General features: G+C 47.4%; 1 protein-coding gene and 1 long non-coding RNA gene across 3 annotated transcripts; one reads left to right on the top strand and one right to left on the bottom strand.

Moving 5' to 3' along the window:
* Positions 1 to 26,663: 26,663 nt before the first annotated feature.
* Positions 26,664 to 54,950, bottom strand: SPINT1 (serine peptidase inhibitor, Kunitz type 1). Its single transcript, XM_054026452.1, is given in 12 exon segments — positions 26,664 to 29,210; positions 30,515 to 30,571; positions 31,548 to 31,718; positions 33,534 to 33,584; positions 34,398 to 34,523; positions 34,891 to 34,917; positions 35,587 to 35,757; positions 36,774 to 36,909; positions 38,370 to 38,521; positions 54,203 to 54,532; positions 54,535 to 54,680; positions 54,867 to 54,950. Coding segments are annotated over 11 exon segments (1,521 nt in total). The 5' UTR covers positions 54,638 to 54,680; positions 54,867 to 54,950; the 3' UTR covers positions 26,664 to 29,013.
* Positions 54,845 to 60,712, top strand: LOC128836305 (uncharacterized). 2 transcript variants are annotated; one of them, XR_008444758.1, is made up of 5 exons: positions 54,845 to 54,922; positions 57,887 to 57,909; positions 59,450 to 59,598; positions 60,096 to 60,163; positions 60,520 to 60,712. It is a non-coding gene; the product is annotated as an uncharacterized LOC128836305 (long non-coding RNA). The 2 variants fall into 2 exon arrangements; XR_008444757.1 differs by having other exon boundaries at positions 54,871 to 54,922; positions 57,884 to 57,909.
* Positions 60,713 to 60,948: the final 236 nt, after the last annotated feature.

Consider the following 60,948-nt stretch of genomic DNA (forward strand, 5'->3'; position numbering starts at 1 on the left):
GAAGAAATGTCCCTGCAGTACTGCAGGAGCTTTGAAAGGCTGAAGAAGTAAGGGTTTACATAGGATTCCAAGATTTGCAAATTCATCTTCCCCTCAAGTCAGCCAGTAATGCCTTGGGCAGTACTGACATGCTGCATGCCTAAATCATCATTTTCATGGGAACAGATTCATGAGAGAGATGGAGAGAAAAAGTAAGGGAGGATCTCCCAGCACTTCAGTCATTGTCAGCACTCACAGTATGGATTTCACAAGATAACCAAAAGCCTTTAATAACCTCAGTGGATCTAGGCTTTGAAACCCTGCCAAATCCTTGCCAAGAAACAAGAGCAACCAAGAGACAGAATCCCAGGCCAGTGTCAGACCCACAGGTTAGTTAGATACTCAGCTGCTCTCAGTGAACAAGTTTGAGGTGGGAGGGAGTCTAAAGATTCAGATATTAATTCATTGTAGCCAGGGCCGGTGCGAGCCCCTCACCCCCCTTCCTTCACTTCCCTCACCCCCGCTTACCCAGCCCCACCGTCAGCACTAACTATTGCACAGAAAACAGGAAGGCTCCCAGCACACAGAAGGGGAGCACGACTGACACTAGGATCCACAGGGCAGCCTCCTTCAGCTGGGCAGCTCCACACTTGCAGAAATGAGGAGAGGGGCAGTGGCATGTAACCTCATGTCCCCCGTTAGGGGGCTTATTCCTTCACCCTCTCACTTCCCTGGTCCTTTTCGCATGAGCAGAGAGCAACACTACCTGAAGTCTAAAGGCGCAAACAAGTCAATGTTTATTGGGGTGAACTTCCAGCAAGCATAATTCCAGTTTCCTTCCTCAGTGTCCCCCTTCCCAGCTCTGAAACCACAGAGCCTTGCCTGTCACCCTGTTCCCATTTCCCCCCCGCCTTTAACAAAACATGATTCCAGTTCCCCCACCCCTAGGGTTACTATACGTCCAGTTTTTCCCGGACATGTCCGGCTTTTTGGTCCTCAAATCCCCATCCGGGAGGAATTTACAAAGAGCAGGACATGTCCAGGAAAATAGGGAGGCATGGTAAAGGAACCACCTGCTCCCCGGGTTCCAACTTTCCGGGGCCAGGTGACAGCTGTTCGTTCTCCCCACTTGGACAGCTGGACTCGGGAGCAACCACTGCTGCAGCTCCCACTGCCGCGGGGGGAAGCAGCCAAGCATGTGGCGCTCGGCGGCCGGCCCGTGAACTCCCTGAGCCCGGGCCTGCTGCGAGGACCCAGCTGGTGCAATCCTGCGGGCGGCCCCGGAGTGGGGGCAGCAGGCCCCAGCCCCCCTGTCCTGCTCAGGTCCCGCAGGGGAACAAATGGGGCTGCCGATGCCTCTGCCCCGGGGCTGCCCGCGGGATTGCACCAGCTGGGCAGCCAGCCCAGACACGACTTGCCAGGGGCTGGGCGCAGCGTGCGCACTGCTGGGTCCCCACAGCAGGCCCGGGCGCCCAAGTCCAGCTGCCCAGGTGGGGAGAAGGAACAGCCGCTGCCTGGCCCCGCGGGCCGCCCCCCTACTCTCCCTCCAGGTACCGCACCCGAGTCCTGCCTGCGCTCGGGGCTAGGCCGAACTCACTCACCCCTGCCCCGCACTCCCCCTGCGTCTCCCAGGCCTCCCTCTGCCGCCGTTTTTTTTTTTGTTTTTTTCCTCCTCTGGTCCCCTGGGGCCCCATGGAGTGTCCTCTTTTTACAGGATTGAAATGTGGTAACCCTACCCACCCCCATTCTCTGTTTTCATTCCCCCCCTTACTTCCTGATTGACTGCAGCCTATATAGTAAAACTTGAATTCTGCTTAGCTATACCTTAACCAATCATTTTACTGAAATTTAACTAACCAATCCTGACACATTGTAACATGGTTATTTAACTAATTATATCTCACCATCTTAATTGGTTTACACCCAACAAAATTAATTATATAGTAGGGTTACCATACGTCTGTTTTTTCCGGACATGTCCGGCTTTTCGGCAATCAAACCCCCATCCGGGGGGAATTGCCAAAAAGCCGAACATGTCCGTGAAAAATACGGACGGGCACTTCCTCTCCCGCGACTGCTCTGCTCCTCCCCTGACTCAGACTTCGGCTCTGTTTAAGAGCCAAGCTGCCCGAGCCAGCACTACCGGCTTCAGGCAGCCCCCTTGCCTCCAGACCCCGAGCCGCCAGCCAGGCACTTCCCTTCCCAGGCTCTAGCTGCTCTGCTCCAGCGGCGCAGGGTCTGGAGGCACGGGGGCTGCCCGAAGCCGGTAGCGCTGGCTCGGGCAGCTTGGCTCTTAAACAGAGCCAAAGAGTCAGGGGAGGAGCAGAGCAGCCGGAGCCCGGGAGAGGAAGTGCCCGGCTGGGGGCGCAGGGTCCGGAGGCATAGGGGCTGCCCAAGCGCTACCGGCTTAATGGTTTGCCGGGCAGCCTCCAGACCCTGTGCCCCCGGCTGGGCGCTTTCCCTCCCGGGCTCCAGCTGTGCTGGGGAAGCGCCGGCCGGGGGCGCAGGGTGTGGAGGCTGCCTGGCAAACCGTGAAGCCAGTAGCGCTTGGGCAGCCCTTTTCGCGTGGCTGGGAGGCAGGAGGGGGAGTTAGGGTGAGGACTTTGGGGAATGGGCGGAGTTGGGGCGGGGAAGGGGTGGAGTTGGGCCGGGGCCGGGGTGGGAAATGGGCGGGGCCAGGGCCCCGTGGAATGTCCTCTTTTTTTATTTTTTAAATATGGTAACCCTATATGTCACCCTAAATTTTAAGTGTAGGCCAGACCTCAGCTTTCATTTAAAACAGAAAGTAAGGGGTTATGTACACTTAAAACGCTACAGCAGCAGCAGTGACACTATCGTTCTTCAGTGTAGATGCTACCTATGATGACAGGAGGGATTCTCCTGTCCGTGTAGGTAATCCACCTCCCTGAGAAGCAGTAGCTATGTCGGCGGAAGAGTTCTTCTGTCGACCTAGCTCTGTCTATAGCAGGGTTAGGTCGGTATAGCTACATCTCTCCAGGGTGTGGATTTTTCATATCCCTGACAGCTATACCAATGTAAATTCATAGTGTAGATCAGGCCTAAGTTTCTAACCCTCATCCAGAGCCGATGCTAGGCATAAGCAGACTAAGCAATTGCATAGGGCCTTGAGCAGTTCAAGGGGGCCCCTCTTCACTTTTTAGTATGTGTTGTGGGAAGGGCACCAAAAAGTATTCCTGCCTAGGGCCCCTAATGGGCTAGCTCCGCCTCTGCCCTCATCATTGCAGAGGAAAAACCTTGAAAACATGAATCCCAAAGGTTCAAAAACTCAGAGGCAAATAAAAAGAAACCCTGAATGTATTACTTTTTAAAAACTCACGATTTTTAACCTGGTTGAATGATTTTTGGGGGCCTGACTGATGATTTTTGACTGCTTGAGGTTGGCAATAAGTGCAGCTGTGAATAGCTGATTATCGAGTCACAGAATAAATAAATAAAATCCTGAGCCTAGCAGATGTGTCTCCAGATCACAGATGCCAGAGACATGCCAGAAGGATTTGAAACCCTCCCACTGCCACTTGCTGAGGGCTCTGCTCAGATACACCTTTGCTGGTTTTAATCTTTAATTTTGAAAAGGGAGCTCAGTGCTGGTGGACAGGGTGTTGGTTGGTAGCAATAGAGGAGGGGGGTTTCCACGTTCTAGGACTATGTCTCTCATCTCAATTAACAACCTGCACAGAGACTGCTCCTGTGCTTACGCTGAAAGTCAACTGTCAGTGCTGACCTCAGTGCTGCTGCCTCTCCCTTTCCACATGTTTTTATAGTTCATTGCAAATCTTGTGGCACAGCTACATTCTGAATACTTACAGCCTGCTTCCAAGATAGGATCAGAGTGCAGCATACCTATCTATGTTCAAAAGCTATAAATAGGCACACTTGGGTGAGGGTCTCATCTTTAAACGTCATCAAAATACATCACAATGGAGGAGTATGAATAGGCTGAGTCCTTAGCCTATCCTCACCAGAGTTCACCAACAACTAGTTTTAATTAGTTTCCACCACTCACCCCCTGTAAGGGTTTGGCTTTATTGATAACTTCAAAAGAAACTTCAGCCTAAAGTTTCCTCCCAAGCTTGGCTGAACTTAGGGTTTTTCCTACAAGTTCTCCTCTGTCCTAGTCCTCTCTCTGAGAGAGAGAGAGGTGGCAGATCATCTCACATCCTGGTTGGAGCTAACAAGAGCTCGCCAGCATTAATCAGCAGCAACTACTTCTGTATCTTTGTACAGTGTTCCCACATCTGAGCTAAGGGTGACTCAAGCGAAGAGCTCTGCCTTCTTGTTATAGAGTTCCATGAAGTCTCCTTCCCCATCACGAAGATCTGCAGCCACTGCAGGTCATCCCAAGTCTTGAGAACAATCTGATTCCCACCACTTTTTAGCTGTGGGTCAGGCTCCAAAGCGCCACTCACCCTTGTGCTCTTCTCTGGCAGAATAGCATGCCACCATAGACTCTGCAGGTGCTAGATGCAAGAGCCTTCCTCAATTTTATCTAGGTCCTGGCTCTCTGCATAGATTCTCATATGAACCTTAATCACCTAAACAGCACATACTTCATATACCGCACTGAAGTTTTTCAAAAGCTACAGCACAAACTTTCTTGCTAGCCAAGAAGCAGAGCATTCCATAGGGTCTTCTCTATGTTTGCAAGCAGGTTGGACAAGGTGCCAGCACTGATGAGTTCTGAAATCTCTCTGTAAGGAATTGGAGTTTTCCAGGAGAGAGTGGGAGTTTGATTACTCCTCCCATAATTCTCCTGCATCCATAGAGATATTCCACTATGCTTATTGTGATGGATTTGGAGCTGCTCTGTAATAATCTATGAAAACTGTATGTTGACCTGGCTCTTGAGATGTATACTATATGAATATATTGGTTTAATTTATTAGGGGGCTGTAAGGAAAAACAAGTATGAAGGAAAAAGAATGACTCTAGATAAGCTCCTTCTCTGCAAACAGCTAAGGGTTGTTGCAGGGCAATGCATGAACTGTTAACTTTGAAGATTTTACTCTTTTCGCAACCACCTGCAAAACTAATTCTGTCCAGAAGGGCCAAAGCCCAGGAATGCAAAAGAACGCTGGCCGTTTGAAAAGGGTCTCTCCCAAGTGGGTAGTTGTTTGAGGAAAGCAGGCTGAGACCCAGGCACCTGGAGAACGTAGGCCTGCCTAGGTAACCCTCAGGGCAGGGGCGATGGAACAGGGGAACCAAGGGGCCATGGCCCTCCCACTTTTCGCCACAGGCCTGGCCCCCTGCCCGTCCTCTTTCCCGCAAGGCACTGCCCCCCCGGCCAGGCTAGAAACTGGAGCCCAGCCTGGGTAAGAGCAGCCCAGGGAGCCCAGGCAGCTGTGGGGAGCCTGGGGCCTTCCACCTGCCTGAGGTGGGGAGGCCCAAGAGCAGCCCCTGGCCCATGTCCCCGCACCCCGCACCCAGGGCAGATGGAGGGTCCACAGCTCCCCACATCTGCCTGGCCCTCTCTTACCATGGCCCAGGTGCAGCTTTTTGGCCCCCAAGGGCCCCACCCCTAGGCCAGACTGGAAGTTGGATCGGGGTAAGAGCTCTGCGAGCAACTGTGCGGAGCCGTGAACCATCCACCTGCCCTGGGCGGGGACACTGGCCAGGGGCTGCTTTCGGCTCCCACACCCTGAGCAGGTGGAGGGGCCCAAGCTCCCCTGCCCGGCTCCAGCTTGGCTGGTGGGCAGGGCCTTGGGGGGAAGAGGTGGGACCATGGAGGGGGTGGGGCCTTGCCCCCCCCCCCCCCCCGTATGCATGCACACTTTTAGGAAGAATCCGTCACTCCTGCCTCAGGGAAGTCTTTAGGTAAGAAACATGCTTGTAAACTCAGATTCCCAAGTGGCCCCCTCAAGGATTGAACTCACAACCCTGGGTTTAGCAGGCCAATGCTCAAACCACTGAGCTATCCTAAACTGTTGTCTGAAAACCCTTTTCCCCTCAGTCCTTTGTTCCTACCGCAAAGTAAACTATGTTATTGTTTTAAGAATGCTGTCTGATCACTGAATACTACTGGTCACAGACTCCCAAACGGAAAAACCACTGGTGTCCAAAATCAGTCAGACCTGCTGGGTAAGCACAGTTGATGCACATGGTGTACTATAGGCCAAGCTGAGAGTGGGAGAACTGCACTATTCCACCCAAGGAGAGGTAAAGGCAGGAGGCCTAAGACCTGTGAAGTTGCTCTCAGAAAGACCAGAAAGGGAACAGAGGTGCAGCCAACTCTGTAGCCATGACAACTATCAAAAGTCTCCCAGAACATACTGAATCTGGAAGCTGTGCCAGGAATGGTGGGATATATAATGTATCCAAAAATATTGGGCTTCAGATGGATCAGCAGAGCGCTAGAGTAGATGCAAGGCAAAAAAGCAGATATCTTTTACATTTTATTTATAAATAAAATATATTAATTATATTTATATTTAATTTATTATAGCAAGGACACGTTCAATTGTTTGTGCTTCAATCAGTGCAAAACAATTGATTCTTGTATGGAGAATTGATCTCCCCAGTGAAGAGGAGGCCAGGGTTTGCTCAAGGGACAGAATAGAAAAATGAGAAGCCTTTTGTTAATAGGAACAGGTCTTCCTAAATGTGGATTGCTGGATATGGAAGTGTTTTTTTTTTTATCAGATTAGACCAGGGGTTCTCAAACTGGAGGTCAGGACCCCTCAGCGGGTTGCGAGGTTATTACATGGTGGGTCTCGAGCTGTCAGCCTCCACCCCAAACCCTGCTTTGCCTCCAGCATTTATAATGGTGTTAAATATATTAAAAAGTGTTTTTAATTTAGAAGGGAGGGGGTCGCACTAGAGGCTTGCTATGTGAAAGAGGTCACCAGTAAAAAAGTTTGAGAGTCACTGGATTAGACCTTGTTCCTTGTGGACAAGATCCCGATTTTCATCTCCTTCTCCGCTGTTGCTTTGCTAAATAGGCATCAGCCACACTCTCTGCTCCTATTGCTGGATTTTGGGAACTACCTGCCCTATTTGTATTGAGTTATAAAGGAGGTAATTCTGTGAAATCTAAGTTTGTCTTTACATCACTAACGCCTCTATCATGACAATACTCGGATATGTCACAACACATTGCAGTGATGTTTTGGCCCAACATCATTGTGTTGCATCAAAGCATCATTGCAGTGCAGATGGATAATGTTGCATCAAAATGTGATCATGGTGCATTAAAGGCCCTGTTAACAGAAAATTTTCATGCCATTGCGAACACCAGTTCAAAGGAACCTGAGTTAGCAATGATGGGAACCCTGTTGTAGGCAGTTCCCCAACCACAGATATTGTTATCTGCACTGCATCAGGTGGACTTGCTCCCCATAGGGTTAGGGGATACGGTGCCATATTTGTCTTATACTTATGCTGTTAAGCTCTTTGGGGCTTTTTGTTCTATGTTCATACAGCGCCTAGCACAGTGGGGTCCTGGTCCATACCTGTGGTTCCTACAAACTACTGCAATACTAATAATAACAGTGTCAGCAACCAATGGGCTATCTGCACTAGAGATCCTAATACTGGTTGTGTAACGTGCAGCTGAACCTGACAAGATGTTTCACAGGCCAGTGATTTGGGGAGCTGAGGGAACTTTGCCTGGGGGCAGAGCTTCCTGCCATTGTCAGGAGGTTTCAGCAAAACTCTTTTCAAACTACATGAACAAACAGGTCCAACCAAGCTAAGAAAACATCTTGCTGCTGGAGTTTGAAGGTTTGTCTTTCCTTCATCCTGTTTGTACTACAGCTTGAGCAGTGCGAGCAATTGACCAGCAATTCAAAAAAGGCTATCAAGCGTGCTAGAACCGTGCTCAATACCTGCCTCTGCTATAGGAGGAAGCTGTGGTTTCTTTGAACTTTGTCATTTTGTTTTTGATGACTGCGATACTCCAAACCTTATGCACACAGAGGATTTTCTCAAATCTCCCTGCCTGTGTTACAAACTGTGGGAGTGCCAGACTGCTGTCTTTTTACCACTATGTCATCTAACCCTGCAGGGTTAGAGGACTTGGGGGCAAAACACCAGGGGCCTGTCTACACTAGTCAGCAGCAGAGAAGAAACTGAACTGGTGGGGAGAATTTGAAAAAGGCCTCAATGCAGACATAGCCAATGACTATTTGCAGTAGTTGATAGTGTGGTCTTGATAGTATGGCTTCTGACCATGTAAGATGTAGGACACAAACTCTGTCTACATGTTTGAAAATGGTTTCGAAGGCCTAGTCTACCTTACAATTATAAGTGAGTAGGGGACACACCCAAGGTGTTAGCCCACTTATGCAACACTTAAGGTCCTACTACATTACAAATTTGAACCATGTTGTAAGTGACATCCATGACTTCATTGTAATTGCAACATAGACAAGCAGAAACTTGATTACAAACCCTAATATGGATTAGTTCACTGCTAACCTCTGGTCTCCAACTTTCAGTGGCTGGTTGTATAAAGCTCCCATGTGAAAGCTCTTGGTTCCTAACTGAGACCTTAATCAGGAGCCTAGTGTCATTATCCTGTTTTCACCTGGGTGGGTGTGGGAAGCAAGCAAGCTGAACAGTGAGTTAATTCCCTGGTTGCGGGGCCTAGGGCAAGGGCTCTGCTGCCATCAGTCACTCAGGGACCTTTAGGCACCTAAAAATTAAACTTAGTCTTTAATACAGTCTGACCACTCAGTCCAGCAAGTAATGATTTAGGGGAGGTGGGAGTGGCATCTGAGCAAATGTGTGTCTCATCTAATAGCCCTGGAATCAGGGACCACAGGCTGGTGTTTTCAACTCCCTTGGAGCATGCATGGGAATATTTGGAACGTGCTAGGATTCTGTTCAGCGAGTCACTTTACTCTCCATTCCAGAGAGCAGGTGTTTTCTATCCCTCTGAGAGCTTGTCTACACTGGCACGTTACAGCGCTGCAACTTTCTTGCTCACAGGTGTGAAAAAACACCCTCCTGAACGCAGCAAGTTTCAGCGCTGTAAAGCGCCAGTATAGACAGTGCCCCAGTGCTGGTAGCTGCGCCCCTCGTGGAGGTGGATTTTTTAGAGCACTGGGAGAGCTCTCTCTCCCAGTGCTGTGCCGCGACTACACAAGCCAAGTTAAAGCGCTGCCACGGCAACACTTTAACGTTGCCAGTGTAGACTAGCCCTGAGTCAGCCTTGAACCAAAGCATAAATAGAGACATAAATCCAGGCTCCTCACTAGAGCCGGGCAAAAGTTGGTGGTTGCTCTCCATGTTTGATTTTTAGTTTCTGGCTCAAACAATCCCCCATACTCAAAGTGAAACTCAGCTGAAGTCACCAGAGTTTTATCCTGAACCATAATTTTGGTCCGGCTCATCCAAAAGGTGTCTGGCCTTTTGAATGAATGTAGGCCAAGTTGCAGATTGATACAGAACCCCCTGTAATGCAACAGGGTTTGGTTCTGAAAGGTTCATGCACAGTTAGACTTGGTCTTCACAGCAGACAAAAGTGTGTTTTTTACATCCGGTTAGCTCTTGATGTCAAATCCTAACAGAGACAAAGCACTGTAGTTTTTACCGCAGTGTAGGCAAGATCCCTATACCTCCCACTTGGGATCAACCCCAACTACTTACACTGAGGGAGAAATTATAGTGCCTTGTCTCCAGCTGGATTTTACACTGAGATAGCTAACTCCAGTTAGCTCTCCTGATGTAAAGCAGTGAAGAGACAGCCTCAGTCTTGCGGTTATTAATGCTCCCAAGGCCTTTTTGCAAGGAGCGCTAACCCAAGTGCCCAGTTTGGGTTAATTGCACTATGACAAAATTCCCCTACCAGTTCAAACTGGAGAAATTAGTTTTCACTTCCCCTCCTGAAACCCCTAAATAGCATTACTGGTGCAGAAAGTCTGCTGGGTCCCAGCCCAGTGATGGCTGCACTTCAGTGGTGTGTGAACTGAAGACGCTACACCCTCTAATGTTGGTGGGATCCTTCAGAATGAACGGTGCTACACAACTAGATGGTGTTATTACATGTTTGATTGTACTGCACACTATCTGAACACTTTCAGACTTCTGCCTGGCATATCAAAGCTCCCTCCTCCCCTGGGTAAAAACCCAGGCACATGGGAAGGGAAGGGAGTGTGCAAGTCAAACAAAGGCCGAGTACATGGGAAAGTGAAGGGGAGAGGGGCAAACAAGAGAGATAAGAAACTATACTTTGAACAAGCCCAGTCATGCTCCAGATACCTGTTTTACCTGCCCTAAGTGTGACCACAGCTCAGTCTGCCCAGCAACTGCTGTAAGAACTGGGACAAACCAAGATCAGGAGAACAAGGTTAATCTGCTGGGTGATATCACTGCAGAGCTGAGCTGGCCAACCCCCAGTGTGATGAATGCATTAGTCATCTAGCAGCCCTCACCAAAAATCCCTGGGTTGGCATTACAGAAAGGAAGCGCTTGTTTACATATGACGTCTACAGGAGCGAAGTCTTTGGAAATGACTGATTATGGGAAAGTGAGAAGAGAAAAGTCACTACTCTGCATCCAATCTACTGGTGCATCTGTCTGCACAACCCTACAGGCACAGCAAAGGGGTTTGTGCAATGGGGCTGGCCAATACTGTTTCAAGACCTGGGTGACCCATTAGATCATTACCTCTATCCCCACCAAACCTCACCCCGAGGAAATACAAGAAGATAAAAACCTGTGCACAGAAAATCTCCTTCCAATCTCTCTTCAAGCCTCTCCTCTACCATGCAGTCTGTAAGAAACTGGCCAGTTAATTATGGCTAGGATGAGGGACAGGTGGGATTGTATTGCAGTATCTATTTATCATATTATTTTAAAATAAGTGTATATAAAACGGTGTGTATTTGATTATATCTCTCTCCCTCCTCTCTTCATTTGTTACTTCTCTTCATAGATCATACTGTTATGCTGAAAGATCTGGTTACAGCATGGATCAACAGATCTTTTTGGACCGGGTGTGAGCACACCCTTCAATTAGCATAACTGTCAGGATAAATGAATCACAAGCCCCTCACCTAAGACAAAAGGGAGTTGTGAACCTATCCTGGAGTTTTTGGACTGAGTGGTCTCACTGAATATTGGGAGGGGACAGAAAACACGAGACAGACAGACACCCTGACAAAGCAGCTGAAAGCGTAGTGTCTGACTCTGAAAGAAACATGAATAGAGATTTTTGGGTCGGGGGTGCAGGCTGAAAAGAGCATTCTTGGTCATGTGAGCAAATGAAGCATTTTTCTGCTATTTGGTTCCTTCTGTGTTCAGAGATACAGGATTTCGTACATTCTTTCTAAGTAAACAGAACTGTGGCAAAGAAATAGTGGACTACCTCCAATTTCTACTCCCAGCTGAGACACCCACAGGGCCCTAAGTTAACAACAGGAAGTTATTTGAGGAGAGGACTGTGTCTTTATATGTGTGTATTCAGCTCCTAGCAAGGAAAAGTTAGGGAGAGGGAGACTGAAGACCCTACATTCTAAGGATCTTCCTAGAGCTGCAGGATACTTCTATTTCTAGCTATCATCAATAAGAAGTCTCTGCAGAGACATTACTATAGTCTAGTGATTAGCACAAGGTACTGGGGGCCTGATTCTCCACTGCCTTGAACCTTAATGTAGTCATTTATAGCTATATAAACTGCCACTACCAGTATAAATAAGGGTGAATTCTAAGTTGGTAGCATTTCATACGCACTTTATACAGGTGCAAGTGACTCTACATGGTACAAATCAGAAGGGAGTCAGGCCACTGGCATGTCAGGACACCGGGGTTCTATTCCCAGCTCCACAACTGACTCAGTGTGTGGCTTTCGTTTAGGCAAATATGTTCAAAGGTGATCTTTGATCTTGGTGTCTCAAAGTTGTGCACTGCAAAATTGTGACACCCGGAACCAGAGACCACTTCTGAAAATGTTTGCTTTAAACCTCACTGCACTTCACTTTTCCCATCTGTAAAATTGAGATACTTTAATATATAAATCATTATTACAAGAACACCCAGAAATGCTGAGTACAAAGTCTTATTTATCTATGGGTGTAAGGATTTCAGTAATAGCTCCATCTCAAAGTCATTTAGATCCATTCTTTGGGCTGTGATTCCTTTTGCCCTTCCGGGATCAAGGGAGACTGTGTGGCTGGTCTGTGCCCCAGCTCCGAGACGCAGTTTCAGTCTGCTGTGTCTCATTTTTAACTTCAGAGTAACAGCCGTGTTAGTCTGTATCCGCAAAAAGAAGAACAGGAGTACTTGTGGCACCTTAGAGACTAACAAATTTATTAGAGCATAAGCTTTCGTGGACTGCATCCGAAGAAGTGGGCTGTAGTCCACGAAAGCTTATGCTCTAATAAATTTGTTAGTCTCTAAGGTGCCACAAGTACTCCTGTTCTTATTTTTAACTTCATGTCTGTGTGTCCTTCACACCCAGCTGTCCTTTGCTGTGGAAATCCAGGCTGTCAATGAAAAGCTCCCATGTGTCCCTAAATCAGCAGGTCTTTACCTCCATCTCCACCATCATTTCCCAGATATTTCCTCACACCTCTTTTGGGACTGGCTTTAATAATAGGTCCAGCCCATGGAAAATTAATCACCGAACAAATCAACATAAACCAACTGCACTAAGAAAAGTGAAGGCTGGGAACTCCCCCCCCCACACACACACACACCCTTTCCTCACAGCTGGATCAGGCAATTTACAGAAAGTTCGGGGGATTGGGGAGGGGGTAAATCCTTCCTGAGGTTGTTGCTGGACTCCATAAGGAAGGAGCGGACCTACAGCAATTTCAGAAAAGTTTCCCAATGTTGCTAAGGCAGTTTCAGCTCCACTGCTATTGGCAAAATCAGGAATCTCCTAGGGCAGACATCCTGCCAGCTCTCACTACTGTTTTAAACACTGGGGAAGATCTCAAATACAAATGTCAGTAATAATAAATACCTAGCTATTGCATAGTGCTTTTCATTCCCTAGAGCTCAAAGCACTTTTATCCCTATTTTACAGATGGGGGAACCGAGGCACCACAGGGAAGTGACTTGCCCAGGATCACCCAACAGGCCCCTGGCAGAGCCGGAATTAGACCGCCACTGTCCTGAATCCCAGTCCACTGCTCTATCTGCTAGGCCACACTGCCTCTCTGAGTTAGGCACCTAACTCCCACCAACAGTCAACGAGAGTTAGGTGCCTCTGAAACTCACCCCATCTCACTCAGACCTGTCTGAGCAGGGTTACATGATGTGGTGGTAAAAAATGCTGTTGATAATGGATAGCCACTCTGTACTGCGGGCAGGGGGGCAATGTGCTAACACTACGGGAGCCAAACCACAGTTAGCAAGGGTGGAATGTTTTAGAAATTTTCCCTCCCTTGTTAGACAAGGCCAATGTGTCAGTGGTTGAATGGGAGATGCCAATACTCCCCTCATTGTCTATTTGGTTGGAGTTTTCTTCTCTGGGTCAGAGATTTAAAAAATGTATTAAGATGATGTTTAAAAAAAGTGAACGGTACAGAGTTTAAGCATAGAAGTTTCTGTTTATCAGGGAGTAACATACAGATTATTGTCCCTGACATCTGATTGGCTAGCTGGGTGTCCAAGTTTCTACAGCGCTTGGGGGGGGGCTGGGGACATAGGCATAGTTTGACTTTGATATTTGGGGGGCAGCTCCAGTCAGGCCAATAGGGCCATGCGTGGCAGGGGGGACAAATTCCATGCCTGCCTGAGGCTTGCAGTTTGGGGAGGTAAACTACACCCATGGCTGTGGGTTCAACAGAAAGTGAGGAGGGGGGTGGTTTGATGGCTTAGTGAGTGTGTATGAGAAATATCAATGGGGCGGGGATGCACACATTATGGCAGCTGTTCACTTTAAATAGCTCCTTGCTCTCTGAGCAGATCCTAAGCTTCTAAGAGAAGCCTATCCAGCTGACTGGATAGAAAGAGAAATGAAGAGGGGGATGGAAAGTGTATGACTGGACATGGGCAGCAGGTATAATGGGCCAGGGGAGGCTAAGCCTCTTGTGCATCTCTGCTGCTTCCCCTGCAGTCTCCAGGCAGTGAGCAGGGGCTTAGGGGAGGGGGCCAAGTGGGACCTGGGCCTGGGGTGGAGCATGGGCGGGGCCTCAAGGGGAGAAGGCAGAGTGACAGCAGGCCTCTGGGCGGAGCAGGGGGTGGGGCCACAGTCCAGGCACTGGTGGCCCTCCCCACACTTCCAGGGAGCTTCCAGCACTCAGGCCCAGCCTCCCCAAATGTGGGAGTCATGCACCGCCCATGTGGCTGGATGAATAAGTTAACAATGGCTGAATGGGTATGGTCTCTGCTTGGGCAGACTTCTGCGAAGGTTCAGACTTCAAGGAAAGGGAAGAGAAAGAAGCAGAAAATACAAGGCCAGCTAGAGAAGGGAAGAGACAGATTCAAGTACCTATCTTTGCAAAGGGGAACAAAGAGAACCCTGGGAATTACAGACCAGTCAGCCTAACTTTCATACCTGGAAAGATACTGGAACAAATTATTAAACAATCAGTTCGTGAGCACCTGGAGGATAACAGGATGATACGGAGAGCCCCATGTTTTTTGCAAATATGAAATAACACAAAATAAAATGAAAAACAACATATCAAATGAAAAATTCCCCCCTCAGTGGCAGTTCCCATCCCACAAGGCTGGGCCTGGCTGGCTTCCTGCTCTGGACGTTGTGACCTGGTGCACAGAGTCGCAGAACCACTCAGGTTGGCACAGCTGCCTCTGTATCACAGCTGGGTCAAGCATGAGTGACGTTGACACCCTGAGTGCCAGGGCACGATGCCTAGAGTGGGAAGCTGGGCCCAGCCCTGCAGGACAGGAGCCGTCACTATATGGTGAGCGCAGGGAGGGCTCATTCTGCAACCCCCCAGCCTTGAGTGCATCCCGCCTCTGTGGGGGCAGCCTGGATAAAATGAAATAACACAAAATTCCCCAAAAATAAAATGGAAAATTAAAAAAGAATTTCACAGGACTCTAGTGATAAGTAAAAACCAACATGGCTTCGGCAAGAACAAATCATGCCAAACCAAGCTAATTTCCTTTTTTGACAGAGTTACTGGCCTTGTGGACGTGATATATCTCATTTTTAGTAAGGCTTTTGACACACTTCCCTGTGAGATCTCATAAGCAAACTGGGGCAGCGTGGTCTAGATGAAATTACCATTGAGCACTGGTGCACCTCAGTGCCTCCTGTTCTCTGGCTGTGGCACATAATAGTCTAGTCTCCTGTGAGTTTCATTTCTGTTGTTGGGTTTACTGGGCGGGTACTGGGTGGTGTTGGTGGCCTGTGATATACAGGAGGTCTGACTAGAATGAACTAATGATCCCTTCTGGCCTTAAACTCTATGACAGGCATCGGCAAACTTTCAGAAGTGGTGTGCCGAGTCTTCATTTATTCACTCTAATTTAAGATTTCGCGTGCCAGTCATACATTTAAACATTTTTAGAAGGTCTCTTTCTATAAGTCTATAATATATAACTAAACTATTGTTGTATGTAACATAGATAAGGTTTTTAAAATGTTTAAGAATCTTCATTTAAAATTAAATTAAAATGCAGAGCCCCCCAGGCCGGTGGCAGGACCCGGGCAGTGTGAGTGCCACTGAAAATCAGCTCGCGTGCCGCCTTTGGCATGCATGCCATAGGTTGCCTACCCCTGCTCTATGACTTAATCATCTGTGCCTCAGTTCCCCATTAGTAAGATGGGATTATAACACTTCCCTACCTCACAGTGGTGTTGTGAGGATAAATACATGAAATAGAGTGATGTGCTCAAATATTATTGTGAAGGGGGCCACATAAGTACCTTGGGTAGATAGAAGGATGCATTAAAGGGGATGGGATGGAATGAGAGGCTGTGGCTCCTTGAGCCTGAAGAGAGAAAAGGCTCTAGTATGTTAATTTCAGTACAGTACTGGTCTTCATTAAGCCAGAAGTCACTGGGTGGAGAAGTGAGTTTCCCACAGGGGTAGAATTGGTGTAATGAATGGTTGGCTGGAAGTGTGTTCACATACAAATTGCTGTAAAGAGCAGAATTTCTGGTTCAGGGAGTTCAGAAAGCTCCAATTCTCAGGCTAACAGAATAAAAGTTTCTCTTCAGAAATGTTTGCAGGCATTTTTCAACAGACCAGAGCGCCTGGGTACTCCTTGGGCGTGTCAGAACTGAGAACAAAGACGCAGACACCTTGTCTACATGGTGAAATTTGTGAAAATATCCCTATCATATGTGGCTCCACCAGCAATTGTGGATGGGGGAGGGAAGGAAAGAGCACCAGTGTCCAATATTTGCTGGCATTTTAAATATCATCTTGTCTAGACCTGCTGCGGGCAGCTTAGACAAAACCAAGGTAAAACTGCCAGTGGCTAGTCAACACCAACGCTCCCAGTCTCGCTAGCATCAGTGCTCCAGCAACAAGGGGAGGTTTTGCATGAAAACCACATCATGTATACAGCCAGAAATGGGCAAAGGCATTTCTGAGTGTCAATCAGTGACAGGACTCCACAGGGACTCCAGTCTCACCTAGGCTGGCTTATGAGCAAGGAAACCCAGAGTCATATTGCACCAAGTCATACCCATAGTCAACCAACTCCTTCCTTGTAAAAAGATACTCCAGTACTTTATATGGGCCACATTACAATAGTGATACTGTACTGCAGAATACTGTAACTTCTTTTTAATAAGGGCTCTAATACCCACAGGCAAAACCCATCCTATATTATATCTCTGTAATGACACTCAGATCTATTCCTGCTGACCAGGGGTCAGTATTTCCAAGCATTCTCTCATTGCTCCAGCCAGGGAATAAAGGCTTGTCTTCATAGGGAAATTGACCAGAATAGCTCCCTGTCTTGACACTTTTTCTGGAATAAGAGTGTCCGCACAAGAAGCTATTCCAGAATAGCTCTAGCATTTTAAATTCACACCATACCTTATTCTGGAATAACTGCCGCATGTAGGCAAGCCCGAAAACAAAGGTCCAAGAAATAAGGGGTTTAGGGTGCAAACTGTAGCATCAAACCACTCCTTCAGCATAATTAAACCCCAGGTCTGAAGTCACTGACACCCACCTATTAAGCCATGCCCCATGCAGTAACTTCACGGATACACCTCATTTAAACACCACACTACTGAGTTACAGAGAGGTGGAAGAGAGAGAAGAGCAAAGTAATGGGAGGAAGATGCTGGGTCTGCCAGATGAGCACCACACCCTGAAAAGGACTTGTCCAAATAACTGAGTCCCTACCTTGTGCCCAGACTCATGAGTGTGCATTCTACATGTTACCACAGCTGAGACTCAAACAGGATCCTGATGATTCATAACTGGACATATTGGCAAGTGAAAGCAGACCAGTGTCCTCTAGTGGTTGGAATCAGAAATACATAAATGTGGCATAGGCCCTATACTGCTCACCAGTAACAAAGATTCTTCTTTAGCTCCAGTGATGGATGCCTGTGCTTTTGGAATACATTATCAGGGAGTTCCAAGTAGTCATGGAATTGATACAATAAGGAGTGAATTTAAGAGATGAGCCAAAAAGGAGCCTCTCCCTCGCTAAGCCAGCAATAGCTGGTCCAAACTGGAAGTTGTTTTGCTTTCCCTAGCGAAGAATGCAGAGGAAACTAACAGAGAGCTACCTTCATTACAGTGCCCAAGAAGTTAGCTCCCCATCCCACACTGGGTATATCTACACTGCAGTGTAAGCCCAGGGTTCAAACTCAGGCTCAAACCTAACCCCCCTTCCATTTACACACAAATCTTGCTAACCCAAGGCTTAAACACACAGTCCCAGGGCCCCATGGGGGCGGAAGGTCTGAGCCTGAGTCAGGCTGGAAGCCAGAGTTCAAGCCCTATTGTTTCGCCATGTAGACGCAGCCCCACTGAACTCATGCTCTGGGAGTCTGCCAAAAGTATTCCACAGTCCCACTGGCTGACTTTCATTGTCCTCTGGACAGTCACGTTTGATAGACATTCCGTTTTCCCCACACTGAACCATGGAAAGGGCTAGAGTAGCAGGGCCGGCTCTAGCATTTTTGCCACCCCGAGCACCAAAAAAAAAAAGCCACGATCGGCAGCAATTCGGCAGCAGGTCCTTCGCTCCGAGAGGGAGTGATGGCCCCACTGCCGAACATGCCACCCCGCTCTTCATTGGCCTTCCCAGGCACCTGCTTGCTAGGCTGGTGCCTGGAACCGGCCCTGAGAGTAGCCACCTTTTGGGAGGGTGCCAGGAAGGCTGGGATATGGGTGGTTGGATTCAGGCCTACATAATGCAGTGTAGGTACTAGTGCCCCAGGTTGGTACCCAGGTTTAAACAATTCCTAAGCTCAGGTTACAAATGAATGTAGATGCTTAAGCACTAGGTTAACGACCCCAAGATCTGCTGACTCAAGTTCTAACAGGTTTCAGAGTAGCAAGCGTGTTAGTCTGTATCCGCAAAAAGAACAGGAGTACTTGTGGCACCTTAGAGACTAACAAATTTATTAGCGCATAAGCTTTCGTGGACTACAGCCCACTTCTTCGGATGCATATATCACACACACACACAGCTGCTTTCGTTGACACCTATTTAAATGCAACACTGTGACAGATTTAACACCTATTTCCCTTCAGCCAAGGGCTAAAAACTTTCTCTGCTCAGATCTGAGTCATCCAAGGAGTCCTTCATCAGAACAGGCAAAATGAGCTTTTGCATTCTTAACATTCCTAAAGATAAAAACACAAGCAGAGTTTAAACAAACACAACTTTTAGGCCTTCTACAAAGAGCCCCAAAGGGCAAAAACCGATCCCCCCCCCTTGTACTGGTCAGCTTGCAGTCTCACTAAACTGGCATCCAACTTGAAATGACTTTTCATTTAAACAATGAGATGGCTGAAAAGCTAGAGTTATCATTACCTTAAAGTACCACATCAGCCTAGTTCTTTGCCCACAGAGATAATAGTCTACCTATTGCAGTGTTGTTGTGGCCATGTTGTTCCCAAGATACTAGAGAGACAAGCTAGGTGAAGTAATATCTTTTATTTTTCAAAAGCTTGTCTCTGTCACCAACAGACCTTGGTCCAATAAAAGACATTACCTCACCTGCCTTGTCTCTCTCATATCCCACCTTGTCAAGGTGGAGCCATCCCATTGTCATGTGATGGTTTGCTAGTTTATTTATTTACATAACATAGTCATTGTGCCATAGGGAACCCAGACAGACCTGATATCATTTAAGTGTGAGCTAATGCTTCCTGGCTTAGGCACAGGGACTTGCACAGAGAACATGTGTTTCTCCTCAAGCAAATTGTGACTTAACTCACCCTCCCCAAGTGGGAGTGGGACTTCTCTCTTGCTCCCAGCAGGGTGGGCCCTGCAGGACAGGGTTAGACTGCTTTGGTGGAACAAGTTTCAGAGTAACAGCCGTGTTAGTCTGTATCTGCAAAAAGAAGAACAGGAGTACTTGTGGCACCTTAGAGACTAACAAATTTATTAGAGCATAAGCTTTCGTGGACTACAGCATCCGAAGAAGTGGGCTGTAGTCCACGAAAGCTTATGCTCTAATAAATTTGTTAGTCTCTAAGGTGCCACAAGTACTCCTGTTCTTCTTTTTGGTGGAACAGTATAAGCAAGGAGTTTCAATTCCTCTCATTCCATGAAGGCACAATGGTTCTAGGAAAGGGTTGAAGTCCATTAATGGAGCAGAGTAGGGAAGTCCAGGGTTGACTGAACAAACAATTTTTCCTCACCCCAGCAGGGTGGTGAGATCATATTTATAAAACCCTGTTACATACAATACACAGTGATTTCTTTAAGACCAACTGGTGCCCTGACCCTGCCTAGGGCAACAGTGACAATCTCAACTCACAATGCATATAGGCCTTCATTAGCCTGCGAGGACAGGAGGCCCAGGACAGGCTCTACCACCCCCTCCAGAACCATATTAAGCATCACAGGCTGCAACTCAGCAGAGAGGATTCCTTAAGACACTGTTCTGTTTCCACAGCAGTATTAACACAGCTCAGTCTGAATAGGAGCAACTCAGTCTAAAAAGTAACATGAGAGAGACAAGGTGGGTGAGGTAATATCTTTTATTGGACTAACTAACTTCTGCTGGTGAGAGAATCAGGGCCTGCAGTGGAGCCAGTCTCCAGGCAACCTAATAAGTGCAGCTGGCCTGCAATAAGCTGCCTGAGAGATGGGAAGAGTCAACAGACCGGCTCTCAAGCCCAGCAGCAGCAGGCGGGTCAAGTGGCTGCTTCTCAAAGCATTTGCCCAATGTCCATGGCTGCGATAACCCCAGCCCCACCTCACTCCTGGTAACCCAGTTCTAACTCTTGGTTCTGACACTGGCCTCTGACACCAGCTCTGCCCACTAGGGATGACCACCCAATTCCAGTCACTGGCAGACGCTTCCTATGTTGACGGAAGGGGTTTTCCATGGATGTAGATAATCCACCTCCCCAAGCGGCAGTAATGAGTGGGACACCGGGGGTTAGGTTGGCTTAACTAGGGTGCATGGGTGCCAAGTTTGTAGAATTTTTGGTGGTGCCCAGAATGGGTCCAAACAGAGATTGGCACCACCTGGACAGAACGGCTCTGAAAATATAAGCCCAAACATTGGTGGAGCCAGGCCCACCTTCCTGAATATTGGTGGAGCATGGGCACCACAGGCCTATACAACTTGCTGCCTATGCTAGGGTGCTCAGGGATGTGAATTTTCCACACCCCGAGTGATGTAGCTAGATCAGGGGATTCTCAAACTGTGGGTTGGGACCCCAGAGTGGGTTGGGACCCCATTTTAATGGGGTCACCAAGGCTGGTGTTGGCCCTGGGCCCTACCAAGTCTGAAGCCCAAGCCCAGGCCCCACCGCTCAAGGCTGAGGTTACATGCCCCCTGCCCAGGGCAGAAGGCTGGGGTGGCGGGGCTCAGGCAGGCTCTGTCTTTGGTACCCCCTCCTGGGGTCATGTAGTAATTTTTGTTATCAAAAGGGGGTCATGATGCAATGACGTTTGAGAACCACTGAGCTATATTAATCTATGCTTAAAATTTATACCAAGGCTCAGCAACTCCTACCAAGTATTAGGCCTAGTCTTCACTTACCGGCTGGTCCGGCGGCACGCCATCGATGTTCTGGGATCGATCCCGGAAGTGCTCACAGTCGGCGCCGGTACTCCAGCTCGCCGAGAGGAGTACGCGGCGTCGACGGGGGGAGACTTCCGGCCGCGTCTGGACCGCGGTAAGTTCGGACTAAGGTACTTCGAATTCAGCTACGTTATTAAGGTCAGGGTGCAGGAGGGGTGCAGGGTACGGCAGGGGGTTGGGGTGCCGCATGGGGTTCAGGGCAGTGGGTTTGGACGCAGGAAGGGTGAGGGGTGAGGCAGGGGGTCAGGGTGCAGGGTATGGCAGGGGGTTGGGGTGCAGGGGGCTCAGGGCAGGGGGTTCAGCTGCAGGAGTGGTTTGGGGGGCAGGATCTGGCCTGGCGCGTACTGGGGGCAGGGCAGGCTCCCTCGGATCCCTGTTCCCGACCAATGGGAGCTGCTGGGAGCGCTGTCTAAAGCAACAGAAACACACAGCCCCTCCACCCTCCCTTCCCCACGTTCCAGCCTCTTCCCGGAGCTGCGCAGGGCTCGTCCGGTGCACGTCCGGCCGCCACTCTGGTAAACCCTGCGGGAGGGGGGCTGCGAGGGGCTCGCGGGCGGCCCACGTGTTTGAGACCCCTGGACTAGCACTTCTAATGTACTGCACGAGCACGCATTGTTTGTGAGCAAAGCAGCTTCTCCTGAGAGCTCTTCATAAAGCAAAGGTTGCCTAGATTTACCACAAAGGGACATTATGCACTCAAGAGCAGGACATGGCAAAGCCAGAGGCAGCGTTAGCACTGGGGGATAGACCTGCAAAACACTTTGGGCTGCTGCCATCTACCCCCATTCCCACAAAACCAACTCCTTACCACCTGCGTGCACAATTTCTCACCCCCAGGCCCAGGTCTGGCCTGAGCCTTTCGAGAAGGGTTAGCGACACTATTTGGGGGGCTCCTCTCAGACTGACCCATTTTATACAGGCAGTGTAGATGTAGCTGTGTCAGTCCCAGGATATGAGAGACACAAGGTGGGTGACGGAATATATTTTATTGGACCAACTTCTGTTGTTGAGAGAGACAAGTTTCCAGCCATACAGAGCTCTTCTTCTTCCCGCTGAAGAGCTCCATGTGGCTTGAAAGTTTGTCTCTCTCACCAACAGAAGTTGGCCCATTTTATATATTTAACATGAGGGTGCAAGAAAGAAGTTTAGCTTTACACCACACCGTTTTTAATGTATGTTTCCTCATTGACTTGCCAGAGTCCCACAGACACTCTGTGGTAAAGCAGAGACTTGAACCCAGGTCTCCAAAACCCCCAGCTAGTGCCTTACCACCAGTTCACCCTTCCTCTTATTGCCTACTGGTGGTGGTGTCTATGCATAGTGGGCAAATTAAGCCTCGCAAGGGAAAGTTGTTCAAATGAGCCAGGGGTCTGCATGCTGCAAGGGACTCTGGGCGCCATGCTGAATTACAGCACTCCTGCAGTGCTATACAAACATTAACTAGGAACCACAATGTGGCAGGTACATTTTGTTATCCCCACTTTACACATTGCGGGAGGGTGTAATCCCAGCACTGAGCCTGACTGCCCTGTCGCCTAGGTCAGCATTCACTCACGACAAATTTCTGCCCCCACTATCCAAAGCCAGCACCTAGGCTCCCCAGGATTGCTGGTAATCACAAGGACTCCCCAGCATAGGTGGATGGCTTTGGTTTGCCAGGCCTTTTTTATTTTTTTTATGCTACCGCGTCTCTTATTAAAACATGAATGTCAAGAGAGGGAGGGAGAGAAATAAGAAGGATCAGTTTCTCCTAGAGGAAAGGAATTGAAGGAGGGTAAGAGTGCACTTTGCTGGGCTGGCTTCCAGCTTCCTCCTGGCACAGCTCTGCTTCCCCAATGACAAAGGAAGGAAGAAGACAGGAGCACAGCTGTCCTGGGAGGTAGAGCCCAGCCATTGACATGTGATGAGCAAGCCCTACTGAGAAAGCCAGCGCTTTGACCGGTGACTATTACTGTTCCCCAGGCTGCGGGTGTGAGTGAGGTAGGTACAGGCACAATGTCTTGGCAAAGTATAGGCCCCACTGAAAAGAGGAGTTGTTTAGGGTGGTCTGGGGTGGGAGGAAAAACAGTAGGAAGAATAGGTTGAAACTGAACAAAGAAGAATTGGAAAGAGAAGGTGGGTGAGGTAATAAACTGGCAGTGGTGCGAGGAGCGCCAGGAGCCCGAGTGCCTCAGATCAGGTCGGACGACAACACCATTGTCACACCGACGGCCAGGGGCTTGCTGGAGAGGACTTTGAAGGCTGCCATCCGCTCGCTGTACGTGGAAACCCTGAAGCGTAAACTGGACCAGGGTAAAGCCTTTGAGTTGACCAGCAAGTGGGACGCTAGCAACCACTTCCTCGCTGGGGGTGGCTTCACCCATTTCGCCGACTGGCGGTTCATTCACCGTGCCCGGCTCAACTGCGTCCCGCTCAACGGAGCCGTCCGCCACGGGAACCGAGACAAGCGTTGCAGGAAGTGCGGCTACCCCAACGAGACCCTGCCCCATGTCCTGTGCAGCTGCAAACCCCACTCCAGAGCCTGGCAGCTGCGCCACAACGCCATCCAGAACCGCCTGGTGAAAACCATTGCGCCACGCCTAGGGGAGATCTCCGTGAACTGCACCATCCCCAGTACTGACAGCCAGCTACGACCTGACGTGGTCGTCACCGACAAGGCCCAGAAAAAGATCATCCTCGTCGACGTCACGGTCTCCTTTGAGAACAGGACCCCGGCAATTCGCGAAGCCCGAGCTCATAAGCTGGAAAAGTACGCCCCCCTGGCTGACACCCTGAGAACGAAGGGCTACAAGGTGCAGATGGACGCCCTGATTGTCGGGAGCCCTGGGCGCCTGGGACCCCTGCAACGAGCGTGTGCTGCGGACCTGCGGGATCAGTCGATGCTATGCACGTCTCATGGTCTCAGATGCCATCCGATAGTCCAGGGACATCTACATCGAGCACCCATCACCGGCCACCGACAGTACCAGGAGGCGTGAGCCAGAGTGACATCATTCTCCCACTACGAGAAAGAGACCCAAGTGACCTTCTCCGTTGGATCATATGAACTGGAACCATAAACTCCCTGACCATTAAATCTCACCAAATGAGGGTCAATCCATCCTCATCATCATATCCACTCATTATTATCCACACCCGAACATAGCCACTTTATGAACTTCATACCCTCATATCTCAATGTCTGTACTTTGACCCATCAACCTTTTACCCCCAATCGGGGATATTGCAGATTATGTATTCCTCATGCCACCTTATCTTAAACCAAACTTTGCACCCTCGATAATCTGTATGTTATTTCCTGATAACCAGAAACTTCTATGCTCAAACTCTGTTCACTATTTTTTTCTTTAACATCATCTTAATAAAATTTTTAAATCTGTTGGTGAGAGAGAAGTTTCGGTTTACACAGAGCTCTTGGAATTGGAGCAGACTAGCAGGAAACATTTGGTAATTAGTGCAGTCTACTGAACTGCAACATGCAAAACATTTCCTGGCTGCAGAGTTACTGAACCTTTAGAGCCTAAGTTTCAGAGTAACAGCCGTGTTAGTCTGTATCCGCAAAAAGAAGAACAGGAGTACTTGTGGCACCTTAGAGACTAACAAATTTATTAGAGCATAAGCTTTCGTGGACTACAGCCCACTTCTTCGGATGCATATAGAATGGAACATATAATGAGGAGATATATATACACACATACAGAGAGCATAAACAGGTGGGAGTTGTCTTACTAACTCTGAGAGGCCAATTAATTAAGAGAGAAAAAAAAAAAAAAAAAAAAAAAAAAAAAAACTTTTGAAGTGATAATCAAGCTAGCCGAGTACAGACAGTGTGATAAGAAGTGTGAGAGTACTTACAAGGGGAGATAGTCAACGTTTGTAATGGCTCAGCCATTCCCAGTCCTTATTCAAACCGGAGTTAATTGTGTCTAGTTTGCATATCAATTCTAGCTCACCAGTCTCTCTTTGGAGTCTGTTTTTGAAGTTTTTCTGTTGTAATATAGCCACCCGCAGGTCTGTCACTGAATGACCAGACAGGTTAAAGTGTTCTCCCACTGGTTTTTGAGTATTTTGATTCCTGATGTCAGATTTGTGTCCATTAATTCTTTTGCGTAGAGACTGTCCGGTTTGGCCAATGTACATGGCAGAGGGGCATTGCTGGCACATGATGGCATAGATCACATTGGTAGATGTGCAGGTGAACGAGCCCCTGATGGTATGGCTGATGTGATTAGGTCCTATGATGATGTCACTTGAATAGATATGTGGACAGAGTTGGCATCGGGGTTTGTTACAAGGATAGGTTCCTGGGTTAGTGGTTTTGTTCAGTGATGTGTGGTTGCTGGTGAGTATTTGCTTTAGGTTGGGGGGTTGTCTGTAAGCGAGGACAGGTCTGTCTCCCAAGATCTGTGAGAGTAAAGGATCATCTTTCAGGATAGGTTGTAGATCTCTGATGATGCGCTGGAGAGGTTTTAGTTGGGGGCTGAAGGTGACAGCTAGTGGTGTTCTGTTATTTTCTTTGTTGGGCCTGTCTTGTAGGAGGTGACTTCTGGGTACTCGTCTGGCTCTGTCAATCTGTTTTTTCACTTCAGCAGGTGGGTATTGTAGTTTTAAGAATGCTTGATAGAGATCTTGTAGGTGCTTGTCTCTATCCGAGGGATTGGAGCAAATGCGGTTATATCTTAGAGCTTGGCTGTAGACAATGGATCGTGTGGTGTGTCCTGGATGGAAGCTGGAGGCATGTAGGTAAGTGTAGCGGTCAGTAGGTTTCCGGTATAGGGTGGTATTGATGTGACCATCGCTTATTAGCACAGTAGTGTCCAGGAAATGGACCGCTTGTGTGGATTGATCTAGGCTGAGGTTGATGGTGGGATGGAAATTATTGAAATCATGGTGAAATTCCTCAAGGGCTTCTTTTCCATGGGTCCAGATGATGAAGATGTCATCAATGTAGCGCAAGTAGAGTAGGGGCGTTAGGGGACGAGAGCTAAGGAAGCGTTGTTCTAAGTCAGCCATAAAAATGTTGGCTAAGGAGAGCCTTTAGAGCCTAAGGAGATCAGTGTGTGAGGAGGTGGGGGAGGGTTATCCTGGTTTTCACACACATCCGTCACGGATATAAGCAAAATTTCCATTACAGTGGCTGACTGATCAACAGCCCCAAGGTATAGAAAGAACTACACGTGGGAAAAGAAGAGAATGTTTGGGTTTGGTTTCAAAGACCCAAAACCAGTCTGACTAGCTGGAAGCCCAGTTTCAGGCTACACCCTTCCCTTGCTCCCTGTGTGTGTTAATGGGAAGCAATCTCATTCCCAGAATGCCTCACATCTAGTCATTATCTATGTAAATCAAGTATTTCTGCTGCATTCATCACTATAGTATTTTGTGCTTAACAACTCCCCCCACCCCAACAGTGTGGGCTCATTCCTCTCCCCTGAGGCAGATACCACAGAGCCACTTCAGCCCCATCCCCCAAGCCACTACAACCTCAGCAGGGATGCTGGTGCTGGGGGAAGACTCCTCACTGACATGGAGGACAACATTCCTCAGACACTTCTCTCAAGCCAAATAAAGACGAACAACATTTTATTAAAATCTGCATTTACAGAGGGAGCAAAATCAAGAGTTACACAGGCATGGGGGGTTGTAGAAAAGCGCAGGAGGCTGGGTGTGGAAGAGGTGATACAAGGCAGACCAGAAAAACATAAGAGAGCCTGGCAATGGGCAGGTACTCAGGCAGGCGTCTGCATGCCCTTTGCCATCCCTTCAGGGGGCAATTGTGGGTATCAAGCCTGCAATCAGAGCACCAGCAGCTTGGGGGCAGTCATCTCTCCCTACTCATCATCCTCCCAAGAGAGAGACAGCCCTGTTGAACTCACACCCGAGGGGTCCGAGCGTCACTCCATTAGAGAAGAGATTATAAATCACTTCATAACCTTCCCCAGGACATCCACCAGTGCCAGCCCACCACAGCCACAACCCTCTAGGGATGGGTCCCACACGCTTGTGTCCAAACATTAAAAAAAATAAAAATAAAAATCCTGTACATTTAAAATTTTTAAAATTCATAAAAGAAAATGATCCAGGTTATCACTTCATAGTGGATATTTCCAAAGCAGCAGACATGGGGAGTACAGGCTCCAATCCCAGTATTAACCCAATGCTTCAGAAGCATTTCACAGATGACAACTCCTCACCCAACTAGAGAAAGTTGGGTTCTGTTCTAAGAGCAGCAGTAGCCTGGACTATTAGGTGCATGGCTGGGGTGACAGGCCCCATCACGGTCACTGAGAGAAGCAGGAGTGCAGAGTAAAGGGCTTAGTCTCTGCCTGGGGTTGGGACTTCGTACTCAGCTACTCAACAAGAACGTGAGTGAGTACAGGGACTAGTGTCTGGGCAAGTTCTCAGAGCCTCATGTAGCTAGACTTCAATGATAGCAGCTGGGCTCATCTTGTTCCAGTCAGAATAGGGATGGGAGAAAAAAGTGGCATGAATAAGAAAACCAGGACGGTTCGCTTTCCTCTGCACAGCCCGAATTGGGGCTCTCTCAGGTATGTTGATCAGCAGAGGGGCACTCTGGCACTGCGTATGATTGTCAGCCTCAAAATATTAAATAAAGGAAAATTTACAAAAAAAGGTTACAAGCTAACCACATTGGGCTGCTCCAGACAGCCGTCCCCAACTGCAGAGCCAGGCCATCACCTGGGCAAATCCAGAGGCCCATGAGCAGTTTCACCAGAGCTGGGACTAGTACACCCTGTGGTTTGGGACATGAGACAATGGACCAGCATGCTTGCTCACCCTCCCTCCCTCAACTTCACCTCTATCCATCTTTGGAGCATGGGTGGGAAGCTGCTCATTTCTCCATATGTGTCCTCTTCCTCCAAAAAGCCAATCAGGGTCCTTTTGCCAGGATACTACCTTGTTCCCATACTGTGCTGACTGACCCCTTCCCTATGGCGGAACTTACCATGAGCAACCAACAGGTGGCGCTAGTTCAGCACAGGTGAAGCAAGGGTACTGACTGAACCTGCCAGGGTGGAAAGGCAACTCTTTCCATCTCCCCCTAAGACTAGCTAGAAAACTAGGGACACAGCCTTCCATTCACTTTAAGTAAGACTATGCACATTTGCAAAGAGTGTTCAGAGACTAGACTGTCATCCTGAAAAACAGACACATGGCAAGCCTTGAGACGGGGAAGACAAAGGAGGGCGCATGTAAAACTCGTACTGCAGATCGTTTGGGGAGATATTAGTTGCACATTTCTGTAATATCTGTTCAAAACTCAAACAGCAATCAAAATGTAGACAATCCTGTCTTTCCTGTCATAGGAAGAGAGATCATTTGAAAGACTGGCACATAGTTCACAGCACTGACTGAGCCAGTCACGTGAAGCATGCAAGCCCAGACAAATTCTCACTGAGACCCCCAAGTTTGGCATTGGGACAGGACCACCTAGGGAAGGTGGTTTGGGGACAGGATGGATATGAGGAGATGGTTGGATAGACCTAGAGTGGGCAGTTTTACATGTCACAGGGTAAAAAAAAAAAAAGAAGCTGGTTCTGGTGGGCCTGCAGAAAAATTAATGCCACATAAAAGTCAAACCACAGCCCCTTCAGTAGGTACAGCAAATCCTTCTGCCGCTCTTGCTTAGAGTGGAAGGCACAAAACCATTTCAGAGCTGTGACTGGATTGCTCGAGATGAAGAAGGGGAAAAAGTCAAGAGATGAACTAAAATCCTTCCCCATACCTTCAGCTTCAAGAGCAACCACGAGCACTTGGGACATGGCTAGTGTCTACTGCCATGCTACAAATATCTTCTAACAGAAAAGGAAGCAAAGAGTCCTTCAGGCATAGGCCTTTGTTTCTAATACAAACAGTACATGGAACTGTGCCCAATCTGAGGGAAGTGCTTGGGGTCAGATGGGTTTGGTTGTACTGTTGTAAACCAGGTGCTCAGTATCCTCTGTGGTGGAGAGGGTTGAGTTGGTAGCAGTGGTAGGTTGGCGTCGCCGGCTGTTCTTCTTTCTATTCTTCAGGAAGAAGTAGCCAATGATGACCAGGACTACCATTATGCAGATACAAAGGAGCACTGCAATAGCCACCTCGAAAGCACCTGTAAGGGGGACACACACAGTTACAAGGGCTGCTCTGCTACTTCTGTTGCGGCATTAACAGGCAGGAAAAAGCAAGAGGTACAGAGCTGGGTCACCACCTGGTGCTGGCAAAGGACACTGTATGAGCTTTCAACAAGGACTAGTGACTGGACAGCAGGATGTTTAGCTCAGCAGTTGGTGGAGATGAAGAAAGAGCATGACTGGATGACTCAAGGAGCTGGTAAGGATATACAGAGCCTTTCACTTCCAGGTCATGGTTCAAGTTCCACTCGAGTCAGTTCTCAAAGTTATTACCATCTGAAGGCTGTTCAGCTACTTGGAGGTTGGACATCTGTATTAAACATATAACCTTATCCCCAACATCAAGTGGAGTCTCTGCAGGGTGGCCAAGAGATGGCTGAGCTTAGAGGAGGAACTACTTAGGGGTAATTCCTCCAGATAAAGTAGATTAGCAGGGGAGTGTCAGGAAACTCATAGTACTTCTGCCCAAGCTATAGCTGTTCTGTGCATCAGTCTCCAGTGACATTAATTGGGCGCCTGTCATAAGCACTGAAGTCATTTAAGTTTGGCACATTTGAGGACCGTGGCAAATCTGAGAGGAAGGTTCAGTCTCTGGGACATTGGGAATGGAGAAGAATCACCTTAGGAGCAGTTTGCTCTGGGAGAAACTCTCTCTCAACACAGGTTTGGGATGAATGGTAACTCACGTTAAAATGTGAGTGTTGTATGTTTAAGATCATTAACTTCAGGCCCATTGCAATTGTAGCTTGGAGCGTTAGTGTTGTTAAACACATACAACCCTGCTCCCATGTGAACCAACATTATTCAAATACCCACCAGTGTCTAGCTTATCCTCAGCTATCCAGGTCAGTGGGGGACATGCCAGCCTGGCTATGAGGGGAGAGTGTCTTCCCCGCTGTTCTTTGATGCCTACAGATTATAGGGCTCAATTCTCTTCTCACTTATACTAGGGTGAATTAGGAGTAACTACAGAGGTTAAGTATCAGGGGGTAGCCGTGTTAGTCTGTATCTACAAAAACAACAAGGAGTCTGGTGGCACCTTAAAGACTAACAGATTTATTTGGGCATACAGAGGTTAACTGAGTCACACAGGAGTGAGAGATGAGAAGGAATCCCACAGATCCATTTCCCTTGTCCCATGAAGACCACATTACTTCCTGTAGTTAGATGTGATGTTCCTTCCCCCCCCCCCCCCCCCCCGGTTATGAAGTGCAATACATTCCACGAGACAGGGAAGGAAAGGTCATGACAAACATGTCACGTGAGTAGAATTCTTACTTACTCAAGCCAGCTTGCTGGGTCCCATATGCTCCCCATCTCTGGCCAATCACATCTGCCTCTGCACAGGGAACAAACAAAAATATAGTCTCATGAGAGAGCTGGGAACAATGGAGTGAGGCGCCAGCCTCCCAGGACAGTTTCATGCTGGAGTCAAACTGCATACCTGGAATTAACCACCAGAGTATTCCCTTTCAGCATCCCCTCAACCCATCCAGGGCATTATTGTCCATTTCTTTAATTCTGGCTTCTCTCTTTCTCTACAGATACAGGAATCTGGGGAGGGGAGAGTCTCCCTTCTGATAGCCCCAATGGGGGGAAAATGTGCTCTTGGGGCAGGCCAGGGAAGGATGGTATTGATCCACCCAACACTTCAGAGAAAGCGTCAGAGCAGGAGTCTCTCTGCTTCCTTACTGACGCAGCTCAGTGAAATCCCTTCTTTGGGACCTTCTCCCCACCCACTCAGACAAGACACAATCTGAACTAGATGATGTAAAACTAGTTTCTAGATGCATGTTTTAGCACATTTGAGTCAACAGTCCTGACAGAGAGGACCTACAGGTTTGGGGGCATGTGTCTCCCCACCACCAAATATCCAGTTTTGCCTCCTACATTGTTGTACTAATGTGATGACCCTGAAAAGGGCAAACAGATACCCGTGGCCCCTAAACTGGGCCATTTCACTCCAGTGTCAAGAACTATTGGAATTCTCTCTGGCTGAACATCCAAGAACCAATGCCTTGCACATCGATATCCAAAATGCTCTTCCAGTTCACAGCAGTAACGGAGCTCCAGAAACTCCCAAGAAAAGTAGGGTGGCCTGGGGGAAATTGTACTGCAGAGTGTTATTTTCTGGGTGCTCCACATGAGCAATCAGACAGAATGAGGAGCTTTGTGGAGAGAGGCCAGGGTTAGAGAGCAATGCTCCATCTCATGCTCTGCAGAGCTCTGGCCTATTTGGAGCCAGGGAATTTAACTTGGAGGGTTTCACTGTGGTAGAGATGCTGGCCCCCACACTCCACAGCCCTGCTGCTTACTTGTGATGCCTGCACATGATTTCAGACACTCTTCTTCTTCCTCAAAGTTATTTCGGTTGCCTTCACAGCCCCCATAGGTGAAGCGGTCACATTTCTCGGTGAATGGGTTGTAGTACCAGCGGGGGATGCTCTTTTGGCACATCCCAGTGTCTGGTAAATCCACACAGTGACCTGGCAAAGCAAGAGAGGTGTTCGGGCTCAACCAGCACATTTACACAGCATCCGCGCTTTGTAACTCCTCTAGTGCCCCGTGTGCCACTCTTCAGTCTCCAAGCCACTTTGTGGCACCTATTTCCTAGAGTTAGCAAAGATTATCAACATCCGATTGACATAACTGCCAACCAATTGCGACGCACTGGCAACAATCACCCTCACAGCCCCGAAAGTGCATGGAGGGGGGAGGGGGGGGGATGTAGCTAATTAGGGCATTTTAGCAGAGGCTGGAAGAGGATAATGCTGTTCTCATCAGGAGAGAGAGAGAGAGAGAGATCAGTGCCCCCCAGTAAGGACTTGTCTACAAGAAGAATTGACTGCAATAGCTATTCCACCAAATAGCTCTAGCATGTTAAATTCACACCCTACCTTATTCTGAGGTCACTTCCCTGTGTAGACAAGCTCTAAGCATGGTGGCTTAAAAGAAGGGAAAATCTCCCCTCTCCACAGAGCAGGGAGAGCACTCCACCAATCACTGCAATGAGCAAGAACTAACGAACCCAACAGCTGCCGTTGGTCGGTTAGAACGGATATTTGAACAGAGAGAGGGTGGGGTAGAGTCCAAAGTTAATCCTGAGGTTCTCATCCATCTAACATTACACCAGTGCCTGGCTGCCAAGGGTTCAAAGTTCACTTAAACAGGACACTGCCAAGCAGAACTGCCACTTATCCATAGGTTTCCCCAGAAGGCATCCGAGTGTGGTCTAGGCATCAGGTCTGGCATTAGAACCACACACTCAAATCCTTGCAAAGTTGACTGAGCAATTCATCCTCCCATGTTTAGACAGATGGATGCAGTGAGTGCCATGCAATTTACTGCCTGGGGGAGGATGGGGGTGGGAGGAGCGCTCTGGAAGAGCATGGCACTATTTACCGTGTTGAAGCGGTTTTACTCTGGTTATCCCTCCTCTATACTATTCAGGCAATCAAACAGTGTTGAAATAGATTCGGGAAATGCTTTTAGACCCAGTGTCAATGGGATCAGTCAGGCACTGACTGGCTTATGCTAGGCAAGAGTCCTTTTCTGGGATAGGCAATTTCCCACTATGCACTATGTGGAAGAAGGCTAAACTAGCCTTTCAGGATTTGTAACATACATACTGTGACAGACCCAGACCAGTGGGGTACAGGAGTCTGGTAGAGGGCAAATATACTGGTCACTAGATGGAGTAGTTTTCTGTTCCCTGAGTGACCAGAGAAAGGGCTGCACTAGAGTAATCAGGAACCTGCTAGAACCAGTTAAGGAAGGCAGGCTAATTAGGACACCTGGAGCCAATTACGAAGAAGCTGCTAGAATCAATTAAGGCAGGCTAATCAGGGCACCTGGGTTTTAAAAGGAGCTCACTTCAGTTTGTGGTGTGAGTGTGAGGACCTGGGAGCAAGAGGCACAAGGAGCTGAGAGGGTGATGGTGAGTTGCTGGAGGACTGAGGAGCACAAGCGTTATCAGACACCAGGAGGAAGGTCCTGTGGTGAGAATAAGGAAGGTGTTTGGAGGAGGCCATGGGGAAGTATCCCAGGGAGTTGTAGCTGTCATGCAGCTGTTACAGGAGGCACTATAGACAGCTGCAATCCCCAGGGCCCTGGGCTGGAACCTGGAGTAGAGGGCGGGCCCAGGTTCCCCCCAAACCTCCCAATTGATCTGGACTGTGGGTTCTTCTAGAGGGGAAGGTCTCTGGGCTGTTCCCCAACCCATATGGTGAATCTCTGAGGCAAGAAAATCTGCCAATAAGCGCAGGACCCACCAAGATAGAGGAGAAACTTTGTCACAATACCTTGCGTGGTTGTAACATTGATTTTCCGTAGTTTATTGAACTCTATTGCATCTGCAAAAAGAAACAGCGCATAGGATAGAAATGTACAGTCCCCAGCTCAAGTATGAAACTCCTCCACCCATCCCAAGGTATGTGGAGAGAGAGGTCTTTGTGGGACACTCCCTAACTACTTTCTTCTCCCTTCTGCTAGTATCATACATAAGGCAGGGAAAGAAGCTATAAATCAAGGTCCACAAATATTTGAAAGCAGTTTAAAAAAAAAAAATCAAGTGGGAGGGCGGGGGGGAGAGAGTCATGTCACTCCAGACTTTTAAAATTAATACTGGTTTGATGCTCAAGAGAAGAGAGAGGGGAATCACAGAATATATGCAGGCTGTAGGATCAGAAAACAAAAGGATCCCAGGAATTATCTGTCATGACACACAAGCGAGGAGGTGGTTAAGTAGTTCAGCTTTTTGCCATGTCAGGTGCAAGCTATTAGCAGGACATTCTTGTAATGTTTAAGAGACTGGGAGAAGTCGAGGTGGCAAAAAGTATTTGGAGATGGTACATGAGACCAGGTAAGGTCACTCAGGGATAAGATATAGAGGGAGAAAAGGACAGAACCCTGAGGGTCACAGACAGAAGGGTAGACTCCAGAGGAGAGAGAGCAGAGAAAGAATCCAGGAGGTAAGGGAGAGTCAAGAACAACATGATCAGCAGTGTTGGGCCTCTCAAATGCTAGTGACAGGGCAGTACTGTGAAAATGCTTATGTGTGAGAGATCCAACTGGGTTAGGAGACCAGAGTACTAGGCTACAGTGAGATGTATCCATCTTCAGGTACTAAAGTTGGAAAGTTTAGGACCCAGACTTTAAATACTTACACAGCTCACAATACGCCTCATCTGATCCATCTGCACAATCTGAAGTTTCATCGCATTCCAGGAAACTATCAACGCAGCAGCCATCTCTGCATTTGAAGTGGAAGGACTCACAGTTCCCATTGCACACTGTAATAGAAAGACAGATTATGGGTTTTTTGGGGTGGAGGAAAGGATGTTCACCAGAAAAGCCTCTCCTCCTGGCACCCAGATATGTCATGAAAGACTTGTGCCTCCCTGTGAGCTTCCTGGGGCATGGGAAGCCTGGACAGTACTCTCTTCAGAGTCCATCAGTGCCACTCCGAACTTGGTCCAAGGAAGTCAGTGTGGAATGAAGCAACGTGCCTCCTTTCCCCAGGAGTGAACATGCTGCCTCTTTCATGATTTGGAAGTGCAGAGTGCTAGCTATAGAGACTAAAATCTAATCTCTGTAGTGTTTTTTCATTCACACTTATTGGAGCACACTGCATTAGACAGAGAGGTATGAGACGCCTACCTGGCTTGGCCCGTTTTCCAAAAGAACCTTGAGAAAAGACATAAAAAAAAGCTACATTATTTTGGTGAATCAGAGTCTGTTCTATACTGTCACTATGCCTCCCCCAATAACCAAGGCTACCCTAGCACAACGGCTACCCGGGACAAACATTTTGATTGTTTACCAGAATCCCATATTGCATTTTCCAGGAAGTCTATACCCTGTGTGGGGAGGGAAGGTGGGAAAGGTACTGACTGCTCTGAAGTCCCTCCCATCTCACCCCTCCTAAGCCAGTCAAGTTATTCCAAATTGTCTTTCCTGTCTCCATTCCTCTGCCCCCACCGTAAGCTCAATATGAAGCACAGTGGCCTGGAAGAGGCCCCATGAATTCATCACATTGCAAGCTTTGCTGATTGGCTCTTAGCAGTAGCACAGCTGAGCATTTGTTAACGGGTGTAAGGAGAGCTGAATTTCAGGCACCTCCAGGGCAAGACACCTTGTTCTGTGGCTACATTTATAGGTAGCAGGAATAGGATTTTGAAAGTAAGTCTGTGGCCACAGAAGTGTAGTAAACACCAGTCCCTGAATGAACTTCTTTCACACCATGGTGAGGAACGTTGACTAGACAGAAACTTCAAACTAAATACCAAGTATATGCCAATCAATGGAACCATGAGATCCCACTGACCCAGGGGTTTCCTCTATAGATGGACTCACCTTGAACATTCTTGCAGGCAAGTTTACACTCTTCCTCCCGTACGTAGTTATTCTTGTTGGCCTTGCAGCCCCCAAAGGTGAATTTCTCACATTGCTGAGACGCTGGATTGTAGAACCAGCGGGGAAAGGACCCACGGCACCGACCCACCTTACTAGGAGCCAAGCAGAACTCTGGAATGTAAGAAAGGTACCCCAATGCAAAAAGTCTGCATACGAGGCTGGAGCTCATTTTACTTCAACTCCACAGCTGGAGTATGGATGCTTGGCCTTCCTGAAATATCAGGAGGTGGGCTGGATCAGCAGCAATGACTGCAGCTTGCTACCAAGGGTGGAATCAAGCACTAGCTAATCTGGCACCAATTCTCCCATCTTTGTAGCTGCAAAGGGAGGGCAGGAGCAGGCACTGGTGGCTTGTGGGAGGGCTAGGGGGAGTTTTCCCAAAGACTACACATATCTTGAGCTCAGTCCAAGGAGGTTCCGCCTAAAAATGTTTTCTTGTCTGCATTCTAGGGAAGTCTATTTACCGTGGGGAGGGAGGACACCTCTGCTTAAGGCACCAGTGCCTAATGGCCACCAAGAACCCACACTGCCTCGTTGATGCATAACTCTGAACATCTTGATTGCCAGGTACAAGTCCTTTGTAACAAATTTGATAATCAAATCCATGGCCATTTAGGATTTCACACTGACAGCTGTCACTATGCTGCACACCATGGTTATTTGGCACTTTACAGTGTAAGCAAGGAATTAAAAACCACACACACACCACACACACACGTACTGCTTCTCCAAAAGCACAAGCTCTTACCTGAGCTAAAGGACAATCGTTGTAAGGTCTATGATATAGAGCTGATCAGTTTTGGTCCCATCCGATAAAGGGCAGAGTCTCACACACACAGTCAGTTCATTACCATGTGTTAGTTCTGCATGGGGACTGGAGAAACTGAGACAGGCAGTGGTGGACGGGGAGACTTTATACTTATGAAGTTTAGGCATGGTAGGTTGAATTTTCATCTCGAGAAACTTCATACAGTTATCCTGCCTCCAGTCCCTCAACATATGGTATTCCCATGCACCATCTCCCAGAAGAGTGCTGATAACATTGTTGCTCTAATAAGTTATTAGCAAGCTATCTTAGCTGGGACCCCTGGAGATTCTAGTTCAAAGGTCTATCTGGGTAGACTCACCTTCAGTCTGTTCAGCTGTCAGGACCATGATCGTGATGTTGGTGGAGTCCTGCTGGCCAGCACTGTCTGTGACAGTGAGCTGGACGACATACTGCCCCTCCTGCAGGTTGGAGATCTTGGCTTGATTTTCCTCTTCCTTCGAGAAAGCAAAACAGTCATAGAAAGAGCTGGCATATCAAACCATAGGGGGGTATATGCATGTGTGTGTGTTGCATCAGGAGGAGAGCCGCTGAGCTAAACCTGGAATAGGCTTCCACCCATTGTCATTTTGTAAAGCTCTCTGGGATTCTTTACAACTATGGGCTAGATTCTGGCTGCCCATGCCCAAGGGGGCTAAGGGAGGCAAATAACACCACAGCCTCAGCACCGTAGCATGCTCAATCTAGATACTGGTGGTCTTTGGGGCACTACACTTTGGACTAGCCAATAAGCCCAGTAGTGCTACAGGCCCTGATGATCTTACAGCCAGACAGGAGGCATGGGTTCTATTCCACACTCTGCCACTGATTTGTTGTGCGGTTTTGAGAAAGTCACTTAGCAGCTCAGCTTCCCCATCTGTAACATGATGATAAAACCTTATGTAAAGAACACCTCAGTGACAGGCGTTCTAAGTGTGGTGTTGTTGCTTACTAGTCTTTGTGTACACCAGCCATGCCATCTGACAGCAGGCATCAATGGGTCCTGAGTCTTGGCTTTAATTAGCTCATATGATTCTATGTAGCCTTTCAGGCATGTAAGGATTGCAGGATTCGAACAGGGAGAAGCAACTATCCAAGACAGTGATTAAATCAGAGAACATCCCAATGAGAACAGGAGCAGAACTCTAGGGACAAGCCACAGGGATAAGAGCTAGCCCATTTGCAGAGGAGAAGGCTAGCAATCAGAGCATAGCCGAACCAGAGTATGGGTCAGTTACCTCGCTCAAAGACACGCACTAAGAAGCAAAGATGGTTATAGCAATTTATATACTGTTTTCTCTCTCTTCCCCCTCCCGTAGACCACACAGGGGATGAGAGTCTAGGAGCATTCACTGATTCTTGACTTCCTGTGCTGCAAGAGTTTCCTGATGGAGAGGAGGAAGGTTAGCTCACTAAGCAATGACAGTGCCACTGAGTGACGACAGCAGGGAAGTACACCAGACCCTCGCTAGAATGCGGGATTTGGGATCCATGCGCAATACTGCATTAACACGGGGACTGCGTTATAGCGGGGACCTCGTTAAAATGAATTGCAATTAAAGTAATTACATTTGGGATCCATGGCCGCGACCGCGTTCTATGCGAATTTGCGCTATATAGACGCGCGTTCTAGCGAGGGTCCAGTGTATAAAGTATGGAAGATGCATGGGCGAGAGCGGAAGAGACAGAAAAAGGTAGCATATGATAGGAAACTGTCATTCTAGCCCAGCTTCTTCCCTCAACTCCTCTGCCCTTAACTCACTCTAAAGAGGGGCGAGATAGAGAGCAGACGCTTGGCTGCAACAACATGAAGAGGGAAGGACAAGGTGACCCATAAGATATTGATCACTTGCAAAATATTTGGTGTAGACAGCATGAGCCTCTGGGCAAGCAAAGCAGCACGCATTCCGCTCCCTACCTCCAGCACCGCAGAGGTGTCACCATGCAGAAGTTTCCAATCATAACTGACAATCCCATGGTCATCTGAGCTCTCTGTGCCTCTCAGTAACACTGGCTCCTGAGGCTGCACCTTCATGTCCATCCCAGCACGGGCTTTGGGAGGCTTATCATCTGGAGAAGAAAGGCAACAAAAGGCTTAGGTAAGAAGCAGAAAGACTTGGGTCTTGTCTCAACCAGGAAGAGGGTGGGATTCCCCCAGACTGAATACATGTGGGTTCCAGTCAAATAGGAAGATGTTTCATCATTCTGTGTTTGTAAGCAAATCACTCTGAGACAGCAAAGTGGTGCATGAGGAATGCCGGGTCAGTTTCAAGGGTCTGGAGCAGAATTATTTCTCTTACCTCACCCATCTCCTCCATTATTAAATGTGACTGGTCAGTAATCCATACTGCAGCCAGTCTCTTTGAGCCAACTGCAACTACTTAGAGATTTCACCTGTAGGAAGAAGTATAAGTGACAAGGGAACACCTTGTTCCTACAGCTGTGGACTCCTAACACTCATGAATTTCACATAAACCACACACACACACACACACACACACAATTTAATGTTGGTGTTAGACAAGGAATCAGTTCAACATCTTCTACCAATTAATTCCCTCCAATACCCAATTTAAGGAGACACTTTTGGGGAGGAAGTGGGAGGCAATATAATCCACTTATTCCATGTTTCTATTCAAAACTCATATTGTCTCTGGAGAATATAGCCCCCCCTTGAAAAAAACATCTTGCACAGCATTCAAATGCCATCCCATGGACCACACCCCTCCCTTCGCACCACTAACACAGTCTGGATCAAAAGGTCACTCTGGAAAATATAAAAGGCAAAAGTAAATCCTCACCATGGGAACAGGCCAGTGAAAACAGAATGCAGGCCATAAAACTTCACCCAATAATTTCTGCATCAAGCCCAATAATGTATACTCCAATTCAACCACATCTTTTAAGAAGTCATCCAGTCTTGCTTTATAATCTAGCTATGAAAGCCTTATACTGTGCTATAAATGGTTACTATAGAGGGAGGATCAGAATCCAACAAATCTCCAAACTATTCCAATGGTTAATTACCTTCACTATTAAAAACTTACACCTTATTTTCAATTTGAGTTTTTCTAGATTCAAGTTCCAGACATTAGATCTTGCTGTGCCTTTTGCCTACTAGATTAAATAGCCCTCTGGCATTAGGCATCTTCTTCCTGAGTAAATTCTTCTAAGCCATGATCAACTCACCTCTTGGCCCTCTCTTCAATAAACTGAATAGACTCAATCTCCTTAAGTCTCTCATTGTGAGATGCATTTTCCAGACCACAATTCTTTGCAGCTCTTGTCTGAACTGCCTCCTATTTTTCCCCTCCCCAAATCCTTTAGAGTATTGACACAAAAACTGGACAAAGTATTCTAGTAGCTTTGTGAGACCCTACTACTACTCTATATCACCTCCCCACTAAACAATCCTGTTGATGCAGCAAGCATCACATGAACCCTTTAGCCACAGAATTACAGTGGATACTCAAGTTCTTTCCATGGCCACTGCTTGCCAAACCTCACATCCTGTAATTATGGCTTACATTCTCTGTTCCTTGATGTAAGACCTTGCATTTGGCTGTATTAAAATGTTTGATAGAAAACTGGGCACAAAAGCCATTCAGAGCACTCTGTAGAAGTGACACATCCCTGTAATCAAATGTACTACTCCAGTCTTTGTCTCGCTTGCAATCGTCATCAGCAATGATTTTACATTTTATTCCACAGAATTTTTGATCAAAATCATTCATAAAAATGTAGGGCTGGAAGGCACCTCAAGAGGTCAGCTAGTGCCATCCCTCTATGCTGAAGCAGGACCAAGTGTACCTTGGGCACCCCATCTGACAGGTGTTTTTAAAAAGCCCCAAAGATGGGGATTCAAAACAGTTTATGCAAAGCCTCCCTTGGAAGCTTATTCCACTACTTAACTATCCTTATAGTTAGAATGTTTTTCTTAATGTCTAACTTAAATCTCCCTTGCTGCAGATTAAGCCAACTACTTTTTGTCCTACCTTCAGTGGACATGGAGAACAACTGATCTCCATCCTCTTTATTACAGCCCGTAACATATTTGAAGACTTATCAAGTCCCCTCTCAATCTTCTTTTCTCAAGACTAAACATGCCCAATTTTTAACCTTTCCTCATAGATCATGTTTTCTAAACCTTTCGTCATTTTTGTTGCTCTCCTTTAGACTCTCCAATTTGTCCACATCTTTCTGAAAGTGACACACCCAAAACTGGACACAGTACTCCAGCTGAGGCCTCAACAATGCCAAGGACAGAGGAACAACTACCTCCCTTGTATTACATAGGACATTCTCATTAATACTCCCCAAAATATTAGCCTTTTTCACAACTGCATCATCTTGTCTGCATCATCTTGTTGGCTTATATTCAATTTGTGATTCACTATAACCCGTAAATCCTTTTCAGCATTACTACCACCTACTCAGTTATTCCCCATTTTGTAGCTGTGCATTTGATTTTTCCTTCCTAAGTATACTACGTTGTGCTTGTCTTTACTGAATTTCATCTTGCTGATCTCAGACCAATTCTCCAATTTGGCAGGGTCCTTTTGAATTCTAATCCTTTCCTCCAAAGTGCTTGCGAACCCTCCCAGCTTAGTGTCATCCACAAATTTTATAAGCATATTCTGCCCTCCATTATCCAAGTCATTAATGAAACTATTGACTAGTACCAGACTTGGGATAGACCTCGGGTGGACCCCACTAGATACCCGCTCCTAGTATGACAGTGAACCACTGGTAAGTACCCTTTTAGTCCAGTCTTTCAACCAGTTGTAAACCCAGTGCCCCCTTGGACGAATTAGCGCAACTCCTGAGCGCTCAGCGGGCGGCTGTTGAGGGGTCGTGGCGCATGCCTCTCCCGCTGCTGCCAGCCATCATCTCCCCCTCGCGCTCCTCCTGTGTCTGGGCTCAAGCGGTAGTGTGTGCCCTGTGGCAAACCGCGGTCTGTCGCCCCATCTCCAGCACCCAAGAGTTCGAGGAACGTATCCCTGTCTCCGAGTGCTGCTGCTGGAGAGGAGGGGAGGAGAACGAGACTGCCCCTCTCAGGGCCCTGTGGCCTGTTGGAACTCCTGTGCTGCCTCCCCGCTAGGGTCCCAAGAAAGCGTATGAAAAAAGTGTCTCTGTTAGGCAACTGTATGCATGCATGCATTGTATGTGTAAGACTGTCTTTGTGTAAAGAGGGGCATGTATTGCCACATGTACGTATACCTGTGTGAATGAAATTTTCAGCCTAACTGACTTTTATTCCTTTTGCTGGCTTGCACACAGAAAAATTGATATGAAATGAATACACACGTTTTATGTCAAGTTTTTAAAAGAGAAGGGAACGCTAAAAGAAATGTATTATTTCTTAAAGTGAATGTTGTTGACTAGTAATTGTGAAGAGCCAACGTATCAGACATTTCTCCCCACCTTTGTCTAGCTACATTATAAACTATTTGTTGCAGAATCTCTCTTTTTACGTGAATGTCCAGCACCTACCACCCTGGAGCCTTGATCTTAGTTGAGGCGTCTAGGCACTAAGCAACAATTGTAATACTAAATAATGTGGAAGTATATTTGTTAGTGCATGTTAGATGCATACAAGAGAATACGTGTGTATCTGCATGTAGGTGTGGGAGTCAGTTTCTACACGGGGCCAGCTCCAGGCACCAGCTTGGCAAGCAGGTGCTTGGGGCGGCCACTCCGGAGAGGGCGGCACGTCCAGCTATTCGGCGGCAATTCGGCGGACGGTCCCTCACTCCGGCTTGGAGCGAAGGACCTCCCACCAAATTGCCGCTGCAGATCACAATCGTGGCTTTTTTTTTTTTTTTTTTGGCTGCTTGGCGCAGCCAAAACCCTGGAGCCAGCCCTCTTTATATAGGTATATGGACAGGTGCGCATTTCTCTAGTTGTGCTCTATGGATTTGTATTTGGGTTTCAGGAGTGGGCCATTAATGGACGCATTGCAGCTGTACGGGGTTGCCAGGTGTCCGGTTTTTGACCGGAATGTCCAGGCAAAAAGGGACCCCGGCAGCTCTGATCGACATCACTGACTGGACCATTAAAAGTCCGGTCAGTGGCACAGCGGGGGCCCAGGGCTAAGGCAGGTTCCATGCCTGCCCTAGCTCCGCGTGGCTCCTGGAAGCAGCCACCTGCTCCCTGGCTGCCCGTGCCCCGAGTGCCAGCTAAGCAGCTCCCATTGTCTGGGAATCGCTACCAATGGGAGCTGCGCAGGCAGCGCCTGCAGATGCAAGGGCAGTGCTCAGAGCCTTACTGGCTGCCCATGCATCTAGAGGCTGCAGAGACCTGCCAGCAACTTCCTGGGAACTGCAGTAACACCTCCTGGACCCCTCACCTGAAACCCTCTCCCACACCCCAAATCCCCTATCCCAGCCCTGAGTCCCCTCCTGCACCCCAAACCTCTCATCCCCCACCCCAGAGCCCTCACCCCCAGCTGGAGCCCACCCCCCCACACTCCAAACTCCTTGGCCCCAGCTCAGAGACCCCCTCCTGCCCCCCAAACCCTTCATCCTTGGCCCCACCCCAGATCCTGCACCCCCAGCCAGAGCCCTCACCCCCTCTCAAACCCCTGCCCCAGCCCGGTGAAAGTGATGGAGGGTGGGGGAGAGCGAGCAATGGAGGGAGGGGGGATGGAATGAGCAGGGATGGGGTCTTGGGGAAGGGGCGGGGTAGGGGTGTTCAGTTTTGTGTGATTAGAAAGTTGGCAACCCTAAGGTCATCAGGAGGTGACATATCTCCAAAATGTTCCCTTCAGGCAGAACACAATAAAGACCTAGCTTCCTGCCTGGCCATTTGTGTATCAGATGCCTCATTATGTATTTGCATACGGAGCCACAGGCAAAAGGAGAGGAAATCTACAGCACTAAAACAGTTTATCACTACAGACAAAGGATTGTTCTGGTCTATCAAGAGTGCAAAGCGACACACTGGGTCCTTCACCAAGGAGTAGGGTGGCCAACTTTCTAATTTGTGAAAAACGGATACTAAGCGCTGGAACCTCCCCCACTCCGTCCTGCCTCTCCCCCCCAGGCCCTCTCCCAGCTCTGCCTCTCCCCCTCCCCGCCCATCACTCACTGCTCTCTCCACCTGCCTCCCTCCGACAGCTGAGCAGGGCTCTAGGGGTGGAGGGGTGACCAGGGCAGAACATTCAAAGGGAGAGCCAAGTTCTAGGGTGTGTGACTGGGGCAGGAAGAGCCATGATCCAGAGGTTGGGGGATGGGGCGACTGGGGGTAGCATTCCAGGGGCGAGGCACAAAGGAGGCTGAGAGAGGGGCCCGGGCAGTGAACCCAGCCGCCAGCCCCACTTCTCAAACATCATGTGCTTCAGGATCCCTCTCCCTGGGGGCTCGCCGCTGGTACCTCTCTCCGCTGGACAGGGCCAGTGCAAGGATATTTCACACCCTAGGCGAAACTTCCACCTTGCGCCCTCCCTCTGGCCCAGGGAGCCAGGGCCGCCCTAGCTATTTTGGTGCCCTACGCAGCCCCCCCTGGGCCTCCACGGGAGGGCTGTGTGGGGCCCAGCCTCAGGCCTCCATGGGAGGGAGGCTGGCCACTTCCTGCGGGAAGTGGAGTGACCCAGCCCCAGCCTGCTCCCCTCCCCTGGCTCCCAGCCACGCTGCCGGCGAGTGTGGGGGGGTGGTTCCCTTCTCCCACCTCCCCCAAGCCTGGGAGCCAGGGGAGCGAACCAGGCTGGGGCCGGGTTGCTCCACTTACCATACAAGGTCGGGCCTGGCTGCAATCTTCAGGGGAGTGGGGGCGGGGCGGGGGTCATGGGGAAGAGCTGGGGAGCCCCCTCCGCGGCAGTTCCCCTATGGCAGCTCCCAGCCCTGTGGCTCCCCCCCCCCCCGAGGCAGCTCCCTGCTCCCCCTCTGCCTGGGCAGCCCCCCCGAGGCAGCTCCCCACCCCAGCTCACCTCCGCTTCGCCTTCTCCCCTGAGCACGCCGGCGCAGCTCCACTTCTCCCGCCTCCCAGGCTTGCGGCACCAATCAGCTGTTTGGCACGGCAAGCCTGGGAGGGGAGGAGAATTAGAGCGGGGGCTGCTGCTCAGGGGACAAGGCGGAGCGGAGGTGAGCTGGGATGGGGAGCGGTTCCCCTGCATGCCCCTCCCCCCGTTACTTGCTGCAGGCAGCCCTCCCCGCACTCCCCTGCCCCAGCTCACTTCCACTCCACAGCCTCCCCTGAGTGTGCCTTTTTGGTGCCCCCAACCACTTGGCACCATAGGTGGCCGCCTAGTTCGCCTAGTGGTTGCACTGGCACTGCCGCTGGAGCCAGGCAGTTCCTGAGAGCTCCTCCAGTTCCAGCAGCAGCTGCTCTTCCCACTCTCCCAACGGTAGAGCAGAAGCTGACTGCGGATGGTTACTCAGGTAACCAGACTTTTGATGTCTGGTCAGTAGTACTATCAGGTCCCCTTTTCGATCAGACTTTCCGGTCAAAAACAAGACACCTGGCAACCTGACCACAGAGGCAAGATGACAGCGTGCTTGTCTCATGAAAGAAGGGACATAGCCAGCCTGGCTGTAAAGTGCTGCAAGCATTTTGAGTGAGCAATATTTGGTTTGTTATACTTGATTTCACTGTAAACATATCCAAGTGCTGTGTGTTCAGCAGAGCGGTGCTCTGAAGTGGAACTGGTAAGCTGGGGTGTACTGTGTCTTTGGAAGCAGTGAATCTGGGAATGCTGGGAGGGTCCAGTGGACAAGGGACTGAATGTGCTAATCGCTAACCTGTCAAGTGACAGCAGAGCCTGTGAGGCCTAGAGGGGAGTGCTCGTATTGCCTGTGGAGGTGGGGGGCTGACCCACAGCAGACACAGACAAGGCTTCCTCACGCTAAGGGCAGGTGATACCAAGGTGCCACACAAGGCTGGGTATCCCTGGGAAGTGTCTCACCCAGGTTGTAGCAATTTCACCTAGACTACATTTCCCTAGTTTGCTTATGAGAGCATCATGTGGGACTGCATCAAAAGCCTTCCTTTAAAAAAAAAAAAAAAAAAATCAAGATATAGCACATCTACTGTATTGTGTCCAGTTCTGGGTGCCATATTTCAGGAAGGATGTGGACAAACCAGAGAAAATCCAGAGAAGAGCAACAAAAATAATTAAAGGTCTAGAAAATATGACCTGTGAGGGAAGATTGAAAAAAATTGGGTTTGTTTAGTCTGGAGAAGAGAAGACTGAGTGGAGACATGATAACAGTTTTCAAGTACATAAAAGGTTGTTACAAGGAGGAGGGAGAAAAATTGTTCTTCTTAACCTCTGAGGATAGGACAAGAAGCAAATGGGATTAAATTGCAGCAAGGGCGGTTTAGGTTGGACATTAGGAAAAACTTCCTAACTGTCAGAGTGGTTAAGCATTGGAATAAATTGCCTAGGGAGATTGTGGAATCTCCATCATTGGGGATTTTTAAGAGCAAGTTGGACAAACACCGGTCAGGGATGGTCTAGATAATATTTAGTCCTGCCTTGAGTGCAGAGGACTGGATTAGATGACCTCTCGAGGTCCCTTCCAGTTCTATGATTCTACTGCTTCTCCTCTATCCACTAGGCCAATAGCCCTGCCAAAGATGGAAATTAGGTTGGTTTGGCATGATCTGTTCTTGACAATTCCATGTTGGTTATTATTTAGCATCCTATTATCCTCTAGGTGCCTCCAAATTGATTGTACGTTAAATAGTATTGGGCTGAGAACTGGTTCTTGTGGGAACCACTAAAAACACCCCCACTGGTTGATGATTCCCCATTAACAAGTCATATGTAAAAGATATTGGACTCTCAGCTAGACTGAACAAAAGGTAGCCAAGATTAATATATTTGTATCATAAGGCAAAAAGATTTTTGAGTTATTAGCCAGGTTGGGCAGGGATGGTGTCAAAAGCTGGGAATGGGTGACAGGGGATGGATCACTTGATGATTACCTGTTCTGTTCATTCCCAGAGGGAATACTGGGCTAGATGGATCTTTGGCCTGATCCAGTATGGCCATTCTTATGTTCATATTGTGGGAGTGCACCAGAGTCCTTCCGTGCTGGCAGGAGACACAGCCACCTACAGAACTTTACACTGGGCTCTATACCAGAAGATCTGAATCTTTCCAACTGAACATTTATTTATTCTAGCAACTATCATTCCCCCAGAGACATGAAGGCTGTCAAGGAATAGATAATGGTGCATGGAGGTGCACAGCCACTTCAACAGCACAGGTCCCCATGTACAATTAGAACTGGCATTTCATTTGCAAGCTGTACACAAAATAGCAGCACCGCGTACCCCGCACACAGCACTTAAAGCCACTGAATAAGAGGCACGTCACTGCCAGTCCTCCCATGCTCACCATATGAATTGGATACACTTATTTTGAAGACTCTTTCCCACCACCTCCCCTGTCAACATAAAGGTCTGGTTGATACCAAGACACAACTATCAGTAACCATTAGGATAGAATAATAGACTTTAAGGTCAGAAGGGACCATTATGATCATCTAGTCTGACCTCCTGCACAATGCAGGCCACAGAATCTCACCCAGCCACTCCTGTATCAAACCTGTGTCTGAGCCATTGAAGTCCTCAAATCATGGTTTAAAGACTTCAAGGTGCAGAGAATCTTCCAGCAAGTGACCCCTGCCCCACGCTGCAGAGGAAGGCAAAAAAACGCCAGTGCCAGAATGCCGCCCCTAGAAATGTGCCGCCCCAAGCACCAGCTTGTTTTGCGGGTGCCTAGAGCTGGCCCTGTATGTGATGAGTTGTCAGGGTTTGGTTTGTTTGCAGGGCAAGGAAGAAGGATTCATTTTCCCTGCACAGCCATTTGGGCTTCGCATTTGCCAGGGATAGCATGGTTTCCAAGAAATCTAATGTATGCCATTCACATGCCAAATATTTCACTGCTGATCAGTTTATCACTTATATCCATCTCCCCCAGGATTCTGGGTAGAGAGGCAGCACTTTCTCCTCTTTGGGTCACCCTGACTAACAGGTCACTTCAGTTCTAGATTCCATCTCTAGGATTCAGTAAGTTCCCCCATCACCATCCCCATTCAAAAAAAAAAAAAAAAAAAAAAAAAAGAAGAGGCCAATCACTTGCACACAAGCAAAGTCTCTAACAAGGAGAGAAGGAATTTTACCAAACATTCAGAGTCTGGTTTTCAGAGTGCTGAGAATCCTCTTCCTTCCTCCATGGACCTTAGCTGGAATTGTGACTACTCAACATCTTCAGAAAGAACAACAAAAAGAACAGGTTTTTTTATTTATTTAGAGAGAGCCCTTAATGTCAACCCAAGTCATTCAAGTAGGAACCGGCTCTAACTGGCACTCGTACAAGCTGTAACATTCTTCACCTGCAGCTGGGTGAAATTCATTTTCCAGCTAATTTTTACAACCAAATGCTCCTTGGACTGAGACAAACCTCAGCAACAGGAAGTGGCTTTTGGAAGGTAATTTTCCTATGTTAACCCATCAGCAAACAGAACTCCACAAAGTTAAGAGAATTTGATACTTACATCTTCGAAAAGTCTCCATTAAAAAGGAAAACAGCCTGGATTTTTAGTGCTCTTTTGAGTATAGAAAGTTTCAGTAAAATGTACATAAACAAAAACAACAGGGAGTCTGGTGGCACCTTAAAGACTAACAGATATATTTGGGCATAAGCTTTTGTGATAAAATGTTGTCAACTTTCATGATTTTATGAGTCTCGTGATATCTGATGTTCTTCCAAAAGGTCCAGCCTCATGGAGCCATGCAGTTATGTGAGAATCTAAGCTTTCATTAAAATAATAATAAGCCAGTCTCATGATTTCTGAAAGTGTGAGACTGGCAATACGGAGATTATAAAGCAGTATTTAAAGAGATACCTGAAAACGATTTGAAATCTCCACTGATCAGAATTAGGAAGTTTTCCCACTAGAAATTTTAAGAGTCAAAAGCCACCCAAACAAACATGCTGAAAAACAGACTAGCAAGGTAATTTAATACACATAACCAGGCAGGGACCAACACTGAAGTTGTGTACCACTGCTAAACAATCCCCATACAAAGTACACTGCTCTTTCATCACTTCCCCAAGGAAGGTACTCAGAAGCAAATAATTTCCTGAGAGTGTTTATTCAGCCTCCCCCATTAACACAGTAATTCGCTCTTCATAGTAACACGCCAATGTCATGAATGGAAACATTGAGGTTGCCAGGTAGAAGGGAGTTGAATTTCTCTAAGGAAAAAAAATGCTTCTGAAGGAGGTGGGGGAATACAAATCAAACTGGGTGGGAGAGAGAGAAAATGCAATATTTCCTTGTTTGGAAGCAATTTCTTAGGAATCCCTCCTATTGACCATATCAGAGATGAAACAGAGTTATTATAAAAAGCACATAATTTAATAGAGAATGATCCCCACTATAGAAGCATGATAAAGGTTGGTTTAAAAGTTCTGAAGAAAAGTTTCAGAGGGGTAGCCGTGTTAGTCTGAATCTGTAAAAAGCAACAGAGGGTCCTGTGGCACCTTTAAGACCAACAGATCATCAGATGCGTCTGATGAAGTGGGCATTCAACCACAAAAGCTTATGCTCCAATACATCTGTTAGTCTTAAAGGTGCCACAGGACCCTCTGTTGCTTTTTGAAGAAAAGTTATTACCGAATGAGAACCTATTAAGGATTTTTCCATAAGAGTTTTTAAAAGGGTGCTCACTGCAGTTCAAGCCAATCTCATTATAACCATAGGGGCAACCCAACAGGACTCTCAGTGCTTCCGCCTTGTTGAAGTGTTTCTCAAGGGTCACTGCTTTAGAATAAAGCAGCTTGCCACACCGCTCAGGGTTTGTGAGAGGCAAACATTATTTCCTTGAAGCTTAGAGAGGATTCCCAGGGGAAGGTTCTTCTGCTGATCTTTGTTTTTGCTTGTTTCATTAATTTGGGATCAATTTGCTAGCATGGTTTGAGTCTTAAAGCACGCAGGATCTCAGTCAGATTCACTACTCCCAGCATGGTCAGTCAATAGTGACCATGCCAGTGTGCGGAGAGGTCAATCTGTGTACTGCACCTTTAATTATAGAGCAGCCACCCCACCTGATGCAGGGGCTCTTTCAGCTGAAAAAATGCCTTAGGCAACAGGCTTAATGAGCAGTCTGGCTTGTAGAAGCCAGCAGACGCCATTAGGGCAGCATGATGTATCTCACATAGGGTTATTCACTAGAGGTAGGAGAGAAGTCCCTGTTAGATAGGCATAACTGTGCTGTATTTATTACAAAATGGAAGCTAGTCCAGAGCATCTGGGCTGGGTATCAGCTCAGAGAAGTATCCTACAGTTTGGATACATAGATGAACCTTGAATCTGCAAATCTGGGTTGGAAATTTGGTGAGAACAAGCATTTCCAGAGTCCTGCAGGTTAACAGTCATGAGCCACAAACTGGAAGCAAATCAAGTGTAACCAAGTATTTCACAATATTAACAAAAGATTCAGTTCTAGAAATGGGCAAAGGTTCAGGGAAGTTATTTTCCCCTCCCAAACTGGTTTGCCTAGATCCAGAATAAACCTATGTAGTAGTTACTTAAACTTTGCATGCTATTATTGCTAGTAAAACTCACGGTGAGCCCGGCATCAAGAGCCAGAGAGAAACCTTAGAACAAAGTTTGTGCTTGAAATGGCAGAGGAACACATGCTGTGCCTTCAAGGATAATACTATGACCAGAGACTTAGGAGAGCAGTTAGCTTGTGTGTCAGAGGGAGCAGATGATGATTGTTGCCTTGATATGGGACCTACTTAAATCAGAGCATCCCCCTAGCACAGTGAAAACGCTCTTAGATGAGACCCCAAAGTTGTATTTTAGACTCAGTGTTACCAACACTTGCAATTTTATCCTGAGTTTCATGATTTTGGTGTTTTTTCTAAAAGCCCCAGCAGCTGGAATCACAAGTTGGCAGGAGAAACACAGCCTTCATTTTGAAAAGTTTCTCGCCTTCATTATTGCGAGGGGACTAGAAAAACATAACCCAAATGCTTAGTAAAGGCTCAGAATCCAGAAGAAAAAGAGACCCCCAAATATGGTTTTTAAATCTCATGATTTTTACATCAGTCTCCTGATTTTATTAGGGCCTGACTCATGATTTTTAAATGCTTGGGGGTTGGCAATAGTGTGTAGTCTCAAGCAGTGCTGCATTCTGGATCTTTAGCATGATCACTGTAGTACAACTTGTGAAGACTGTATGGGCTGTCTAGTCTCTACTGCAAGACTAAACCGGGAATGTCAGTATTATTTAGGGTTGCCAACTTTCTAATAGCACAAAACTGAACACCCCCACCCCCACCCTCTCCGTGGCCCCGTCCCCACTCACTCCATTCCCCCTCCCACCGTTGCTCGCTCTCCCCAACCCTCACTCAGTTTCACTGGGCTGGGGCAGGGGGTGATGGCTCTGGCTGGGGGTACGGGCTCTGGGGTTGGGCCAGCGATAAGGAGTTTGGGGTGCAGGAGGGTGCTCTGGGCTGGTGCTGAGGGGTTCAGAGGGCAGGAGCAGACTCAGGGCTGGGGCAGAGGGTTGGGTGCGGGAGGAGTGCAGACTCCAGGAGGGGGCTCTGGGCTGGGGTGCAGGCTCTGGGAGGGAGTTATGGTGCAGGAGAGGGCTCAGGGCTGGGGCAGGGGTGCGGGAGAGGGCTCAGGACTGGGGCAGGGGGTCGAGATGCAAGAGGGGTGAGGGCTCTGGAAGGGAGTTAAGGTGCGGGATGGGATTCCAACCTGGGGCAGGGGATTGGGGTGCGGGAGGGAGATCAGGGCATGGTCTCCAGAAGGGCGGCACTTACCTCCAGCAGCTCCGAGTCGGTGGCACAGCTGGGCTAAGGCAGGCTCCCTGCCTGCCCTGGCTCCGTGCAGCTCCCGGAAGCAGCTGGCACATCCCTGTGGCCCCTAGGCTGCTCTGTGCGCTGCCCGTGCCCGTAAGTGCCACCCCCACAGCTCCCATTGGCCGCCCAATGGGAGCTGCGGAGCCAGCACTGAGGGGTGGGGGGTGCAGTACGCAGAGCTTCCCTGAAAAAACAACAAAGAGTCTGGTGGCACCTTAAAGACTAACAGATTTATTTGGGCATAAGCTTTCGTGAGTAAAAACCTCACTTCTTCGGATGCATAGAGCTTCCCTGATTATCCCTGTACCTAGGAGCAGGACATGCCATTCGCTTCCAGGAGCTGCACGGAGCCAGGGAGCCTGCCTTAGCCCCGCTGTGCCGCCAATTGGACTTTTAACAGCCCGGTCAGCGGTGCTGACTGGAGCCAGCAGGGTCTCTTTTCAACCAGGGGTTCCTATCAAAAACCGGACACCCTAACAGTATTATAAGTATACTATGATAGCTTCCCCAAAAAGTCTTAAAGTAAAAATGACTAATTTCTTTTTCAGCACCAGCAAGGTGCAGTCATTGCCTAGAGGCAATCTGCTGTCCTGGAAATACACCCTTGCAAACTTGCTCCTCTCTCCCATACAGCGGAAGTGATGCACTCACCTCTCCTGCTAAAACAAGCCCTTTATTCTATGCTGAATTCCTCTTCCGCTGACCTAGTTATGTCATCATACTGTGGAATATTTTTTGGCTCTGAACCAAAAGTTCTAGAATGTCCAAACAATCCTACTGTAAACTAGGGACAATCTAATATAGTTTGATTGGTCATCCTTTATTTTTCACCCCTCTTGCCAGGCTTGGAATGTCAGTCAGTAATCATCCTGTGTCTCTTCTCAGCAACCCTTCTGTTTCACATAAGGTAAACTACAAAGGTCTTGCTGCAAGTTAAAAACTAGTTTAAGAGGAGGAAAACATGCTTTCCATCCAAGAGTGTCATGAGCATTGTAGTTTAACAAAGTTGTCTCACTAGGATGCTGAGAAAATAGGAATTGCAAACTTCCTGGTTTCTGTGCTATGGTATGCTGTCACAAGTACCGTACAAGAAGGAAATGAAGACAGGGGATGTTGGATGGAATGAGTCTTTTCAACATCCGTGTGGTGTAAATCCAGCATGAGAGAGGAGCTGAACGCCCTATTAAGCAGGTTTTGGGTGGCATTCCCAACAGAACCTTTCAATGATTTTCTCTCCTCTGATTAGTCTCCTTAGTACTTCCTGTTGCAGTGGAGAGATCCCAGAATGCATTGTTCTGTGATTTCTGAACTACCATAGAGTGAGGCTTCTGGCATTGCTTATTTTGGGATAAATTTGTTGAACCAACGAGACTTAAGTGCAGAGGGAAAGAGGATAGAACATAACATTTAAAAGTTAGTTAAGATTAATGTCTGTGCCCCACACCTTGGTTTGTAAGATATTGATTACAGAGTAATGGGTTTAACTCATCTTTGTTTTTGAGAAGGAGGCCCTCGGCCTACAATCAAGGCATAGAAGAGATCCAGCAGAGATGAACAAGAGACATATTACAATGAGAGGAGATACACATCCCAGCAGTGGTGTGAGAGAAGCGGTGAGAGGCAGTAACATTCAAGGCTCAGCATGGGAGGATTACTAGGCGTTGTTTGGGTAGCTACACCCTCTTGAACTTCCTCCTTTGTGTTGTCTTCTATAAATAACAGAACTAATCAATTCCACATTTCCCTGCTCTTGAACTTATGTTTCCAGCACATGGGGTCTTTTTGGTATTCTTGCAACTTCCCATAGAAATCATGGCATCAGAGACCTCTCATCTCACCCAGGAGAGCCTATGATTACCTGCCCATACACCTGCCACACTGGTGTCCTTAGTAGCTGGTACTCTTAATAGAACCATCCCCGCCATCCCACAGCTGTTTTGGGAGGAGAGAAAAAGGATCAGCATATTCAAATAACCTCAGAACAGCCTCTTGTAACTACCAACTTGTTGGATCCAAACCACATAGATTCAAAAAGCCAGTAGTGACCAGAGACCTGATCCAACTACAAAACAGGCTCCAGTACTGCAAGACATTTTGGGGGTGAGAAGGAGAAAAGTTGGTGCCAGACCCATAGCTATATATCTTAATACTTTGCATGTTTACGGTACCTTTCAGCTGGAGACTTCAAAATGCTTTACAAGAGGTCAACTACAGGTGATTTTACTTTCTGAAAGTGCTTCCCATCCAGTGCCCTACACACAGATGCAACCTTTATAAAGTTTTCACTTAAACAGGTATGATCCAAAAATCCAAATAAAAGACTCCCTGAAACCCATTCAAAAAACTCAAGTTCTCACATCCAACCCATTCAAATAACAATTCATTCCTGCCCACAAAAAGCCAAAAGCCTAGCAAACCAAAGGCCTTGCCACCTAAGCGGATCCAGACCTTGGCACACCAAGAGGGGAAATGGATTCCATACCTGAGAACCCCCTCACTGCCTCCAGCCCCTTCACAATTCAGGTATTAGTGAACCACGGCTAAAAACATTACAATATTTAGATTTAATGTGATTTCAAGTTTCTATTCTAAATTCCTTGTGGGAAGGACCACATCTTGCTCTATTTTTGTACTACACCAAGACCATTTTTGGCACTCAGTTAATTATTAAGCCCCTCCAGAGAAGTACTGTATTCATCCCCATCTCCCCTCCTGGGTAAACTGAGGCACGGAGTTTTTAAGACATCCGACTGACGTTGCGGAGTGAAGGAGCGGCAGAACCTTAACTCTCAGACCCTTACTCCAACTATTTGACAACGCAGCCACCTCGTTTACAATGGAAGGGGGAGAGAAGGACCCGGGCGGATTGAAATGAACACACCCAGCCTGAGTTCAATCACAGGCTTATTGTGTCTGCTCACCACCATGTCCTTGGTCCCGCACTTTCACGTAGGCATCGTACACGTCCCTCTTGACGTAGTTGAGAAAGCCCACCTTCCTGGCAAACTTGCAGACAAAAGCTTGCTCGTAGAGGCAGTCCAGGAGGAAGCAGGCTTCGATGCTGTCTTCCCCCTCGTGTGGCTTCTGCTCCACCAGGGCCAGGTTGCAAGAAGGCTCCTTACAGCAAGCCCGCACGCACTCCTTGCCCCGACGAACCGGGGGGGAGGGCAGGAAGGTGGCCCCATTCTGCACCGAGGCATCAGTGTCCAGCACGAACTCAGGCATCCCTGTAGTGAAATGGGCCAGGCAGGTTCGCCAAAGGACGCTCCCTCCTCTCCTCCCTCCTGACCCAGAACAGCAGCCATCAGCAGCTGGATCAGAAGGCCAGCCTGGAGCAGGGCTCTGTCGCTGGCCATCTTAACTCGGGTCTTTTCTCTCCGTTTCCAAGCTCTGATCTTCCTGGTGGGGCGGGAAGAGCGGAGGTGAGAGAAGACAAGTGAAAAGACTGACAAAGTAACCATTATCTGGCTGGCTCTTTAAGACACACTAGGAGGAGAGGGGTCATATTTCAGCCCCCTCCCCGGTTTTCCGTTCCTTGTGGCCCCATTTAACTTATTAACGAAGCATCATGAATATAAAACCTACCTTTCCAAGCGCGGCGGACCCGGATGTTCTGCTCCGACACTAGGTTCCAGGTGCAGGTGTGACGCCTCCGGGTTCTTCTTTGTTGAGTACAGCCCAGTCCTCTGCCTGCTTAGTAGCCGAGATAGGGTCCTCCAGCCCAGGTTCCTACAGCTTTGTCTGACTTTCCCCCCCTTCCTATTGCATGGGTCCCACTTCCCTTTCCCCCGCTCGAGTAGCTACTCTGTGTGCCTCTTCTCTGTTTTTCTCTCCACCACCTGTAGAGTTTCAGGTGAAACTGACTCAGAGCCTAGCAGTGTAGGGTGTTTCCCTTTCCTCTGAGCACATCCACGTTTAACCCCTTCTCCGCCTGCACCTTAGGTGTGCCCTTCAGGAGCAGACAGGCAGGAAGAGACAAAGGAGGAGATCCGGGGGCAGGAAGTGGAACCCAACTCCTTGAGAGGGGAAAAAAAATCAAGTCACTCCCCTCTATACGTGACTAACCAGACAAGAGGGAGGAGAAGGGGAGAGAAGAGGCTGCTAAGATTCTTTCAGGTTTCAGAGTAACAGCCGTGTTAGTCTGTATCCGCAAAAAGAAGAACAGGAGTACTTGTGGCACCTTAGAGACTAACAAATTTATTAGAGCATAAGCTTTCGTGGACTACAGCCCACTTCTTCGGATGCATATAGAATGGAACATGTATTGAGGAGATATATATACACACATACAGAGAGCATAAACAGGTGGGAGTTGTCTTACCAACTCTGGGAGGCCAATTAATTAAGAGAAAAAAACTTTTGAAGTGATAATCAAGCTAGCCGAGTACAGACAGTTTGATAATAAGTGTGAGAGTACTTACAAGGGGAGATAGAGTCAATATTTGTAATGGCTCAGCCATTCCCAGTCCTTATTCAAACCGGAGTTGATTGTGTCTAGTTTGCATATCAATTCTAGCTCACCAGTCTCTCTTTGGAGTCTGTTTTTGAAGTTTTTCTGTTGTAATATAGCCACCCGCAGGTCTGTCACTGAATGACCAGACAGGTTAAAGTGTTCTCCCACTGGTTTTTGAGTATTTTGATTCCTGATGTCAGATTTGTGTCCATTAATTCTTTTGCGTAGAGACTGTCCGGTTTGGCCAATGTACATGGCAGAGGGGCATTGCTGGCACATGATGGCATATATCACATTGGTAGATGTGCAGGTGAACGAGCCCCTGATGGTATGGCTGATGTGATTAGGTCCTATGATGATGTCACTTGAATAGATATGTGGACAGAGTTGGCATCGGGGTTTGTTACAAGGATAGGTTCCTGGGTTAGTGGTTTTGTTCAGTGATGTGTGGTTGCTGTGAGTATTTGCTTTAGGTTGGGGGGTTGTCTGTAAGCGAGGACAGGTCTGTCTCCCAAGATCTGTGAGAGTAAAGGATCATCTTTCAGGATAGGTTGTAGATCTCTGATGATGCGCTGGAGAGGTTTTAGTTGGGGGCTGAAGGTGACAGCTAGTGGTGTTCTGTTATTTTCTTTGTTGAGCCTGTCTTGTAGGAGGTGACTTCTGGGTACTCGTCTGGCTCTGTCAATCTGTTTTTTCACTTCAGCAGGTGGGTATTGTAGTTTTAAGAATGCTTGATAGAGATCTTGTAGGTGCTTGTCTCTATCCGAGGGATTGGAGCAAATGCGGTTATATCTTAGAGCTTGGCTGTAGACAATGGATCGTGTGGTGTGTCCTGGATGGAAGCTGGAGGCATGTAGGTAAGTGTAGCGGTCAGTAGGTTTCCGGTATAGGGTGGTATTGATGTGACCATCGCTTATTAGCACAGTAGTGTCCAGGAAATGAAAACTTCAAAAACAGACTCCAAAGAGAGACTGGTGAGCTAGAATTGATATGCAAACTAGACACAATCAACTCCGGTTTGAATAAGGACTGGGAATGGCTGAGCCATTACAAACATTGACTCTATCTCCCCTTGTAAGTACTCTCACACTTATTATCAAACTGTCTGTACTCGGCTAGCTTGATTATCACTTCAAAAGTTTTTTTTCTCTTAATTAATTGGCCTCTCAGAGTTGGTAAGACAACTCCCACCTGTTTATGCTCTCTGTATGTGTGTATATATATCTCCTCAATACATGTTCCATTCTATATGCATCCGAAGAAGTGGGCTGTAGTCCACGAAAGCTTATGCTCTAATAAATTTGTTAGTCTCTAAGGTGCCATAAGATTCTTTCACTTCTTCAAAGGAGGAGAGATCTGTTGAGCAAAAAGTAACAGACTGCACACTCCCAGTGAGAGACATGCATGGTGAGAAAACTTCCAAGGAGCCTGCTCTACTCTCCTCCTGATTCCTACAGGGGTAGACCACCTTGAGAGTGGGGAGAAGGCAGTAGTGATGCAGTTCTGTTTCCCTCCCCAGGGACCATGATTATCATTTGGGTGTGTGTGTGTTATTTCCATGCCTGCTAGAAGTCTCTATTAGATTGTAAACTCAACTGTCTTTATGTGTATGTTGTACAGCAGTGGTTCTCAACCTTTCCAGACTACTGTACCCCTTTCAAGACTCTGATTTGTCTTGTGTACCCCCACATTTCACCTCAATTAAAAACTACTTGCTTACAAAATCAGACATAAAAATACAAGTGTCACAGCACATTACTGAAAAATTGCTTACTCCCTCAATTTTACCATATAACTATAAAATAAATCAATTGAAATATAAATATTGTACTTACATTTCAGTTTATAGTAAGTATATAGACAAGTCATTGTCTGTATAAAATTTTATTTTGTACTGACTTTGCTAGTGCTTTTTATGTAGCCTGTTGTAAAACTAGGCAAATATCTAGATGAGTTGAGGTATCCCCTGGAAGACCTCTGTATATTCCCAGGGGTACGTGTACTCCTGGTTGAGAACCACTGTTGTACAGTGTCAGCAATTAGTTAGCCATTAGAATATTATTAATAATAATTATTATTATTATTATTATTTTGGTCAGTTCCTATTTTATAAGCAAAATATTGACCAGTTTCTCTCTGTTCCTCCCAGCAGGTGTATTTCAATGGAGTTAAAAGGTATGCATCAGTTTTTCCCCAAATGTCTCTAATAGCTTTCAGGTGTTGTCAGGTATGTATTCACTGCTATCCTTTAAAATACAGTATAGCTCAATCTCAGATACATCTGTAGTGTCTGTTTCCTCTTTGTGCTAGAACCTTAGGGGTGTGAGAACTGCATACTGCAGCTTGACAGATATTATTTGATATATTTCCTCTACTTCTGCTTGTGTTTGTGGATCCAGGCTTAATTCTTCCTCTTCCTACAGGCTGGTAACTGGAGTCTCTGTACAGTGTATTACAGGCTGGGCACCATTGTGTCCTGTAGAACATGCCTAAAACCCCTCACCTGCTGTTAGTCCTCTGACCTTATCTCTGCGTTGTTCATAAGAGCATAAGTATGGCCATACTGGGTCAGACCAATGGGCCATCAAGCTCAGTATCCTATCTTCTGACAGTGGCTAAATCCAGATGGTTCAGAGGGAATGAACAGAACAGGGCAGCTATCAAGGGATCCATCCCCTGTCATCCAGTACCTGCTTCTGGCAGCTGGAGGTTTAGGGACACCCAGAGCTTGGGGTTGCATCTGTGACCATCTTGGCTAACAGCCACTGATGGACCTATCCTCCATGAAGTTATCTAATTCTTTTTTGAACCCAGTTATACTTTTGGCCTTCACAACATTCCCTAGCAACAAGTTACACAGGTTGACTGTGTGTTGTGTGAAGAAGTACTTCCTTCTATTTGTTTTAATCCTGTTGCCTATTAATTTCTTTGGGTGACCCCTAGTTCTTGTGTTATGTGAAAGGGTAAATAACACTTCCCTATTCACTTTTTCCACACCATTCATGGTTTTATAGACATCTATCATATTCCCCCTTAGTCATCTCTTTTCTAAGCTAAACAGTCCCAGTCTTTTTAATCTCCCCTCAAGCTGTTCCATACCACTAATTATTTTTCCCCAAACTGTACTTTTTCCAATTCTAATACATCTTTTTTTGAGATGGAGTGACCAAAAACTGTACACAGTATACAAGATATGTGGGTGTACCATGGATTTATATAATGTCATGATGTTATTTTCTGTCTTATTGTCTATCCTTTTCCTAATCGTTCCTAATATTCTGTTTGCTTTTTTGGCTGCTGATGCAAATTGAGCAGATGTTTTCAGGGAACTATCCATGATGACTCCAAGATCTTTCTTGACTGATAACAGCTAATTTAGACCCCATCATTTAGTATCTATAGTTGGGATTAAGTTTTCCAATACGCATTACATTGCCTCTATCAATAGTGAATTTCATCTGACATTTTGTTGCCCACTCATCCACTACAGTGAGATCCCTTTGTAACTCTCTGCAGTCAGCTTTGGACTTAACTATCTTGAGTAATTTTGTATCATATGCAAATTTTGCCACCTCATTGTTCACCCCCTTTTCTAGATCATTTATGAATATGTTGAACAGCACAGGCCCCAGTACAGCTCCTTGGGGAACCCTGCTATATGCCTCTCTCCATTGTGAAAACTGACCATTTATTCCTACCCTTTGTTTCTTATCAGTTACTGATCCATGAGAGGACCTTCCCTCTTATCCCATGACTGCTTAGTTTGCTTAAGAGCTGTTGGAGTGGGACCTTGTCAAAGGACACTGTATCCACTGGAGCACCCTTGTCCACATGTTGACTCCTTCCAAGAATTCTAATAGATTGGTGAGGCATGATTTCCCTTTATGAAAGCTGTGTTGTCTCTTCCCCAACATATCATGTTCATCTATGTGTCTGATAATTCTATTCTTTACTATAGTTTCAACCAATTTGCCTGGTACTGAAGTTAGGCTTACTGGCCTGTAATGGCCAGGATCGCCTCCAGAGCCTTTATTAAAAATCAACGTTCTCTTTATGAGAACACAGAGCACTTGTAATTAACACATGTTATATTTATGGAAATATTACATAACTCTAAACACAGCCTAGTGCTGACTGCCCCTCCTTCCAAAATGGAGGATGACCTTTGGCCTCTGCTGCTGTACCCACAACCTTACACACTGCAGTTACTCCACACAATCCCTGGGATCTTTTTGTGCTTCAGCTCCCAATGATTGTCACTGTAGAGAGGGCAGATACTGTACCTGTGATCTGCTATTATCAACTTGCGCCATCTTACTGTGAGTCTTGTGCGACTTGTGTTTGTTTGTTTTTCTTATCAGGCTTCCGGTTCCTGGAAGCAAGTGATCATGTGAGAATGTCAGCTTTCATTTATAAAAGAGAGAGGAGAGTAAGTTTATAATCCTTATGATTGCAGATAAAAGCTTGAATATGTGAACTGAGTGAGCCCTAAAGGCTCAAAACCAGAAGGCAAATAATAACCCAATTAAAAAAAAAACTCATGATTTGTAAGCCAAGCTCATGATTTGAAATGCTCCCAGTTGACGATAGTGCTGAATTGTGTCTACAAAAGAAAAGTCCTTTAACCTAACTCCTTTGCCATGCACGGCAGAGATCTGAGCAGCAAGTACAGTCTGTAGCCAAGAATGAATCCATGCTGGGTCAGCAGAACAGGGAGGGAGGAAGAGAGAAAATTGAAATGTACACATCTCCAGACCTGAGAGAAATAATTGTTTCCATCCCTAGGTAGAAAGAATCTTCCGTAGAAACAGCATGAATCTCTACTATTGAAAGTTCAGATCCTGTTCTGATGTAACTCTCTCTTTGATCTCGGACTATTTTTCTTTGGCACTGGATTGAAGAATTTAAAGGAGTTGAAGAGAACCGAACTTATAATTCAGGAGTTATAACATGGGATCTTTCAAATAAAACCAATGATGCACTAAGAGTGAAAGATATTTTCCAGGCTTTCAAGAATTCTTCCAAATTTCAGTGAGAGTTAAAGCTTTTAGCAGTTAGTCTACAAATGGGGATAACCTCTTCCTTTTTCTGCCCCACCCAGCTCAGCTACCATACAATAAGGAAAGTATTTGTATTTCATTATTATTTGAATAATAATGAGCAACAACCTGATCTACTAGGTAGGTTTTAAGACAACAGCTCTCCCAGGAAGAG

The sequence above is a fragment of the Malaclemys terrapin genome, chromosome 4 (assembly GCF_027887155.1).
Source record: "Malaclemys terrapin pileata isolate rMalTer1 chromosome 4, rMalTer1.hap1, whole genome shotgun sequence".
NCBI lineage: Eukaryota > Metazoa > Chordata > Testudines > Emydidae > Malaclemys > Malaclemys terrapin.